At 30.0% G+C, this 55,322-nt stretch overlaps 7 protein-coding genes and 4 pseudogenes across 7 annotated transcripts; 4 read left to right on the forward strand and 7 right to left on the reverse strand.

Annotated features, from left to right (window-relative positions):
• Positions 1-1,229: 1,229 nt before the first annotated feature.
• On the forward strand, positions 1,230-2,843 carry LOC149061977 (KRAB domain-containing protein 2-like). The gene is made up of 4 exons (XM_089215170.1): positions 1,230-1,912; positions 2,037-2,225; positions 2,299-2,505; positions 2,572-2,843. The coding sequence occupies exons 1-4, from the start codon at positions 1,285-1,287 to the stop codon at positions 2,841-2,843; spliced, it is 1,296 nt and encodes a 431-aa protein (XP_089071296.1). The 5' UTR covers positions 1,230-1,284.
• A 5,433-nt stretch (positions 2,844-8,276) lies between these two features.
• LOC149061978 (E3 SUMO-protein ligase KIAA1586-like) lies at positions 8,277-9,104 on the reverse strand. Its single transcript, XM_089215171.1, has one exon. The coding sequence runs from the start codon at positions 9,102-9,104 to the stop codon at positions 8,277-8,279; it is 828 nt and encodes a 275-aa protein (XP_089071297.1).
• A 183-nt stretch (positions 9,105-9,287) lies between these two features.
• LOC149061979 (E3 SUMO-protein ligase KIAA1586 pseudogene) lies at positions 9,288-10,475 on the reverse strand (annotated as a pseudogene).
• A 4,424-nt stretch (positions 10,476-14,899) lies between these two features.
• LOC149061980 (E3 SUMO-protein ligase ZBED1-like) lies at positions 14,900-16,197 on the reverse strand (annotated as a pseudogene).
• An 8-nt stretch (positions 16,198-16,205) lies between these two features.
• Positions 16,206-17,000, reverse strand: LOC149061981 (E3 SUMO-protein ligase ZBED1-like). The gene is made up of 3 exons (XM_089215172.1): positions 16,948-17,000; positions 16,272-16,732; positions 16,206-16,213 (listed from the first exon to the last, which is right to left on the reverse strand). The coding sequence occupies exons 1-3, from the start codon at positions 16,998-17,000 to the stop codon at positions 16,206-16,208; spliced, it is 522 nt and encodes a 173-aa protein (XP_089071298.1).
• Positions 17,001-18,250: 1,250 nt separating this feature from the next.
• On the reverse strand, positions 18,251-18,741 carry LOC107170087 (uncharacterized). Its single transcript, XM_015520106.2, has 2 exons — positions 18,528-18,741; positions 18,251-18,396 (listed from the first exon to the last, which is right to left on the reverse strand). The coding sequence occupies exons 1-2, from the start codon at positions 18,739-18,741 to the stop codon at positions 18,251-18,253; spliced, it is 360 nt and encodes a 119-aa protein (XP_015375592.2).
• An 8,327-nt stretch (positions 18,742-27,068) lies between these two features.
• Positions 27,069-28,393, forward strand: LOC149061982 (uncharacterized; annotated as a pseudogene).
• A 1,394-nt stretch (positions 28,394-29,787) lies between these two features.
• On the forward strand, positions 29,788-37,101 carry LOC107170997 (uncharacterized; annotated as a pseudogene).
• On the reverse strand, positions 32,460-33,489 carry LOC149061983 (uncharacterized). The gene is made up of 2 exons (XM_089216537.1): positions 33,000-33,489; positions 32,460-32,761 (listed from the first exon to the last, which is right to left on the reverse strand). Exons 1-2 carry the CDS (start codon positions 33,228-33,230, stop codon positions 32,669-32,671), a joined length of 324 nt encoding a protein of 107 aa, XP_089072663.1. The 5' UTR covers positions 33,231-33,489; the 3' UTR covers positions 32,460-32,668.
• Positions 37,102-38,274: 1,173 nt separating the features above from the next.
• Positions 38,275-40,642, forward strand: LOC149061984 (uncharacterized). Its single transcript, XM_089216128.1, has 2 exons — positions 38,275-38,401; positions 39,816-40,642. Exons 1-2 carry the CDS (start codon positions 38,275-38,277, stop codon positions 40,538-40,540), a joined length of 852 nt encoding a protein of 283 aa, XP_089072254.1. The 3' UTR covers positions 40,541-40,642.
• Positions 40,643-49,615: 8,973 nt separating this feature from the next.
• On the reverse strand, positions 49,616-51,800 carry LOC107172835 (uncharacterized). Its single transcript, XM_089215173.1, has 8 exons — positions 51,566-51,800; positions 51,403-51,461; positions 51,148-51,334; positions 50,882-51,079; positions 50,718-50,728; positions 50,375-50,543; positions 50,140-50,291; positions 49,616-49,979 (listed from the first exon to the last, which is right to left on the reverse strand). Exons 1-8 carry the CDS (start codon positions 51,711-51,713, stop codon positions 49,617-49,619), a joined length of 1,287 nt encoding a protein of 428 aa, XP_089071299.1. The 5' UTR covers positions 51,714-51,800; the 3' UTR covers position 49,616.
• Between the last annotated feature and the right edge of the window lie 3,522 nt (positions 51,801-55,322).

Genomic DNA, 55,322 nt, shown 5'->3' on the forward strand with positions numbered 1-55,322 from the left:
TCTCCCCTAATATTTTATATTATATTTAGTTATGTAAAATATTTCAATTCAGTATTTACATGTTCATATAGTAATCATTAATCAAATACAATTGTTATAGTATTATAGATGCATTTTCCCTCTGTTCATTACGTTTTACAGGTACCTTATTATTTAAAAAAAAAATGTTTATTAGATATTTTTTTTTTTATCTCGTATTTATGATATTAACCCTTTCAGACCCGAATTAATTGTAGTAGAGAAAAAAAAAATTAGCGATTAATATATGTTATTAAAGATACCTAATTAAGATTCTTTTCAAGTTTGAAGAGATTCTGACCATCTGGACCAAAAATATAACTATGCACATTATAATGTCCATTGGGCCAATATGGAGATACTTGAGTGCACATTACAATGTGCATTGGACTTTCTAGCATAAAACACTATGCACATTAAAATGTGCAAAGGGATTTAGGTGATAAACTTAGTGTTTCAAAAAATATAAAATTTCGTTAATTTATGAAACGAAGACATGTTACCGGCAAAGACGTAAATTAAGGAATTAATGTTAATGACTAGTCAATAACGATATTTCCGATCAAATTAGGCAGTACACGATATTGACTAGTAAATATCGTTAATGTCTATTATAATCAGTCAATGATGCAATTAGAAATATCTCCTAGGTAATGACAATAACTCCGGGATTTTTCAGGCATAATTGACAAAAATATAAAATATTCTTGCGTTGTAAAATCGATTTATCTAGATATAATAAGTACGTACGATAAAGCTGATAAATCTCTAATATGTCGACGGCCGTACTTTAGGTACCTATTAAGTACTATCTTAAGATAGCGATAACATGTATCTAGTATCCATCTATAGAAATTACCTTCAAAGTCGACCGATTTGTAGGCGCGCAGTTCACGTTCACTTCACTTCCAGTACAACATAACAGTAAACTTTTTGTTCTGACATCGATTTCAGTGAGTTCATACATTTTTGTTTAATTTTACTCTTTTCATTTTTGCTATGGAGATCGAAGAAATGAAAATAAAATTCGAAAATGCAATTTTCTCGGTAATTGATGAGAAAAAACGGGACGATAACACAGCATACATCAATACCGTGCAGTATGACGAAAAAATATCGGCCGTTAAAAGTGCGAAATTAAAAAAAAAAAGACCACAAGACTACAGATTGATTCGTAAGTACGATGTTATGACTATTGCTGGGAAAGAAAAATTAATTAAACCCATATCAGATGGAACAGTTCTTTATTATTTGAAAGTTGATGAAATGTTCGACGTCCTATATAATACTCATATTGCAATTGGACATGGGGGAAGAGATAGAATGGTGGCTGAATTAAGACATAAATATTGTAACGTTACCAAAGAATCAATTATGGTTTTTTTAAGCTTCTGTTCATATTGTCAAAAAAAACAACCTAATCCGAAAAAGGGTTTGGTTTCGAAGCCTATTGTGCACACAGCTTTTAACTCTCGGGCACAAATTGATCTAATCGACATGCAATCACAATGTTATAATGATTATCGTTTTATTTTAAATTACCAAGACCATCTTACAAAATTTGTATTATTACGGCCTCTAAAGTCAAAACGTGCTGAAGAAATTGCTATAAATTTATTAGATATTTATACTACTTTTGGGGCACCGTCAATTTTGCATTCTGATAACGGACGAGAGTTTGTCAATTCAATTATCACTAATCTTAATGAAATGTGGAGTGATGTAAAAATTGTACATGGCAAACCACGACATAGCCAGAGCCAAGGGTCGGTAGAACGTGCTAATAGAGATATTGAAGCAATCTTAGCTGCATGGATGACAGACAACAATAGTAAAGATTGGCCAACCGCTCTCAAGTTTATCCAGTTTCAAAAAAATCGAGCGTTCAATTCAGGTTAGTAATCTTTTACTATTATTTAATTAATTATCAACACAATTAATTTATACAAAAAATATTATTTATATTAAAAATATGAAAATATTAAGTCAAAAATAAAAATAAATAAATTCAATTCTAGGAATAGGTCGTTCTCCTTATGAAGCCATGTTTGGCTGTCCTGCAAAAATCGGATTAGCTTCAACAAATATTCCTTACGATGAAATTTCTAAATTAGAATCAGAAGAAGACGTTGAAAATATATTTAAAAATCAAAATGAAAACACCGAAGAACTTGAAGTTGAGGGTGAAGGAAATCGTGATATTATAGGTAACTAATACAATTGCATATTTTTTCCTTTTTACTTTTTTGGATTTTTGTAATATCTTAGATTTGAACAAAGATCAAATTAATAATCATAGACAAGGGGCCATAACTAACCTTCAAAAGCAGGCACAAAAAATGATGAAGTATTCTAATACTAAGTTAACAGAACTTCAAGTAGGAATTACTGTAAGAGTACCTATACCTGACGTGGATAGAGCACGTGGCTCACCCCTTAATCTTTTGGCGGTCATTGTTGCATATGAAGCTGATATGTATAAATTATGTAAGTACAATAAAAATTAATTGTTAAAATAAATTAATAACAATATTAAAATAAATTACTATGTAGGTACGGAGTATGGCATGCTAAAAAATAGGTTCACTAGAGCACAACTCGTTCCGTGTCCTGAAAATATATTGAATTATGAAAAAACAATCGCGACTGCCGGAGTAAAAGAAATTACGGTTCGTGAGGCTGCTGGATATGGAATCGCGGGATCACAAGGCTATACAAGATGTATTTGCAAAACCAAATGCAAAACTAATAGATGCGCATGTAAAAAAAATAATGTTTTATGCAATTCAAAGTGTCACGGCACAACAGATTGTGAAAATAAATAATTATTAATTATGTATAATTTATCTTGTATTTATACATTTCTGACCTAATTAAAATATTTCGTTAAACATAATTATCAACATTGCCTATCAGTATTAGACATTAAAGTAAGTTCCTAGTCATAGTTCTAAATGTGTTAACAAAATATTTAAATTTTACAACCTTGCCTATGTTGTCAGTTAATTCCTAGGCATTGACAATATCGACTACTAATGTTAGGAATTTATAATATTGGCTAGGCATTTACGTTATTAACTAATTTACATCATTGACGGTAACATATTGTTTTCTTGTGCACACATAGTAATAAATTATTTAAAAAAAATCGTTTAAAATAAAAAAATAAAAATATATTATTGATAAAAAACATTTTATTGATAACAATATTAAAACAATTTTACCAAACATAAAAAATAAACGTAAACAAATCTTATTTGTGTAACACTAAACATTAATAATTAATAATTAAAAAAATTAAATCAACATTTTAACTAAAAAATACAAAAAACGCCTACTTGGCAGCATGAAACAAAATTAATATGTTGTCAATTTAATAGGCTTTAAATAAATATGTGTACACTACACAATTTTATTCATGAAATTTACGAAAACAATTACTTTTTTTAGTGAAACACAAATGGGTACCGCATTTTATACAATAAACATGTGTACGTCCCGTACAACCTTCAAACTTGCACCGTATTGCTTCTTTTCGATCATCGTACTCTGGATGGTGTCCGTATTGATCTTTCCTTACTTCTTCGAGCGGTCTTTTATCGACGTTTTTTGGTAATCTAGTTGGAGTTATATTTATTGAATTTGAACTACTGGGACGTCCTCTTCGTTTTGATGTAGGAGTTGAAGGACTACCAATCATAATTAAACTTTCGGCAAGGTGTTGTTTAAAATGTATCAAATCCATAATTTCTTTTGTAGGAATTTTAAGGTTTATAGCATCTCTTTTGTACTCAAGCCACGAATTAACTACTGCCATATCAAATATGTGGAAAAGCATACGTAAAGTCCACTTTTTGGATTTAATAAATGTACGATAATAACTTACCAGCTGGTCGTGTTTGTCTACACCACCCATACTTTTATTGTATAAATAAACAACTTCGGGACATTCAATAAAAACCAGTGATTTTTTTTTTACGATCAAATCTTTGTACCATAATTGGTGTTTTCGAAGAAATGAAATTTGATCCGAGCTGTACAGCTTTATTATCAAACCACTTTACCAAAGCAATATTATGATTTTAACATATCTCGAAACTAGTTCCTCGGCCCATTTTAGCTAGTTGTTTATCTTTTGGAAACGGGGGGTTATTGAATCTATTTATTCGGATTGTTCCAGCAGCAAATATTTTATACTTTGATAAACAGCAAAATAAGTTGTAAGAGGAGAAATAGTTGTCAAAAAATAAAAAGTGTTTGTTAGGCTTTAAATTTTCAACCAATTTTAAAACGATTGCTCCACCTAGACCAAAATTTTTTTGCATATTTTCATCGATTTGTGTAGACGATCCTTGATATAATAAAAGATTATAGACTAATCCACTTTGTCCACACAACAAAAAATTTTTTATTCCCCACGGTGATGGTTTACCCCTAATATATTGTTTTATTGATAAATTTCCTTTAAAAGGAACAATTTGTTCGTCCACACTTAGATTTTGTTCAACAGGTAACTGGGCACAGCGTTTAATAAATGAGTTATACAATGGACGAATTTTCACAAATTTATCGATGTTTTCTTTGGGTATGGCTTTATTATCTACGACATGGAAACAACTACGAAGTTCAAAAAGTCTATTCCTGGTCATGTTATCCGCGATTAAAGGACCTCTAAAATTTTTTTCCCAATACATCCTAACTCTTGGATATTTTAGAACACCAAAAAGCATATGTATTGCAATCATAGTTTTCATTTCATGAGTAGAAGTATTTTTTAATTTTTTCAAATTTTTCTGAGCAGCATATATATTTGTATATTTTGCCATGTTTGTGAAATCGTCATTAGAAAAATATTTAGTAAAATAATCAATTGGGTTTAAAATATTGGTCAAAACCGGCTGATTTGAATCAGGTTGTATTGTAATGATTGGAGGAGTAAACGGAACAATTTTTCCAAAATATATTTTTTTTTAATATTGGAATAAATCTAGACCATTTTTTTGTACTAGTATAAGAACCTAATGTAAAAGAAGTTGTATTTTGAATCGGCTGGAATGATAAATCTAATGGAACTACATTTTCATTTATTTGTTCGTTCACCTGAGAGGCTTCGGGTTCTATTTCTATTCGTTCATCAGCTTCATCCATTTCAACCATAAATTCAGCCAATCCTTGAAAGTCATTATCGAAGTCGTCTAAAAGATTCTCTAATTCTCTATCAGGAAAATTGACTGTCACATCTTCGTCACTTGACAGTGATGATAAATCAGAATCAAGACCAGTACCAAGTAACCTAACAATATCTTCTTCTCGAATCATTTTAAACTAACTAATAGTCTACTGTAAAAGTGTAAAATAAATACAACAACAACAGCAACACAATAAAATATACGATCTACAAATATTTTAATTCGTATTAACTGACAACAGCTAAATAAAAAATGATAAATATTCAATGTAACATAGAGTAATAAACAACAACAGCAACACAATAAAATATACGATCTACAAATATTTTAATTCGTATTAACCATTGGGTATTACTCTATGGTATTAACTGATAACAGCTAAATAAAAAATGATAAATATTCAATGTAACATAGAGTAATATTACTCTATGCAATGCAATAACGGACATCTAATAATATAATATAATATTGTATAAAATTAATTCGTCTAATCTCATTGTACATTGTAATGTATAACCCCTGGGGGTCTATTTTTGAACTTGATCGAATCGTATTAGTGATCTAATACGTCCATTTTCGATCATCTATTCGATTAAGTATACAAAATTGTATTTTTGAATTCAATCTAATGATTAGTAATCGAATAAGTAAACTAATTATTCGATTACTATATTAGGTTGCTCATTATTAATCTAATAACATTTTAGATTAGTTATTCGTTTTTTCCTTATCACAACTCGTAGTGTTAAATGTCATAAAACAATTTTTTTTACTATAAATTCTTCATTAATTTATTCTTTAGAGCATAATTAAAATAATTAAGTGAAAAATATGGATTTATTACTTAATTTAAATCATCTACAAATGATTAGAAATCTTGAAGAGTTGGAACTCGAAAGGAATGATAATCGACGATTTTATACCGCTGAAAATGCATTGGACGGTATTAACTATTTATTTAAATACATACATAAAACTATTTTAGTGTAAAACAAACTAACTCACGATATGTATTAAGATTTAAATGATCGTCAGTTCATCAAAAAGTTTAGACTACCTAAACAAAACGTCCGAGATCTTATACATGAACTATCTCCATTTATGATCCATCCTACTAGACGCTCTGCTATTACTATCGAACGAAAGGTATTTTGAAATATCAAAATAAAATTTATAATAATTTTGTACCTATAGACGTCATATAACACATTCAAACAATAACATTTGAACATAAACATAGATGTTACTGCATTACGTTTTTACGCAAGCGGTTCTTACCAGCAAGATATTGGCGAAAATAGAGCTTCTTCGATGAGTCAGTCAGCTGTTAATCAGTGCATAACAGAAGTTACCGAAGCTGTAAATCAACCGCTAGTTTTCAGTAAACATGTTTATTTTCCTAGAACTATAGAAGAGTTGAACATTGTCAGGCAAAAGTAAATTTTAAACCTCCGTCTAAAAACCATCTAATTAAATTATATTAAATTTATTTTAAAGATTTTTCGAGAAGTATAGAATTCCTGGTATAGTAGGAATTGTGGATGGTACGCATATCGCTATTGTACCTCCTAAGAGTGAGGGTATGTATCCGGAGCATAATTACGTCAATTAGAAAAATTAACACTCAGTTGGTAAGAATAATCCTATTACAATTATTAGATAGATAGCGAATGCGTCAAGTATTTTTTTTATAAATGTTTTATTAGATTTGCGATTCTAATATGAAAATAATAAATGCCAATGCGAGATATCCGGGTAGTACACACGATGCCTATATTTGGAATAGGAGTAATATTTCTAATACTATGCAGCAACTTCATAGAAATGGCTACCATTCATATTGGATGTTAGGTAGGTATATATGCTTGCTAGTTAATTTTTATAAATTTTGAATTTAAATTTAAAATTATGTACCTAAGTGTTCAATAAAATCATTATAGCAGATTCTGGTTATGCTCTAAGGCCTTGGATGATAACTCCTTTACACGATCCACAACAAAACACACCTGAAGCTGATTTTAATAAATGGTTTTTAAAAACAAGATCTCTTATTGAAAGATGTAACGGTGTATTAAAAATGCGATTTCGGTAAAATAAATTATAAAATGTTATTGTACGTAAGCAGTTAAATAAGTTTTAACATTTTTTTCAGTTGTTTGTTAAAACATCGAGTGTTACATTATGAACCTTTAAAAGCATCTAAAATAATTAATGCATGTGTAGTCTTACATAATATATGCATCGATAACAATGTTGCCAATGACGACATAATTTGTGAAGACGATATGATTTTTGACGAAGACGATCTAGGAGTTATTCATAATGTAAATAATGACCAAATGCGAGCTATAAATCCCTTGTTGGTTGCTGGTCGAAACATGCAGAAAACAATAATCCAACAATATTTCACAACATATTAACGTATTAATCATATTTTAAAATATTTTGTTTTATTTCTTCTTAATTTTAGGTAGGTAGGTATAATAGAATAGAAGCAAGAATAAAAAATAAAGTATTTATTTATTTAAATACATAACAATGCTAGTTAAGCTTTCTGCCACTTTGCTTTGCAAAGCCAAGCTTGCAGAATAATATTTTTGATTGTTTTCAATTTCAATTTCTTTGAGTTTCAATTTTCTCTCATAATAACTCTCCTTTAGTTTAACCAATTGTTCGCTAACATTGCCCAAGTGTGTGTTGTCGCTTCCGCCGTTTTGCTGAGTCTTTGAATTTTATTCGACTTCAATTCACTATTAAAAGAATTTATTTTAATATAAATTGTGTAAATTTTATTTACAAATAATTTCTACACAAATAAAATATATATTATTATAATATACTATTTTATTTTATTGTAATTAGGTACGCTAATATTCTAATTTAATTGTTATTTGTTATTAATGTTATTCAATGACTATATATAATATATAACCAGTGCTCGAAATGAAAAATTTTACGAACCGGAACGTTTAAAAAATTAATATGAGTATTATAATATTAATTTTTAATTTTAATTATTTTAAGTAATTTTAAGCTTAAAAAATTTACAATTCAAATTGAATACATAGTTTATAATAATTTCCATAATGCTGAATATTTGTCGTCAATTTTTTTGTCACGTTTGCGACTTGCATTGTCATCAGCAGCATGTCCACCTTTGGCTAACCATGACCGTACATATTTTTCAGGACGAAATTCAGTGAGTGGAGGGCCAACACAATTAATAAATAAAAGTGCAGAGACTGTACTAATATTTAATGAAGATCTGAGAGGTGTTATAATTTCATTCATTGAGCTAAAATTTCGCTCGCACTCACTTGTAGATATCGGAATAGTCGCTACGGTTTTAAAAAGTATTTGTAAGTCGTCTGGAACACCTTCTTTTCCTCCTTCCAATTTGAATATTTGAAAACCCCGAACAATATCATTTTCTTTATTTAATTGAAAGTGGCGACATAAGTGACGTATTTTATCATCTCCAAATGTAATATTTTCGATTTCATCATTATCGGAAGTAGGCCATTTTTTTGGATCTAGTACGCTAAGACTATCGATTAAATTTGTATAATTATATATGTTATCCTGTTGATCTTTTTCATGTTGACTTACATGTGATGAATTAGTTGTTATCATCCGATTTCTTAAATTATTTGCTAAGCCTCTGTATAGTTGACTCGTATTAATTTGTTTTACCTTTCCATTATGAATAGGAACATTTTTATAAATATTTAATTCAATCGCTTTTAAAGCGCCGGCTAATTTATGTCCGGGCTCACTTACCATCGAATCAAATACTCTAATTGTTGTTCTAATAGATTTATCGGCATCTACAAGAGTGATATTACGCCTTTGCAAATACTCCGATAAGTCTCCTAGTTCATCTAAAGCGTCTGCCATTGCATTAAGATTACTAACAAATTCGACGCTGGAGATCATTAATTTTAACCCGTTATACTTGCTTCTTTCTTTCGAATATCTTGTTACATCTGTTGAAGCAGATTTAAAATGTTCATAAAGAGCCGAATAATTATTTAAGACAGCATTTATAGTTCGTTTACTAGACGCAACCCAGCGAACTGACTAAATTCTTCCTATTTGTAAAATTTGTTTTTCTAAAGAACTTGTTACTAGTCTTAACTCATTTTGATTTTTTGGCGATTGATGATATAAAGAATACAATTTGTCCATAAATATTTTAAAATGATTTATTCCATCAACTTCATTTACAACATCATTAACGGCAAGCTCTAAACGGTGGTTCGACCAATGCCAAATAATTAAATTTGGAAACATTTTTTTAAGTCGAGTTGCTACTCCCGAATTTTTCCCAATCATTACGGAAGCTCCATCGCACGCAAAACAAACAAGACATTCTTTTAAAAATTGTTGATCAAATCCATATGTATTCAAACATTCAAGTAACGCAATAGTAATTTGTTCGGCAGAAGTGCTACATAGTTCAATTAAATCGAGATTAAGTGTATATGGTTCACCGGGAAATGTTTCAAAAAATGTTCGCAAAACGACCACTAATGTAGTTTTTCTACTAAGAGTCGTTGACTCGTCTACCAAAATTGATATTTTTTTTTTGTCTAAAATTATATCTTTACAAATAATCGTTTTCATTTCAGTAGCCAGATGGATCGCAATTTTCGCACAGGTCTTATCTGAGTGTAATATGTTCCCCATACTAATCCCGTTTAATACTTGTAAATCAATATCTACCGGTAAATCAACAAATGGTCTTTGACTTTTAATTATTTTGTAAACGGTTCTAAAGATTTTTTCAGTCGTTAAATATTTTGCCCGTTGTAACTCACTAATACCTTTTTCTATCTGTTTTTTTTCAGATTGCTGTAAAATGTTTGTTACTTTAATATGGGCCTCCGAATTTTTATGTTCATGTATTTTCTTTCGTAAACTAGACATTTGGGAATCTTTTGTTTGTCCATTCGATTCTATTGAACACTTTTGCCAAGGTTTTGAAATACGTAAATTTTTTTCACCAAATAATCCTAATTGAGTTATTTTTTTGCATACACTACAACCTAACTTTTTATTTTGTACAATTAACCAATTATATGATAATTTAAACCCGTCGTACTGACTTTTATTCCAGCATGTTGGGATATGTACATCACAGTCGGAACTTTTAACATTTTCGACGACCGTTTCAGGATGTTCTAATGCTACTTTTTTATTTGGATTTTCTGTTTCCAATGAATCGTTCGGACGTTTGTTGACCCAATTTAATAAAAACGAACTCATAATTTATAATAATTATAATACTTAAAAGTAAAATGCACCTCACACATATACTGATGCAGTAACTGACCGCACTCGAAGCAAAACACCGACTAAATATATTGTGACATTGTCACTTGTCAAGTATTATCAAACTACAATCAAAATATAATTAGGTAGGTATACACAATGTACACATGTATAACGATTACAGATAGTCGGTAGATAGAGTTTGTTACAATTTGTGACAGAATACGTTATCGATAGTAAATTGGGTATTTTTACGTTTTATTGCCTTTTATTGCGATCACGACTTTAATTGTATAGCGTAGCCTGTGGGAACTTTTCGGTCATTAAATCGTTTACGTTTTTATTTCGAATAATTGCGATAATACGATAAAACGATTATACACGCGTGATGTCAGGTGAAGCCTCATGGAGTTACAAATTAAACTTCTCTCTATATTAATTATTAAGTATATTACCTATATTAATTTTATATTTTGTCGAAAGGAAATTTTATAATTTTAATCCTTGAAATTGTGATACTGTGAATTATTACGAAACGGAACTCTTAAATTTTAATTTTAACCAACGGGAACGGACGCAAAGTTTATTTTACGAACCGGAACGCCGTTCCGGTGCGTTCCGGTCCATTTCGAGCACTGTATATAACTATATAAATAACTTTGTTTAGCTAAATTATTAAAATATTATACTTTTAATTAACCTGCTTTTTTTCTTTTCGGCGCTAATATCAAATATCGGTGAACTTTTTTAAGTGACGATCGGAATTTCATTAAATAATCTAAAAATAAAATGAAATAAAGAAATTGAGACCGAGAAAAATATATACCTAAACGAAAATGGTTAATGAATAATGAGTATCAGTGGAGTATTTAAATTTATGTTAAAGGAGCTTATCATTTTTAAATAAATAAAATAATGATATAATTTCATTCAAACAAAGTTTATTTTGAAATTGTTTCGATTTATATGCTCCACTATTATTCATTTACACGATAAATTAGTCTAGTTGATGCCTAATATAATATAGTTACACTCTATAATTCTATATAAAAAAAATACGAACTCATTATTTTCTAAAGGCAAATTTATTGTTTCGTCGCTCAAGTCATTTAGAAAAGATATTGATGCCTCTGCCTCCATGATACCTTCATGACCGTGAATTGCTGTAGGACCAATCATATTTACAATAGTGTTTTCTATTTCATTCAGATAATCGCTGTCCGGTTTGTCACCACCTCCCGTATTATTATACGACGCCTTAGATAGGACTTGCCTTTAGTCACCACTTTAGATCATTGTAGCACTAGTAATTAAATAGTTTATAATTAAAAAAATGTTGTATGATAATTATTTAAAAAAATATATTGTTTACTTTTCTCTAAAGCTGCCAAGTTTTAGTTGCGCCAACACACGAGTTTAAAATGATGGTAACTTCTTCCCAAAGCCTTTGTGAATCTTTTAAAGTAAAATTAGCTGAAAACTTTTTTATGTTTAGCTGAGGATGTTTGACGACCCATTCAACCAAAATTTTTTTTTGTTCCTCGCTTATATTTTTGCCCTTTGGTCGTTTTTCAGCCACTTTAGTACTCATTAAAATGAAATTATTAACAACTTATATTATATTAATTACCTATTGAAAATTTTATTTTAATTATTCCTGTATAGCAAACAAAACTATAATCAAGGGCACATTTAATGATAATTCAATAAAAGTAAAAATGTTTACCATAGATGTATAACGGATTTTTCAACCATCCGTGTATTTTTAAAATAACAGCTGTGATAAAACAGGGACGCCAACGCATATTCATAACTTTTATAACAATATTCATTCGTACACTAACCGTTCGTTTACCTTTATTAGATTATCATTCAAAAATAAGGTTTTTCATTGATCGAATATCAGTGAACGAATAATTCGTTTACGAGTAATTCGTTCGTTATTTTCGATCAAGTTCAAAAATAGACCCCCAGCACCTAATATCGTGAACGGTTATAGATACCTCGATTAAAGATAGTATGGTTGCGTGACGACGTATGATAATGTATAAGCAAGAAGCAGCCACAAATATGCTAACAGTCAATCTGACTGCATGGTAGCGCTCACTATCGCTCAATAAATTCACAAGAACTAATTTATATGTTTTTGATTTCGATCATAGATAGCATGGCGGTAGACAACAATGTTATTGTGTATAAATATATTATTCTATATTTCTTTGGCTATAGTAAAGTAATAAGGATCGGGATTCGGGAATTTGTTTTTTATACCACCTGTGATTTACTACAGCATTTTACACATTATTGACATAATATCTCGTTCTAATATACAAAATTGTGATATATTATTTATATTAATGACTACTACCAGTACTACCCCAAAAATGCCTTGTTGTATTCGCTCACCACATTCTGTGGCAAACACCACTTTTGGAGTACCAAAGAATGAGTTGGAAAAAAATAAATGGGAGGAGGCTTTAGGCATGAAATTAAAAAAAGCCATCGTGTATGTGCTTCTCATTTTAATGAATGCGACATAATAAGCTGTTGGAATTCTGGTTTGAATAATTATTCGGTAAGTAGGTATTCAAAAGTTACTAAGAGTCTAAGAACATTAATAACAATGTAAAGTAAATCTGAAAATATACCTATTTATACCTGAAAAACAAATGAACAAATGTTTATCAAAATAAAATGTTTACAGGTATGTTATAAAAGGAAGCAGTTAAAAAAAGGTGCAATACCATCATTATTAACTTGTACTGACCTATCATTGTTTTCAACTTCAAATAACAACATGCAGGAGGTAGGTATTTTTTGTTTTTGAATGCATTGTGTACTTTTTGACTGGGTAAATATCTGGGTACTATCTTGAAGGTTTATCTTACTAAATTAATTATATAATACGTTCACTGTTCACAGTTACATAGTAAAACGTTTGAAAAACAGTTTTAAGTGCGACTTATGTATAAAATGTTTAGAAGCAAAATATGGAGTACTACCAGACCCAGAAGCAGATTTAATAAATATGAAAACTAGAGGATTTTTAACACACCCTAATCGCCCGATATTTTTATATATTAAGGAGTTAGAATGTTGTTTTAAGAAGTTAAAAAAAAACAATCGAGTTAAAAAAAACAATCGAGTGACTTTTCGGTATTATCGACACAATTAACTTGATAATTTTCACTTATTAAATTTTCATTGGGTAAGTAGGCCTAAAATGAACCAAAACAGGTACGATTTAATCGGATGCCCAATTATCTTGACGTCTTCCAGGCGAATATACCACATAAAATATTGGAATGGGGATGTTTTACATACAAAATCCATATAACTTATTAACTTTGGTAATTTTTTTAGTATAAGTTTTTCATTTATTAGCTTTAATTAATACATTATACAATCTAATCATAGGCGAATGGTGTGGTGGTGGGTTGTCTAAGGGAGGACTATAGCCCCCCTAGAATTTTGTTTAGCCCTCCATTTCGTGGATTTTTTTAGTTACATTTTTAAATATATGTTGTGTACCAGAAATATAATAGGCTATAGCCCCCCCCCCCCCTATAAATTCATCACCATAGGGTATGAATATATATGTATAATAAATACACTACGCCTATGAATCTAATGAATCTATGTATTAAAAACTATGAGAATTGTATTATGAGAAGAAAATCATAATAAATTATAGGATGTTTTTGGTAGGTAACTCTTATTTGGAAAATAGTAAATACTAAATACCTACTGAGGATTTTAGTATTTTATACGCTATGTATGATTTGTACTAGATGGACAGTTGATACTTGATATATAACTAAAACACTATAAAAGTACATACAATTTATCCAAACCAGTTGGATATATTTTACTATTTAGTTTAAAAAAAACAATCAAAATAAGTATTTTTATTTTTATTTTTTTTATTTTACTTCATTAATACTGTATTATCAAAGTTTCAAGGGATTCTTATGTTACAACTTACAATTATTAAAATAGATATGTGCAGTACTAGGTTTAATGACATTGATACAAGTTAAAAAACTTGTATGCAGGATGGGCTGCAAGCAGTCTGTCATTGTTCACCCCATATTTCATACTCACCACAGCTATAAATATATTAGCTTAAAATTGCAAATTTATATGTCAACTTAAACCTTGTTCGACATATTTTTAAATAAAAATTATAACCAGGGATATACCCTTATATGACCTTCCAGAGGTATATATTCAATCCTCAAACCAATTGAATATTATCTACAAAATAAAAAAAAATAATATTTTCAAACTACAACAAAATGTATTTTGGTTTTTAATTTCGAAATATAAATTATACTGTATATTTTTACTATATTAAAATAAATAACTACCTTTTTGTATTACCTTGTTATTTACTTGTGCCTAAAATTAAAAAAAACTTACAAATTTTTGTTTAAAAAAATTAAATTATCGACATTTTGAGGCAATAACCTATTACGCCAAGCGCTTAATATTTGCCCAGCTTTTGAAAAAATTCTCTCGGCCGGCACTGAAGTAGCTGGAATAATACAGTATTTCAATGCAATGTCACTAAGTGGTGATAATACAGTTTTGTGGTCGTTCCAAAATACAGCAACATTGCTTTTTAAGTCTTGATGAGGCATACTTAAGTACTGTCTCATCAAGGATACAGCACTACTTGTTGTTGTTGTCTGTGACTGGACATTGGTGACTCTGGAGTTAAGAAAATTCCACACATTGTCGTCATCAGTATTCAGATTTTCTTGATATGTAGGTTGTTCTGAAATCAAGTAAAATTTGATTATATATTATTAATTATATGAGTCTTTAGAATTGAATTCTCAACATTTTTAATTACAATTTTTCTACAAAAAGGTTAAATCAAATCACATTTAAGATTAATAATATTTTTGTAGATAATAATAATTATTTTAAATTATGAAAAACACATTTAGTGTGTATTTATAAGTGATTTATTTTTTTAGCTATTATTAAGTTGTACCTATTATCATACTAATATAAGTTAGTTAACCAATTTTATTTAACTATATTTTATAGATTTAGCAACAATTATTTATTATTTACCTGTGTTTGAAGAATTACTAATTAAAGCAGCTGTTTCATTGACCAAATATCGTTCAGTTTCATTAGCATTTTGTTCAGACCCAAATGCAACCTTCTTGCACCTTGGGTCCAACAATGTAGCCCGAGAAAAATGCGGTGTTATGATTTGTTTTTCAATACTATCTAAACGCCTATTAGTATTTTCTATTAGTTTATTTTTTATAAACATTCCCAGTCGCGTTTTTTGAGTTTAAGAAACTAATGAACTTTGCAAACCTATAAATAATTAAAAACATTTTATAGTATTTAATAGAAAGCACAAAAATTAAACTGTATACAGAATCATCAAGTTAATTACCTCGTATCAATGGTATAATATTGTTGAAAGTGTTGGATATTGTTCTGCAGAGAGCTCAGTGGTCAATTTATCAAAAGGTCTTAATAACGGTATTATATCTTCAATGATGCTCCATTCATCAGGGCTAAGGTTACTAGGAGCTTCTCTTATGGAAATCATTACAATTGTTAGTGGTTCTTTCAGTTTTATAAGCCTCTCTAACATCAAAAATGTACTGTTCCACCGAGTACGTATGTCTTGTTTTAGTTTCAACACTGATTCACACCCAAGCTGTTTTTGTTTTTCAACCAACATTCTGTTCCCTACTTCGCTACGCCGAAAATAGCCAACTATATTCCTACACTTTTTGAATAATTCCTTCAGGTCACTTTCATCTATATCATCGCTGGGACCAATCTCTTGATTGTCAGATAACTTGAGCGAATTTTGAACAGCAAAATTAAGTTTGTGTGCAATACATGGCAAATGCGATAGATCCATGAGCCTGACTGCATCTTTTATATTAGATCCACCATCAGTGACCACTGCAACAACTTTTTCAAATATGTCCCATCTGTTTAATTCCTCAGTCATTATTTCACTTAGATTTACACTAGTATGGCTGGATTCCAATTTTTTGGTGCACAACACTAAGGTTTTCAATTGAGTTTGAAAAAGAACATGAACGGTCATAGTAATATAGGAATCAGTGTTCATGGACGTCCAAATATCAGTTGTGATCGCTACATGTTTAGCTTGGTTTAACAAAGTTTTAACTTTATTTTTGACAGTTGAAAATATTCTAGGAATTATTGTCCTTCCTAGTGTTCGCCTACTAGGGATTTCATATCTAAAAAAAAAAGTTAATTTAGGTTTATTTGTGACGATAAAAAAATAAAAATATCAAGACCATTAAGCCAAAATGCATTTAGTCAAGGTGGTTATATTATAAATAGTATATAATCAATAATAATACTAATAATTAATAATATATTGATGTTAGTGTTGATTTATTTAAAAAAAAATTGAAATATTAAAAGTTTTAATTTATTATTTAATTATTACCTGGAGTCCAAGAGTTGTATCATGTTACGAAATCCTGAGTTTTCAGCTACCATTTTAACAATAGCTTCATGGAATGCACTAACTTGGCTTTCCGAAGGAGTACCAAATCTTAAAAGAAATAAAAAAAAATAGGTACTGCTGATAAATCTTGAAAATGCTAAATTAAATACTTTATATCAATATTACTTCAAATTTAAAAATTGTATGAAAAATAGACTACAAAAATTAAATATGCTAATTTGCAATAATACTATATTATAAGTATTAATAAAGTTACTTCATTTTATTTGAAATACTAAGTACTCGTGCTACTGATAAGCCATACTGAAATAAACATACATATTGAATTTTTGGTTAGGTTTTTATAATATGGTACTTATATAGCAGACAAATACAGTTTTCCCTTAACAAATAATTGCATTCCAAACCAGTTGGATAATAATTAAACCTGTAAACTAAAAAATGAAATATGAGATTTGTATTAATAATAATTATTAATTAATATTAATAATTGTTTGTATTTTTAAGAATACAGTATATAAATCAATGTAATATAGATAAAATAATAATCTAAATATTATTATTTTTAAAATGCTTAATTTAAATACTTAATATCAATATTACTTAAAATTTAAAAATTGTATGAAAAATGGACTACAAAAATTAAATATGATAATTTGCAATAATACTAATTACTAATTACTAATATACATAAAATTTAAACCATTGAAAAGGTTTTGGTAATGTAGGTACTAAGATAAGTATTAATAAAGTTACTTCCTTTTATTTTGAAATACTTAGTTATTTTGAAATACTTAGTATTTATGCTGCTGATAACCATACCCTTGGATTTTTGGTTTTTATAATATTATGGTACCTACTTATATGGCAGACAAAAGACGGTTTTTTCTTAACAAATAATAATTGCACTCCAAACCAGTTGGATAATAATTAAACCTGTAAACTAAAAAATAAAATATGAGAACTGTAAATAATTACCAAATAGTAAATACACAATATCCAATTATTGTAATTTGTATTACTGAACTACTGGCTACTGGATAAGCACAGCTAAAATATAGCGTAATATAGAATATGTACATGCATATAAATTATAAATATAAATAAATGTAAGCATACGGTTAAATTAAATTTAGAAAACATACTTAAACCTAGTTAGTTTTAATTTTAACAGTATAAAATTAACAAATATACAAATTAACACTGTTAGAAACATGACAGTTCTGTCTTCAACTTATTTCTGAAAATTTATTATTAGAAATTAATATGATAGTTTATAATCTTACCTATTAGACAACAATAATTGTTTGTGTCTCATGCCAGTTTCAAGTGTTTCAACATTATTATTGGTTACGCTTACTGCAATTACTGGATTACCATGAGGAAGAACACTTGCAGATTGCGGTTGTTCTTGTTCCCCTGATGTACCTATTTAAAAAATCAAAATCACAATATTATTTTAGTTAACTTATTAAATTTTGGAGAAAATTATTAATAACTAATTCCACTAGAATCTTTTACTTTTAGGACATTTTAAAATCTAAATAGGTATGACTTACCTGGTAGATTTGTATCATATTCGTTTTGCTGTCGCAAATTACTACCATTTAACACCGTAAAATGTTTCCTCTTCAAATGGTCTAACAGATTAGTTGTACCATTAGATCGTTTATAGGGTCTTTTACAATGCTTACAAATAGCGACGTCAGGGGTATTTGGGTTCTTTAAAAAATGATTCCAAACGATGGAACAATTTGCCTTTGGGATAGACATTTTAATTTTAAAGACAAAACACAAAAATAAAAAATAACCAACCTCGAAATGTCGAATCTCGAATGACAACAATGATAAATTGATAATTGATAATATCATGGCTAAATACACCTAAAAAGTAAAAATTTCGATAGTTCGATTAGTTTTCAATAGTTCGATAGTTTCGATAGTCCGATAGTTTTTCGATAGTTCGATAGTTTTATAAAACAACCGAGTAATTAGATAGTTTAAACTATCGAGTACGTCGATAGTTTTCACTCGGTTGTGCCCATCACTAGTATTTGGGTTCTTTAAAAAATGATTCCAAACGATGGAACAACTTGCCTTTGGGATAGACATTTTAATTTTAAAGACAAAACACAAAAATAAAAAATAACCAACCTCGAAATGTCGAATCTCGAATGACAACAATGATAAATTGATAATTGATAATATCATGGCTAAATACACCTAAAAAGTAAAAATTTCGATAGTTCGATTAGTTTTCAATAGTTCGATAGTTTCGATAGTCCGATAGTTTTTCGATAGTTCGATAGTTTTATAAAACAACCGAGTAATTAGATAGTTTAAACTATCGAGTACGTCGATAGTTTTCACTCGGTTGTGCCCATCACTAGTATTTGGGTTATTTAAAAAATGATTCCAAACGATGGAACAACTTGCCTTTGGGATAGACATTTTAATTTTAAAGACAAAACACAAAAATAAAAAATAACCAACCTCGAAATGTCGAATCTCGAATGACAACAATGATAAATTGATAATTGATAATATCATGGCTAAATACACCTAAAAAGTAAAAATTTCGATAGTTCGATTAGTTTTCAATAGTTCGATAGTTTCGATAGTCCGATAGTTTTTCGATAGTTTCGATAGTTCCGATAGTTCGATAGTTCGATAGTTTTATAAAACAACCGAGTAATTAGATAGTTTAAACTATCGAGTACGTCGATAGTTTTCACTCGGTTGTGCCCATCACTACGAGTGTCGTGACGAGTAGTTCAGTTGTGAATATATAATTCTTAGTATAAGTCTTAACCTGTAGTTGTATTTTTTTCATCAAAAATATTTATTTAGTATGAATCGTCATCGTAACATAAAACGATTTTTCAAGGATTACGTAAATCAAATCTCTTCCGATTGGAAGATGAGTTACATAAAAGAGGAAGCGGATTTGGCTCAGAAAATTACCACTAGAGGGCGTTAAAAATCCCACCAAAAATTAAACTAGAATATTTGCTTTATATTACACTAAATTTTCAGAAAATCCACTAAATTTTTAAAACTAAAATGCAGCCTATATTAAATGGTAGAAACCTAAACAAATATATAACATCACAATCACAGTTAAATAACTTCAGCCTTAATAGCTACAAAAAGATAACAAGATAAAATAATACTATTAAACATTTTTAAATAATATATAAAATTATAATCCCAGTTAAATAAGTAATAACTTCAGCCTTTATAGTGTAGCGTCCCAGCATACAGGAGGACGAACGACTGGTGTTGAGGTAGATGGATTGGGTGAAATAAGTATAACAACTTGATTTGTGATTAGTTATTATATATTTATTTGATTGTTATATAATAAAACACTTTACTGCACAAAATGATTTAATTCAAAATATTCCAAGTCCAAATGATTAATTTATAACGGTGTCTGGCGTGAAGGTGCTTGCACTGACTCTGGTGGCTCACGTCTGATTTCGGTTTATTCGGGGATCTACTATAAAGTCCTACTCTCTGCGTTTTCTCTCCTATCGATAAGATGAGTATGTGTCCATGGTCGATCGTACAAATGTGTACGGGCGTATCACCAGGATATCGTAGCATCCCACCCTCGATCGGTCACATCCTGTTATTCGTGACACACGTAATCTCCATAAACCGATGCCCCCATTATTGTTAATATTACTATTATTATTAAATTAAGTACTGCCATTATTACTGGCGTACTCAACCGATGCCCCTATTAGGTTATCTCGTGGCTTGGCAACTATATGCCCCAGGTACATCCAGATGTACATGCATATATAGTGGTCTAGCGGGACTTCAGTACATAGCAATAGTTATAAAAAGATTACAAGATAAAATAATAATATTAAACAACTCTTTTAATATTTAAAAGCATACTGTACGCGACCAACAAATGTTGGGGTACCCGAAGGACCACTCGGTAACGTCCGAGAGCGAAGAGTATAAGACTCTGTTAAGGGGCGTAGGTAGGCAACTAAAGAGCCGTCGCCTTATACTCTCTAGGATAGGCAATATGAAATGCACTACGAACAACGACGACATGGACAGGAACTAATGTACAATGGAAAGAGGATGTGACAGTTTAGTTATGGGCGGGGGTCTCTGTGGTCGATCCGGTCTGGTGCAATGACCACAGAGCTCACAAAAGTCAGGGACAATACTTAAACTAAACTTAAATTAATGAGGTCTTGAGGTGATTGGCTTGCAATGACGTTGGTCTGGACGGCCTGGGCGGCCTCACACACACCACGGCGAGTGCTGGCGGTCTTACGCGGGTATGGACAGCACGATGCTTAGATGAAGATGGCTTCGAGGAACTCGAGGAAGCTGAGGACCTTGTCAACCTGGGTGGCCTCCCACGCAACACGGCTAGTGCTGGCGGTCTTACGCAACGGTGAACAGTCCGAAGTCGTAATCGACGGGTATGCAATATATATGAGTACGTACTAACCTTAAGTAGGAGTCGAAGTAGTGATAGTCACACACGACAAATCGAGTGATGAATAAAATAGTAAAAACAACACCAATGAATTTTACGCCTTACTGGCGAGACAAATATGATGAAATTTCGTATCGCATTGACAACGAATAAACCAAATCTTACAACAATATGAAAATAATAATAATAATTGATGATTGCGCTCAATGCGACTTACAAAAGAAAACACTACATAATTCAGCACGACAAAACAACGCTACAGTAGCGGATTAGAGAATATCAACATAACCATATACGGCATAAGAAAAAAAAACGTAGACACCGAGACGCCAATATTAATAATAATAATAATTAGGGCGTTGGCCGCATAATAATAACAATAATAATAATAATAATTGATAGGAACATATGGTATTTAAGATAATAATCGTACGGCAATAACCGACCATTAATTAAAACACAGAGAACATATAAACAAAGAGAATAAATAATACACAGGTATAATAATTTGACAATTAAAAACACAACAAGAAGGAGTGGTGTTCGGGGAAGACGGAAAAAAGTGGACAGACCGATAAGAACTTCCACGTTGCCGCGCACCGCTCGCATTAGCATATCGCGATAAAATTTTCAGCGCCAACACATACTATTCAACACTTTTAAATAATATATATATTGTATACATTTATAATTTATATTTCTTTGTCATCTGATATTATATTAAATAAGATAGGTGTTGGATCATCTGGATCAGTTTCAAAATCAGTGCTTTCCCCTTTTTGATATACGGTTATGGTACCTAAATTTGTAAATAATTTTATTTATATTAGAATTGAAGAACGAAAAAAAATAATAACAATAATATATTACCTATTTGTTTCAGAATATGCTTAGGTAGGTTGTACGTATCGCAACATTCTCCTTTTCGCTTCAATCTTGCTTTAACTGTCAGTATAGCATTAGCCATGCATGTTGACATACAATTCCTATGAGAATTTTTAATAATGTTCATTTGGCTAAACCAGCGTTCTATTCCAGCATTTGACCAAGGTAAAACCAATATACATTTAATAAAGCTAACAAGTTCTTTGAATTGATTTAGACCACTATCATCTGTATATAAATTAATTTCAGCAATCGTGGTAATTGCGGTACATTTAATTAAAAACAAATTATTCCATTATGAATCTAATTTTCCTAGATTTTCCTCGGGATAATGCTTACTTTTTACTAATAGAATTATGGAAGGTTTAACTGTCTTTGAACATGTATCTGGTGCAATAAATGACTATTTTAATATGGTAATATTGCTTGGCAAACGTTGTTGAAGTTGAAATACCAGTTCCACAATAAAATTGATACAAACACTTCTAACAACTTTTTCTGTTTCTGGACTTGGTTTAATTTTTTTACTTGTTCCTCAAAATCATAACCTAAGTAAGGATTAGGATGTAAAAAAAATTGAATATTTACCGTCAAAAAATCTTCTCTATATGCTGGAGTAACAACTTTTTTGGCCAAACTTGCAATCAAATAAATAAGGCTGTTTAACAATTTTATGCGGTCAGCAGAATTTGATTGGAACATTTGATTAATATGCTGTGCCTCAACTAGTATAGGCTTCAAAAATGTAAAATATAAAAATTATTTTTGTCTTTAAACATATTATAAAGGGTTTTTGCTTTATAACAATGTACGTTTGATTCAACTAACCAAAAATGACCTTTTAGGTCATTCCATTGATTGAATATTCTGCTCACTGATAATTCAATACTCAGCTATCTTGTCGATTATTATTATCGTATGGTATAATATGCAAGCAGTACAAACAAGATACATATATATATATAAATATAAGTACCTAATTCACAAACAATAAAACAATATTAAACATTAAAATTAATGCTATGGGTAACTTTTCCATGTGGTCATTTAGTTAGGTAGTCTAAAGTTGGTTGTCAAGTGTCCTGATCCATTTGACCGCGTTGCTGGATGCATTGTGGAGTTCTTCCAATATCCCGTTAAATGCGCTTAGAAAGTGTATATACTTATTTTACACATTTATTTTCATTTTCAGTCAATTATTTTGTTTTTGTATAGTTTTCAGTATTTTAGTTAAATTTTTATAAAATAGCTTCTAAGTTTCTTGATAAATTATTCAAAATATTTGTCTATAACACAATAATTAAATTAAAATGATGTGTTACCTAAATATTACATTTAGAATCAAAAGAATATCACAACAAGATTCAACAATATAATAGTTGGTCGAAGGTTGCAAATGCTACTTTAAATTATTTTTACAGTCTCAACGAAACTAGGAAGAGGGACAAAAGTTAAGTATCCTCGTTCTAAAATCTATTAACTCTCTTTAAAATTTATATTACAACATTGAACTTACAAGAATAATTGAAATAATATAACAGTAAATAATTGTATTTGTAGGTATACATATTGAAAAAAAATTATAATAATGTTATATAAGTAATTCTATTGATAATAATAATAACAATATATGATATTATGACAAAAGGTATATAGTGTAGGTATCATATAATAATATAACCCGTCGTTGGTCGCGTGGTGAGAGATTCTCTCATTACGATATTATTTTGGTCACCACTGTCTGTTATATCGGTTTATTGCCTATTAGTTGTGCTATACCTTATCAGATACAGATAATCTAAAAATAGATGGGCATTAAACGACTTTGTAATTGATTACATACTTTCAGTATCCGTTTAACGTGACTCGTATACACACAGTGAGAGAAATTCTCTATACGCGACCAAACAAGTACTTTTTTTGTGTGCATTATTTTATTATGGATAATAACATATCTGCTTGGCTTGAGGAAGCTGACGATGATATGTTAGATGATTTTGACCTCGATGAAGATGACAGTGATGGAGACGTATTAGATAATCCAGAAAATAGTTATCAATCTATTGGAAATGAAAGTGATTCCGAAATGTCTTGTTCTGACGATTCTATTGGAAATGATTTTCGTGGATATAATAAAGGTAAAGATAATATTATCAAGTGGTATACTGACCCTCCTCCTCGTAATGTTAGAACTCCACAAAGAAATATTGTAACACACCTTCCTGGTGTAAAATCGGCAGCAAAAAATGCTAAAACTATAATTGACTCTTGGGAACTTTTTTTTCCCAACGATTGTTTACAAGAAATTACTACTTAACAAAACTACTAAACTACTAATACAAAAAAATTAATAATATCAAAAGGCACATGGCAGTTACATTTTAAATATAATATACATTTTGCACGTGGCAAAGTGCACCAAACAGGGGAAGTAATTAATAATATAAATTTGGCACATGGCAGAATTATAAGGAAAGTAATAGAGAAAAATACGAGAAATAATGCTACGGCTCCGACAAGCGGTTACCGAGCACGGAATGGTAATCATACGTCGGTATAACACATTATACATTTATACGTATTAAAGGAAAAGACCCATGGCTCCGCATGACGGTTACTGGGGCACCTCTTAGGAAAAAAACGGAGCATAAGTAAATAATAAGTTATACCTAGTGATACATGATCAAAATGAAAAAAGGGAAAAGTAATACTTGATTATACCGGAGCAACTTTTAGGAGAACCGGAGTGTAAAAAAAACAGTGGTGATACATAATCAAAATGAAAAACAAGGGGAAGTTGGGGGAAAATAATACTTGACGACTGCTGGTGGCTTGAGATGTTAGTAACCGGTGGCTGCGATGAGCTGCCTCGCGGGGCGTCGATACACCTTATACTCGTGATCGACACGGCCCATCTGCACCAGTTACGTGGAAAATGGTTGTGGATATTAGCCACCGGGCCTTCTACGGCCCCAGATCGTAGACTTAGCCCATCATGGCATCGGTGAACATCAAAAAAAAAATAGAAGACACAGGAACGTCAGGAACACCAAATGTTGACTGCGTGGTATTTGACGTTGACGGACGGATCGGCGGACTTGACCAGTTGGACGTGCACTTAAGTCGGTGGTCATGAAAAGAGTGTCGAGACGTCGGCAGACGGCTCGGCTTACGGTCACCGTTGTCGAAATGTTGATAGAGTGGGACGTGTGCAGTGTCACTTTTTGCGGGGATTTACAATATTATTGGCTTCAGACGTCTTGTCAGCATGTACCGGCGGACGTGACCGTATCGCTGACAGCGCAGGTAACCACAGCCACTAAGACAGGTCGCCGGACACTACGTTGAGAGGGGTTGGGGGACAGTGATTATATAACATGACTATTGTTCGTCTTAAGCAGATAACACACTAGGCGATTCGAACGCGCGTTTCGAACGTCGCGATTAATCGCCCAAAATTAAACATATACTTTTACATAGGCTTATTCACACACGTAAATGAGACGCGCGTTCGGTCTGAGATCTGTGTATCTTCAGGGCAATATCTCTGCGTCGTATGAAATTATGCAAAACACAACAAGCTTTGGTAATGACAACTCCAAAGTCTGGTTCTACTAATTATGCCGTATGAAAAACCCTCCATTTGTTAGACAAAATACCGAACGTACACTCTATATTCTGTCTCGCCCTTGACAAACGATAATTAAATATACGCCGTTCATTGTTTAGGCTTCTTCCGGGGAAAAGGCGTAAAAGGTTTCTATGAAGAGCAAACGCTTCGTCGCCTACTATTACATAGGGTTGAGGAATACCACCATCATCTTCTGGTAAACACTGAGGTTGGGGAAAATTTACTTTATCATTGTATAATTTTTTTCCAAAAGATGATTTCTTAAAAATGTTGCAATCACTCTCCTTGCCATATGACCCCACATCTATAATCGTGAAGCAATAGTTTGCATCACAGATTGCCATGAGTATTATGGAGAAGAAATTCTTATAGTTGTAATATAAAGTACCACTTTTAGGGGGGCATTCTATTTGAATGTGTTTCCCGTCTACGGCCCCCACACAGTTTGGAAATTGAGTTTGACTATAAAACCCCTCTGCTATGTCTAACCAATCTTGCATTGTTGGCACTATCATTTCTTTAGGCTGGAGAATTGTCCACAATAATTCACATGTCTCACGTACAATTTTTCCAATGGTGGAAACGCCCATTAGGAAATCAAAATGGAGAGCAGAAAAATTAGTTCCAGTTGCCAAATACCTGAATAATAAAATACACATTGCTTTAAAAGTATATTTTAACTAACACTAGTACATTTAATTATTATATTGTTATGAAGATGTTTGATTCTTATGCTCTACACTTATCAAAAAATTTTATTATTTCTTATCATCCGTCACCTGTTTCATGTATAATGATATAATTATAATAATTATTTACTACGAGTATAATTACATTTGCATACTTTTATTATAGTAGCTATAGGTTAGATATAAATAAATATAAATTTGTATATATTAAATTATTTCAAATCTATGTAAAAAAATGATTACATAAATATATAATTTTATTGTTCAATTGTTATTTATTATTTTTATAGTAGCAGAATTACACAAGAAATGGAAATCTTTGAGGGATAGTTACCGTCGTAAATGCATCACCAAATCTGGGCAAGCAGCAACAACATCTAAGCCGTACATATATGCTAATATACTAGAATTTTTAAGACCAACCATGCAAAATCGAACGTAAGTAATATCAGAAAAAATAAATACATTTTTAACTCCAAATCATTTTTAAATTTTAAATTTCATAATTGTTGTCAAAATTCAAACTTTAATTGCTTTTTAAAAAAAATTGTGCGTATGTATATTTAATATTTTTCAGCTACTGTTGTAACAATAAATTAAGAGTCTTATATTAAATTTTAAGCTTTTTGACCCAAAGAATAATTTTTTATTTAACAAGATATTAAAATTAAATTTATGGTTTTTTTATGATAATTGATAATAAGTTATGACTATGAGTAATTGAAACAAGATACAAGGGCGCGAGGCGTCATTGGGCACATTTCATTCTAATTGCCTATCTTATACGTGTAAAATTTTCTTGTTTCACACAACGATTTACCAACCTAAACATTTAATTTTTGAAATTTAATTTACGTCTAAATGTGTGGTTTTATGTGCTTAAGACAATACAAGTATCAGAATTTTAATATAACGTTTATTTTTTTTAATATTAAAAGAAATATTTTTGAGTTTTTCTTTTATATTTAAATCACCATGACGTGACGTTTAAAAATTATAGCACTGTATATTTATATATATTAGTATTAAACACAATACAATTAACTAAATTATAAATTATATAAAATTATATTTGTATAGGACTGAAAGTAATGTACAGTCAAGCGATGACGAGGTATCTGTGGGTGAAGGTGGGGAGACTGAAGATGTGGATTTAGTTGTTGGGAAAAATATTACTGCAGAAGAGATCATGGACGACTCCGATGCAGAGGAGCCAAAACAGCCAGATAAAAAAATTAAAAAAAATCCAAAGAAGACTGCGACATCAAATTTTGGATCCTCTTTATTAAAAATTTTAGAAAACCGCCAAAAGTACCAGAAGATCCGGAAAAATCTTTTTTGATGTCATTACTACCTCAAATTAAATCGTTGGACGAAGACCAAAAAACTCGGCTATATGTTGAATTTCTAAATGCCATACAACGAGTAAAAAACTGTTCTGTAACCCCTACTTATCCTAATAATACACCAAATTATCAACCTTACTCCCCATTCCTCCCTCAGCTTCATTACACCACAAATCATAATCCTTAAAGTGTATCTTCATCTATTTCCCATCAAACACCACTATCATACATGCCACATTTTAATGTTACTCCTCAACAATATGCTTCCCAAAATGTGCCCACAACTATGATAAACAACTCTACTATTAATTCTCCACAAAATGTTAATGATGAATCAAACTATTTTCCACAGTCATCCCCTACTGAAATTCATTCTGCTCAAAAAAAAAAACTATTACCATAATTATTAAAAATAAAGTGTTCCTGTACCTAGTACCTATTTAAGACATAATTTAATAAATTAAAAAATACTAATATCTACATTCTTAATATTTATTTAAAAATTATGTACCTCAGTGTCACGGTCAATCGCTCTTCCGGTGATATTGGCACACGCAAACCAGTATGCTGTTTTAACAGTTTCGGTCCTACCAGAGATATCTTAAATAACAATTTAATTATTATTATATTTTGTTGAGGGAGGACGCTACACAGATATTTGTTGTCTCCGTCATTTTACTATATGTTACGCATTTGTATGACGGGGACAACCAATATCTGTGTGGCGTCTTCTTAAATGTAAATATACAATTAACTAAGGAATATTTAGTTTTTAGTAAACACTGTACAATGTACATCATATATCACATTTAATATCATACTTTAGTAGAGATACTGTATACATTTTGAACAAATATTATACTATTATTATTATCGCCTATTATATATAGACGAAACACAAGGTATTCAAAAGTGGTAAGTAATGTTAATAATGAGTATTTGTAACATAATATCATAAAACATTAAATTAATTTTTAAAAAAAATTTTATTTTTGCTTTTACTTAATAATGATTTATTTATACTTACCAACTCATCAAACGAGGTTATCGACATACGATAATACTTCATGAACTCTTCTGGATAGCTACGCAGAGTCATAAATGTAACCTAAAACTGGCCATTTTCTGGTCTTTTCAGATTAAGTGGATGGACCCAATGTCGTCTTTTAATTTTATTTGATTTCTGTTTTTTACTTTCATGTTCCTCATATAATGCAAACATAACGCATGCAGCTTCTATATCGTCTAACACTTCCATATTAAAAAAAATTCAACGAAAAGTTAAATACGAAATTAACTGCAGTCATACACGGTGAACGGTAACAACAGTACTAACCTAGCCTACAACTAAGTACAAGTAATTGAATGGTTCAAATAACATTTGGCGCGCTTTTTATTTTTGAAAAACGGTCACAAATCATCCAGTGTGAAAGCGCAGCGCGATTTTAAAACGCTGACGAACGCGTCGACACGCTTCTAATGTGTAGGGAACGCGCGTTCGCGTCTTAAAATCGCGACGTTCGACACTAGGCGATTCGAACGCGCGCGTCCACGCGTTTCGAACGACGCGATTTGATCGCTTAAAATAAAACAGCCGTTTTAGTATGGTTATATTCACACTGATAAAATACGCGCGCGTTCTGCCGCGTTCGATCGCGTTGAAACGCGCCGGTTTAATTTTGGGCGTCTGATCGCACGAACGCTCTAAAATTAAACCATGTATTTCCAATGTTATTATTCACATTGGGCGTTTTACCCGCCGAAACGTCGCGTCTATTTTATATTTTACGATTTCATTCATCATTTGTGTTTTACATTTCATTGATGATTCACGTATTCATAATTCATATACAATGTTCGATAACGAAGCTTTCATTATTGAAGTTTCTAACGAGGAAAGCATATGGAATATAGGTAAGTTTCGAGTTATTTATCATGTGTAAATTCATAGTTTAATAATTATTATCAGGACTAATAACTTATAGCTCTAAAAAAAGTTATTATAAGCTTAATAATATGCTCTAAAAAATGTTCATGTAAGCGATTAAATATGCAAATACTAAAATATGCGAAATCCCAGTCCAACACTACAATCATAATGGTTTCCTTACAGTTATTAATAATATCAACATATTAATATTCTATATTAATATTATTCTTTATTATATTATATATAATAATATTTACTGTATCATAGACGATAGACATTTATAACTTGTGTTAGTGGTCGCTACGTCGCACGTGGAAATAAGTTATGTTTATTATATAATATTAAAATTTAAAAGAATAAAAATTAATTAAGATGAATTAATTACTTATATAAATAATTAACATTTAACACGACTAAAATTACCACTAAAATAAATAGGTATTATGCAAAAATAATGGAAAAATAGAGAAAAAAGCCAAAAAGCACTTATGCTTCGAAATATTATGCAAAAATATGCAACATAAAATTTCGTATTTAGCTTCTTAGTTATCTGAAACAAATTTATAGCTCATATAGATATCTCTAGGACAGTAGGAACTCTCAAAAAAAATATGCAAATGTTAGAAGTTATGAGCACTGATTATTATAATATATATAATATATTTCAATTTAAGATATTAGAAATTGTAGAAACTTGAAATTTACACCAAATATTTATTTCATCAATTCCTATAGTTGTTAAAATTTTCAAAATATTTCAACAATTTTAAAGTTATTTATAGACGTTTGAAATTTTCCGTTTTTTTTAGTTTTTGATTCTCTAAATGTTAATAAAATTTTATTCGTTTGGTCTAAAAACTTGAAAATTTAATACAAGGTTCCTCATAAGTTAATATAATAGCAGTTTGAAAATAATAAAAATTCATATGCACAAATTGTTTTTTATAACCATTTAAAGTTCAAATTTTGACAAAATTTGTTTAACTGAAAATTTACAAATTCTTTAGTTGTTAAAAATGTATAAAATTTTTAACTTTTATAGCTAAGGATTGAAAATTTGATACAAGGTTCCACGTAACATAATAAATCTAATTTGATTAATTTGGAATTTGTTTTACCTACATTTTTTTTTAAAATAATATAATTAATATATCATAAAATATCCTAGACTGAAAACTCGTCTCCGATCAGAATCATTTTTTGTATACAATGATATTATATCATTGTATACAAATTTAATACCATCCATTACAGTAACCCACTTCTAACGTACTGTACAGCAGAGCGATATCCACTTTTCCTCTTTTCTCCAATGAAGATAATGTTATAATTTTAATTAACTAAGTTACGTTCATTATTTTCGTTATTTGCTTAAAACTGGTTAATAGATACTTATATGTGTACATGATACGTACCTCCACCTATTTCAATTGTATTTGGAATGATTACCCAATATATATTATATTAATATATACCGATTTATTTAGAATCAAAATTATACCACGACAAAGTTGCTAAACATGTCAGCTGGACTAAAATAGCCAAAAAGTTTTTTGAAAATTTCGAAACAATTGATGAAAATGAAAAAAAGAAAAAAAGTAAGCAATTAATATAACTTTATTTATTCATTAGACTTTGTTTAATATTAATAAACTGTATTTGTAAACACTTATAACTCATAAGTCATAATTAATATTACACTTTATTTATTCATTAGACTTTGTTTAATATTAATAAACTGTAATTGTAAACACTTATAACTCATAAGTCATAATTAATATTACAAATTAAAATATGCGGATATTTAATATAATATTATAATATGTATAAGTAGGTACCACGCACTTTCACAATATATTAATTTCATATCACCCTTTTTTGCCAACTTAGTTCATGAGCCGGGTTGTTGAAATAATTAACAAAATATTCTCTCACGTCTTTTGCATTCGATGTGGAATTGCCTACTCCATTTCTTCGTGTTATATTTTCCATGTTACAAATCTGAGCATCCTCAGAGTTGTACCCATCTCTTCGTCTGACAAAATTGTGCAAAACACAAGCCGCTTTTGTGATTGCAACCGCGAAATTCGGTTCAACTAATAAAGTGGTATGAAATACTCTCCATTTATTAGAAAGTATACCGAATGAACATTCGATATTTTGTCTTGCTCTCGATAGGCGGTAATTGAATATACGCCTTTTATCGTTCAGACTTTTTCCGGGGAAAGGCCGTAAAAGATTAGTATGTAAAGCGAATGCTTCATCTCCAACCACAATAAACGGTTGAGGTATGCCTTGTTCATCTCCTGGCAAACAACGAGGTTGTGGAAAGTTAACTTTATTATTATATAATTTTTTACCGAATATGGATTTTTTGAAAATGTTGCAATCGCTTTCTTTTCCATATGACCCAACATCTATAACTTTACGTTGAATTTCTGAATGCCATACAAAGAATTAAACGTACATCTTATATTCCTACAGCAGCGCATGTACAAACGATATCACATAATCATTCTTATTCAAACTATTCCCGGGATCTCCATAACCCGTCTCCACATTTTGAATATACTACTTCAACCACTACATCGCCAGACAGTCAAATTCACCAACCAAACATGTTGTATAATTATGCTTCTTCATCAACTACTCCACCTGACGGATCTTATGGACCACGTTCATTTTAATAGTATGTAAAATGAAAAGTTAAATAAATAAGTACCTATAATAAATAAAGTTTTGTATTTATTACCTCAGTGTAACAGTAAGTCTTTCTTCTGAAGAGATTGGTACTCGTAAACCAGTTTCTTGTTTGGTCAAAGGTAGTCTAATCAATGATATCTGAACAAATTATTTTTTATCAATAATATAATATGTATAATATATACAGGTAAATAGGCATACTACATTATATTGGTTTTTAAGTAAGTACCTAATACCTATAGTATATTGGTTTTTAATAATCATATAAATATATAATTATAATTTAATATCCATATTATATTAATATAAATATATTATATAAATTATATGACTATTAAAAACCAATACGGCTAATAAATTATATAAATGTTCTTACCAGCTCATCAAATGATGCAATTGACATTCGGTAATACTTAACAAACTCTTCTGGATAACTGCGTAATGCCATGAATGTGACCTGAAATTGACCTTCTTGTGGCCGTTTAAGGTTCAGCGGATGTACCCAATGGCGTCTCTGTTTTTTTGGTTTTGGTTTTTTATTTAATTCATTATTTTCGTATAATGCATAAAGAACACACGCTGCTTCGATATCGTCTAAAATCTCCATATTGAAATGCTTTTACAACAGGCGTCTGCGTTAGACGACGATACGAGCAATACTAATTTAATTTGAAAACAATTTTGGCGCGCTCATTAGTTTGAATTTAGCTGCGTTCGCGCGTTCGAATCGCCTAATGTGTACGTCTGATGCGATCGCGATTTTAAATCGCGGCGTTTTTCAAAACGTGAACGTGAGCGTTCGAATCGCCTAGTGTGTACGTCTGATGCGATCGCGATTTTAAATCGCGGCGTTTTTCAAAACGCGAACGCGGGCGTTCGAATCGCCTAGTGTGTAATGCACTTTATCTGCTTTAATCGCAACGCGCTATTGTAATAATAGGAATACCATTAAAGTAATGGTCACAGACCGATAGGTATGTTAATATAATTATTGTTGGGAAAGGTGTGTTCAATGACTAATTATATTAATGGAGGCCTAAAATTCGGTTGATACCGAGTTGCGGTCAAGATTAAAATAGGTAAAAAAAAAATCCAATTTGCGGTCTGGATTAAAATAGGTAAAAAAAAAATCCAAGTTGCGGTCAGGATTAAAATAGGTAAAAAAAAAATCCGAGTTGCGGTCGGAATCTAAGCAGGTATAAAATAAACAAAATCTAGTTGCGGTTGGGAAATATGATTAATATTAATAATTAGTTAAATATTAAATATTATTAATTATTATGTTTTAAATATTGATATAGTTACATGTTATTGTGCTATGGTTAGATTCAAAATACGTGTTTAACAAATGTCAGTGAGTCAATAGAATACAAATTTATAGTTACACTTGCACATAAAAATACAAAATAGGTACATATTTATCGAATAAAAATAATAAAAGCAAACATATGAGTAAAAACTAAAAAAATATTGTATATCCTAAAAAATATCATGTCTAATAAAAAAAAATAATAATAATAAATTTATAATACATATTACAACGGATCAAATTTGTATGACACGCTTTTCACAAATGTTAGTGAGTCAATTTCTTTATTCAAATAATGTTTAATTTTATTTTTAATAAATGTCTTACTTATGTTATCGCTTAAGATTTGAATAGGATCTGCTTCGTGATTTGTATGATCATTTGTCGTTCTAGAAAACACGTGTTCTTCGCCGATAGTGTATAGTTTTGCATTACAATTTTTATTCGTACAACTCCATGACATTTCTCCCGTTTTTAGAGAACGGTACTGTCTAAATTTAAAATTATTTAATAGAAGTAACATTTTTTCCTTTTCACTGCACATTTTTGAAATTTCCGACATTTTATATGTCCAATATGACGTCTTCCAATGAACTAAACGATATAATGTCCGACTGCAATTTGGATTTTGGAAAAGAGCTTATCGGATAATCGATAATCGATAACCGAATACGGACCGCAACTCGGACAGTACCTATTACCTTCAATATTATTACGACCGCAATTCATCTATTGCGACCGCAACTCGGACAGTACCTAAAATTCTGTGACGTTACAAACCTAATACCTTATTTTGCCTTTAGAGCATGTTCTGGATTGTTAAAATATTTTACAAAATATTCCCTAATATCTTTAGAATTTAATGATGCATTTCCAAAACCTATTTTATCTGATACATCAGGCATTTCGCAACTAATTGTGTCCTCAAAATTAAAACCATCCCTACGGCGTACAAAATTATGTAATACGCATGCTGCCTTAGTTATGGACACAGCAACATCTGGTGTTACTAGTAAAGTAGTATGGAAAACTCTACATTTGTTGGAAAAAATTCCAAAAGAGCATTCTATCTGTTGCCTTGTTCTAGAAAGACGATACATCTTTATTTTTTCTTGTACACGATGAAATATCATCAGGATTCTGAAAGTTTGACAACAGTTGAATACAATGGTTGTCTCAGCGCTTCAACCATGACACTCCTGTTGTAGAAACACGTCCTTTACGATCACCTTTCTTTAATTTTTTATCTTGAATTCTTATTTTTGGTAGTCCTTTTTCTGTTAGCTCAAACAGTGCCATAAGCATATATTCCATCTTGTAACAATTCTTCCATTAGTTCAAGTGATGTAAAAAAATTTTCAAAATAAACATTATGATATTTTTCTTTTATATTCATAGTCAAATCTTGGACAACTCATTTTCCTAAAGTTGTTTCTACTGAATCTGTTTTCCCGTGTAAATTTAAAACTTACATATATAACCAGATTCATCAGCAACGAATCCACACTTTGTAACCACGTTTGTCGGTTTCATTGGCATGAATTGTTTAATTGAATTTCTGCCTTTGAAACATCAATTTATTGATTTTTGTTAGGAATGTAGTGTTGAAGAAAAGTTTTTGATAATGTGTCAATTGGTGGTCTCACTTTATATAGTTTATCATAATTTATATCATTTCTATTTGGTCGAAAATTATTATCAGATAAATGCATATGAGCTAAAAACCAATAAAATCTATTCACCTAACCTCAACTCAGGGATGAAATGTATTCATCCCTGAGTTGAGGGTTTTATGACCAATAATCTTTATAGGAAGGAAGTTTTTAAAATACCCATTACCAAATTGATGGCCAAAAATGTCTTCATTGACTGAGAAGTAGCAGGTTCAAATGGTTTTTGTTTTTGGTGTGCATAAAAATTGGTTTGAAAAACCAGATAATTAATAAAGCTTTCAAGAAAAATACAATAAAAATAACTGAGTGGATCTCCAAGCCCTGGTGGTAAATTAGGCCCACCTTTTCCTTGGAACGATAATGGATCTGTCATCCAAAGGTACATTATCTGGATCATACATATTGCACCTCATAGAAGTGTTCTCACAGATTGCCTAAGACATTTAACAAGTATTATTTATTTATAGCAAAATTTACAATTCTAACATTTTATTTTTATATAATTACAGTACATTATACTATATCAAATATCAATATAATTGAATATATATTATATTATCACATTGTAGTAATCGAATTACAAAAAAAGTATGAAAACTTGAGAGACACATATTAAAAAAAATGCATAACAAAGACTGGCCAGGCAGCTAATAAAAAAAAAAAATACGTATTCTCCGAAATTTTAGAGTTCCTGCGACCAACGATGGAAAATAGAAGGTAAATATACTTCGATTATACGAGTATATACATAGTTAACACTATATAATATTTATAATTATACTATTAATACATATAAAGATTTACTAATTTATAATTAATTATATGCATATTAGAACAGAGGGAAATTTTAACCGCGAAAGTGATGAAGAGGAGACGGAGGATGAACTAGGAAAAGAAAATTCCCAAACGGTGGAAGAAGATTATCTGAAGTAAATTGTGTGAATGATGAACCCACCAATTCAAATTCTGTTTTGGAAAAGTCCACCCCGTCTACAACAGTACATGTAAATTAAAACCAACGTCGAACGTACGAAACAATCTAAACAAATTAACTTTGAGGACGAATTATTAAAGTTTCTTAGGCGTGAAAACGAAGACACTGACCCTGATAAATTATTTTTGATGTCCATTTTGCCGCAAATTAAATCAATTAGTGAAGATAAAAAGCCAATGCTCTATATTGAATTAATTAATACTATACAAAGAGTAAAAAATCCTACTATAGATAATACGGCAATGTATCGAATATATAATCAGATCAATTTTCCACTCGGAGGTTATTCGCAGACATCATCGCGGACTGTCAATTTACCTTACATCATCTCAACCAGTTCTACATCCTAGTCTTCCTAATTACATTCATGACCAACTGCAACCATCTTATTCAGACACTGCTAATAATTACATTAAATAACTAAATGTACCTATTAGAAGTTTTCTAATTTTGAGCATATTATACAGATACATTTTATTTTAAGAATATTTTGTTTAATTAATTTCAGACTTTTTAATTTCTCATTATTTATAATCTAAAAAACCTGCGTATTTTTTTTTTTAAATCTCACAATTATTTATCCAAAGTTTAATTTAACTTGAAAATATTGTTTCATGTATACCTATAGGCTAAGACTGCCAAATGTGAAAACATATTATTTTTTAGGTTCAATTTTTAGAACTATTTGATACTGATTTATTAATATTGTATTTATTATTTCATAATTTTTATTATAAATATTTAAACAGCTGGGACTGTGACCTATAATTATTTTTTATTTCATTATACAAATATACAGTTAAATTAATTTTGCTTGTATGTAACATTGTAAAATAGCACATATTAATTACCTATGCAAGGTAAAACTGTTACCTTAATGTCTCTGACAACCTTTCTTCAGGTGGTATTGAATCTCGTAGAATTGTAGTTTCTTTTTGCAATCTATGCTTTATTCATGATAAGTACTAATAAAAATAATAATTTTACTTACCAGTTCATCAAATGATAAAATCGACATATGGTAGTACTTTAAGAACTCGTTCGCGTGGAATCTTAAAGTCATAAAGGTAACTGAGAATTGGCCTTCCCGAGGCCTTTTCAGGTTCAGAGGATGAACCCAAAAACGCCTATTTGTTCGTTTATCCTGTTTTTTTTTTTTTTATGTAGTATATAGGCAAGGCAAACAGTTTGAGTATGACTCAAAAAAACCATTTTAATTAAACTAAAAAATTGTAGTTTATAAACTTTGACATGTGCGCACGAGAATACTAAAGCATAGCAGAACGAGGAACCACGAGTTAATGAAATTTTGCGCGATTTTTAACCGCGAAAAAATTTTCAATGTGTAACGCTGTGTCCTACGTAAATACGATAATGCGATAATCGCAATACGATGCGACCGATACGATTTCTAAAAATAAACAAATCTTCGGAAACGAACGGGAGTGTCCGACGTGACCAATGCGACACGACCGATACGATCGGTTTTATCGGATGCGTTTAGTCGTGTGCGTTGAAAAACAAAATAGTTTGTTTTTGATCGCATATTCGTATGCGATTTTCACGCTGGGTGTTTACTTATTAGTTATTACATATATTATAATGTAATATTATTGTATTATTACATTATTTTTTTATTGCCTTATTTTACTTACCTATATTATTTTATTTAATTATGGAATTATTAATATCGGAAATACAAAAGAGAAATGTGTTGTGGAATAAGTGGAACAAAAAGTATAGGGATAGATTAATTTCCGACAGAGAATGGGACGAAGTTGCAAAAAATACAAAAATGGATAGTAAGTAGTTTATAATATAATAATAATAGGTTTAATAATTAGTATCCATTTTACACTGTATTTTTAATTTTATACCAAATAATTAAAATGAGATTAAACTAAACAATAGTACTGAATACCAGTTTCAAAATTTTACGTTAGAAACATAAAGAAATGAAACTGATTTTAGTTACCTACCTATTTAAGTATACATTATTATAATATACGTAGGTATATAGTAAAAACTTACTTAAAATTACTACAATATTAATTAGGTACATAATATATTTTACTTACATATTTGTTTCAGTAATATTATTAGTTTTAAAAAACTCTACAAATATATTTCTAATATCAATAGCAGTTCGGGAAGCACGATTGTTAGATCTGTTGGCACGGAGTCTCATTATTTTATTACTTTCTTGTACATTTGCAATGTTAAAATTTTCCGATATGATGGTACATTGACGCGAAGATTCGTTCTCTCTATCAATTATTACATTGTGTAATATACATATAGCTTTCACAATATGATCTGCATTCTCAACTTTAGTTTCAATTGATTTTTGAAGTATTCTAAATTTAGAAGACGCAATGCCAAAAGCGCACTCAATAGTCATTCTTGTCCTAGAAAGACGATAGTTATAATGTTTTTTATCATTAGCTGATGCTAATTGTTGTCTAGGGAAGGGTCTCATTATATAATTGCGTAACGGGAAAGCTTCGTCACCAACAAATACATACGGTGCTTTAAGATTTGAATTAGGCAAGTTACTCAGTTTTGGCAGTTTTAATGTACCATTTTCCAGACGTTGATAAAACTGTGTATTACACAGGACGCTGCCGTCGCTATCTTTACCATACGAACCAACATCTATCATAACAAATCTATAGTTGGCATCAGCTACTGCCATTAAAACAATAGAGTAGTATTGTTTATAGTTGAAAAACATGCTCCCGGAGTTTTTCGGACATTTCATACGGATATGTTTTCCGTCTAAACTTCCAACACAATTTGGAAAATTCCATTTCTTATAAAATTCGTTTGCAATATTTTTAAAATCATCTACTGTAGGAGTAGACATATGCTTGTTTTTTAATGAATTCCATAAAGCTATACACACCTCGATCACTATATTAGACACTGCAGTCTTAGATATTCTAAATGCCATTGCTAGTTGTCTAAATGCTAGTCCAGTCGCCAAGTACCTACAAATAATAAACAATTTTAATAAAAAAAATAGACAATTTGATATTTGAAATTTGTTTTTGATTTTCTTCACACAAAATCGAAAATATTTTATTTCGTTAAAAATACACGAACATGTAGTAAATTAGGTTCCCAATTAATTGTTCTTTGAGCAATTTTTTGTTATACATATATAACATTTGAAGTTAGAGCTATTGTTATATTTTAGTTAATTTATTTTTATAGAGGAAGAGGCAAAAAAAAAGTGGAGAAATTTACGAGACACTTTCTTAAGAGAGAAAAAAAAAGTTAAGAAATGCCGCTCAGGAGATCCACAAGAAGGAGCTGAAATATATACTGGGAAATGGTCTTATTATAATTTGTTGCTTTTTTTAAAAGATACCACAACTCCAAGGGTTTCTGATGGAAATATTACGGATGAGGAAGATACAGAAAACGCAGAAAATTATGAAGATAATCATATTATTGATCAGATAAATAATGATGACTCTTATATTACAGATACGGGAGTATCAAATCCTTATACGATAGATATTGTAAATAATTATGTATCAACACCAGAAATTGAAACAGAGATTAGTCAAAGTACTCAATTTATACACACACATGAAACAAGTACACCATCAACACCAGTAACAAACCAGTCTAGTGATTCAGAGCATTTACTATCTCGAAAAAGAAAGAAACCAAAAGTAGACGATGATAAGTATTTGGAAAATTTATTAAAAATTGAAAGTCAAAAAGTCGCATTGTTGCAACAGTCTACCAATGTAACTGCTCCAGAAATTGATGAAGATATGCTTTTTTTCCAATCTCTTTTACCATATTTCAAAAAAATGGATTCCATCCAAAAGCTTCGAGTGAGAAATCAATTCCAAAATATTTTAATAAATGAGTTGTCGCAAAATCAAGAATCATCATTAAATGTCGCATTATCTTACTTGCCCTAAGTTTATTAAACAACTTACTGTATACAAGTAGGTGCAAAATACACTTTAAAGATTTAAAAATGTACTTACATTTAAAATATTGTTTTAAATTAGTTATTTAAAAGAAAGGTTTTTTATTTTGTTGTTGAAAAATATTTAATCATTTTTTTTACTACTTATTTTGCAGTAAGTTAAGGGTGTCTGCTTTAAAAAAAAATGTATTTAACAATATTGTAATACAAGTAGAAACATAATACATTTTAAAGATTTAAAAACTTATTTACATTAAAAAATAATGTTTTTAATTAGTTATTTAAAAGAAAGGTTTTTTATTTTGTTGAAAGATGTTTGTTTATTAGGTACATAAATATATATTTGTGTTTATGTGTGTTTGTATAAATTACTACCAATATAATAAATTAATTTCATTGATTAAAAATGCTTACCTAATTGTTACAACCAATCTTTCTTCAACTGGTATGGGATCTTGAAAATTTGTTGACTTTAGATCAAATTCTGGTCGTATTATTTCAACTATATAGTCAAATGTTGCAACTGACATCCTTGTATACGATCGAAATAAGGCGTCATCACAACGTACTTGGTTATATAAATGGTAAAACTCACCAAAAATCATTCGGTCTTTTAAAATGATAGCTCTGGTAAGATACGATTTTTTAATTTTTTTGTACCTACATATTTATAAATTCACTTATAATTATTAATAATTTACCATTATTTAATTAAATTTATAACTTACCTTTTATATAATAAATACTTAAGTACCGAATTTTCAGTCAGAAGCATTTTGTTTTGTAGTGTGGTTAAAGGCATGATTAATGTTTTTAAACGAATATTAGCATGTACAATGTTCCTTCTACCTACAAAACCGTCGCACGACTATTGTCCGTTAATGCGATCTCACGTTTGCCACGTGTCCGATCGCCGCAATATCGAATGACGAAATCGTATCCGATCGGTCGCATCGTATTGCGATTATCGGATTTGCCGTATTTACGTAGGACACGGCGTAAGCTTCGAGTTGTAGGCGGATATAAATCGCGTCCGCGCGCGAATTATTCGCCTAGTGTGTAACCAGCTTTAAAGCCTGGTTACACAATACGAGTTGCTGACCTGACAGTAGACAGCTAATGTACTAGTTTACTTGCATGACAGTAGCTCGGCTCGCCTCATCCGGTCACACAAGTGCGAGTTGATGTCGAGACTGAACAGCTACTGCACGTGTTTTTAATTTCAATGTAGTGCATGTTTCAACAGTGTCGCAGTAATATCTCGTGCAATGTTGTCAAAAAATACACAACTGATAACAGTTAACAACTTGACTGCCACGAAACCCAAATATGGGTCTCATTAGATTTCTTTAAAATGCCATGATATTTCATATGAAATTGCCAAAATTGCCAAGGTACTTAATTTCATTAAAAATTTCTAAAACTTCGTACTGATGTTAAGCAGGTTTAAATTAAAAGTTTCTTTGGATGATATTGTTATTTTTGGGTGAGACCCAATTTTTGACTTGTGGCACTGGAGATTGATTTTAAATACTTTTTTGTAAATATCTGTAAAATGAGATCCAATATTGGATCTCATTTTTTTAAATGTTATATTGTAATAATGATAATATTAACTTGGTAAGTTACATTAATATTTAACTATTTTTAAAATAAAAACAAAATAAAATAATCTTTATAATTGGCTCTCTAATAAAAACAAATAAAAATATTTTTTATAACTGAATAATAACATTTTTTTTTAATTATAATAAGAAAAGTAACGTATGTTTAATTTTTATAGTGAAAAAACAAAACAAAATAATCTGTACAATAAAAATAAAATAAAATAATTTCTATAACTGGATAATAGAATTTTTTTAAATTATAATAATAACAGTAACTCATGTCTCATTTTTTATAGTAAAAACAAAATAAAATACATTTTTATAACTACCTTTATAACAAAAACAAAACAAAATAATTTTTATAAATGGCTAATAACATATTTTTAGCATAATAATAATAATACAGTCTTTTATTTTAAATTAAGTATAATATGGTCCTGGACGGATACCGCAACTGTGAAAGAGGAGAAGTGTGCACAAAAAAAAAACACTGTTTTTGAGTCGCGTAAGTGCGAAGGTTGATTATTTATTTGCAAGTCAGAAAAGAAAAATAACAAAACGACTACAAAAAGTAAGCGACTGAGTACAAGTGGATAGAGAGAAAATTAAAAAACAACACTTGTGTGTGGTGACGGTACGGGTGAGGACAGTGGTAGTTCGAGTGGGTGTCACTCAAACGCGGCCGTGGAACTGACTTGCTACAAGCCAGTTTGCGGTACCGGCGGTCGACATTTCCAGGCGCGCTTATCGCGTGTCGGTGTCGGCCGTCGTCGATTGGCGGTTGACAGAGAGAATAGACGGCGCGGGTTTCCGCGCAAAGGCCGTTTGAATTCAAACGACTATTACGCGGGACCGCGTCAGGTGTTTATCAAAAAAACATCTTTGGCATAAAACTTTGTCATACAGTGCATTTTGTGGACACTTTAGTACAATATACTTGTACATATTTTCTCCCCTTTTCTTCTTTAATTTTTTTGTAGCATACACAACATCTACTACGTTTACACTTTTGTAGTTTATGTTTTTCAGCAGATGGAGATTTTGGGATTACAGTTGTGAGAATCCGGAGCTTTTTAGTGCTCCGTAAAACACCCACGACAAAAGGGGAACACTCTTGCCGTGACCTATGAGCCGCACCGCGTGATGACCCGAGGGCCAAGTCGATGGAGCTCATAGGCTTTCTACACGCAACGGCAAATGAATGCCGAGGATTTATTTATTTAAGGGGAGAAAAAGAAAATATTAAAGAATAATAAGAATAATGATTTTGGTTATTAAGACAATATAATAGGTTGGCATAACATGTGGTTAATACTTGACATTATTATAATATAACAAAATGTTCATCATAATACAGAATATAATAATTTAAGGTGGCACATAGCAATTACAGAATATAATTATTTGTTTGTCGCATGCTTTCCCGGCCCACGGGAGGCAACACACCATATCACTCATGGCGTGTCCTCGCAGGGTTACCGGGAAAACGTGCCGGGCTTGTTAAAGCCGAAAGTAGGGGGAATTAGATTTTGTTAGGGACCCGCGTCTTGCGACGCTTCCCTGGCGCACAGGTTATACGAACATGAATTTCGCATAACCTATGGCCTACGTGCTGGTAAAGGGGGGGACAGGGGGAATAAAAACATATTACGACTTTTGACGTGGCTGCATGGTTAAGGTGACCATACGTCCCGTTTTGAACGGGACAGTCCCGTTTTTTAAATCTGTGTCCCGTTGTCCCCTGGGAAATCTTGGGGACACTAAAATGTCCCGTTTTCAAAAAGTAGACAAAAAAAATAATGAAAATAAATGTTCGTTGACGAAATATCGTTTTTATTATATCTTATTTCTTATGTGTGCGTGTGTGGTGTGTGTTTGACGTTATTGACCGTGAATGGCATCTAGATAAGATAACGAGACAACGGTAAAATATAAAAATAATTACTGTCGCGACGTATTAACACGAATTAATCTAATGTATTATATAATCGCTGTGATATCAGCACTAAAACAAAATTCCCAAAATATTTTCTATGAGTATTGACCTTATTGTTACTGTTACACTGTTACAGTATTAGTAGTATTAGTATTATAGTAACCGTCAACTGTTTTAGATGCTCTTGCTTATAATTATATTGTGTGGTACCTATTTTAAATTTAATAAAGTTAACTTTAAAATGTCTTGTACAGAATTTTACTCGTTCCTGAAGTCATCGCCAGATTTACTACAACAAATTTGTTCAAACGAAAAATATACAAGTATTTAATTTTGTAATTATTACACGAAAACATTTTGTTAATAATAATAAAATTACCTAGGAAGTGTAATAAGTTAATTTAATTTTTTTGTGCTTTAAAAACATTGTAAGTACCACAGAAATTTGCTAATAATATTATTAAATTAAAAATATTTATTTGTAACAAATAATTATGATTTTTTTTTTTTTTGTCCCGTTTTGATTAAAAAAATATATGGTCACTTTATGCATGGTTGTTGTGGCTGGAGCAGTTGTGGCCGCCGCCCGGGCCCTCGTGGGTGGTTTTAGCCCATCATCGTGGTATGTTGCAGGTGTGGAAAATGATGATAGAAATCGGCATATGTTTCACCGAGTTGATTGGTGTGCCAAAAATTGTTTACCGCGTGGTCTGTGTGCCGTCGTCGTTGGAACGGGTGTAGAGACGTCAGTCGGGACGGGTGTAGAGACGTCGGTCGAAAAAGAATACCGGCCAGGTACAGCGTAGTTGAAGAAGAAAAAAAAGAAAATGATTTTGTTTTGTCGGAGACCCGGCGACGGCGGTGACCTGGTGCCGGCGGCGGAGCTTTTCGATGTTGGTGGGGTAGGTCAGTGTCGTCATATTGTGGGAATACATCATATTTGGGGAGATTTCAGCATCGTTCCGCCGGTGCGGTGCCGCCGGACGCGACGAAAGCGCCGACAGCAACGACGGCCGTGTGTGGCGACGTGTGGACACCGTACACTGCGGGTTTGTGGGGGGCCAGGGGATAATTATTACATAATACTGCGGTCATTTCTGCATTAGCGCGCGATAGTCATAATAATATATAAATAAGGTATGCTCATTAGTGAAACTATGAGTACAGGTATGTTTGTTGTAATAATCATATCAGTGCAAAAAAAATGCTGTGACGTTACACAGTCTTTGATTAAGCTTTAAACTAATGCAGATCGGAAATATGTAATGCTCATGGTACTTTTAGTAGTCATGTTAAACAAATATGCAGCATTAACTACACCAACATTTAATAATAAGTCAATAAGAACTTTTCTATACCACTTCATACTTCTCCGTAGTGGATTAGAAAAAGAATCTTTCCTAAAGATAAAGACAGGTAAGAAATGTGGAAAATAAATTCAGGTATACCTATATATAATTAAAAACTGAATTAATTAACTTATAGATTTATTTATTTATATTTATTGAATATTTTTGAAATATTTGTTGCAAAATTTTAGTTTCTGTTAGACCCATTTATAAAATTTAATAAAAATTCAAAATGTACGTTTAAAAACTTTATTATTTTTTAGGAAATGTAAAGTTATTATCACGTGATGATCAACTTTATTGTAGATATCTTTGTCAGGAACACTTTTCTTTGGAGTCGTTTATGAATGTTAATAAACAAAAACTGACAATTTCTGCTATACCTTATAATTATAATGACTTAAAACAATATTCATTTTCTTATGGTAAATTTATATATATATTTTTTTAGTCAATAAATTATAAACGTTTTTAGTAGAAAAACGTGAAATTTAAATGTTATATTTATGTACTACATAAATATACATATTAACAATATGGTTTAAACTTTAAATTAATTACCTGCGAAGTTAAAAAGGGTGGTATAGTGGCTATGCAGTACATTAGGTGCCTTGTGGATCATTATATTATACACAGTAGTGTTAAATTTAAATCCAATGATAGGATCATTGTATACGAAAAACAATTCTGATCTGAGATGATTTGTCAGCCTTTTTGCACGGAAAAAAAAAATTGGTTGGTATAACTAAATTTACAATTACTACAACCAAAAATGACAGTTATATATGGCATAACTGGACAATTAGTTGTAGTTACTAAATGTATTTAGTTAAACCGTTTAGTTGATTAAACTATACTGTCTAATTACATCAACTATTATGTTAGCTGTTTCAAATAAATATATTAGTTGGTTTACCTGTACAAAATGTTTGGTATATTTTTTTGAAGTTTTCACAACTATATAGTTTAGTTGGATTAACTATCTATTTTAGTCGGTTTAACTGTACAAAATGTTTAGTATATTTTTCTTTAAAGTTTTCACAACTATAAAGTTTAGTTGGATCAACTATCCATTTTAGTCGGTAGCCGGTTAAACTTATTTATCCCCTCCCCCCAACATTTTTTTTTTTAATATTGTGCCCATTTATTACTTACCCCTCATCACTTGAAATTATAAAGTATCATGGGCGTACTCAAAGGGGGGGGGGTCATAAGGTTAACCCTCCCCCTCCTTTATAATTATTGAGAATGCAAGAAAACAAGGTTAGGTAGACATTATGTTTATTAAAATAATTTTAATTAATTATTAATAGGTTTATATAATATTAAAAGTTTAAAATACATAATATTAAATATTATATTTATATATAAAAAGTAAAGGATAACATAAAATATTACATAAATAATAGTAACCATAGCAAAAAACATCAAATCATAGCAAGAATATAATGTTAAATATAAACAAAACAAAACAAAAAATATACTAACATTAAACCTAATATTTTATGGGTATATGACACAAACCATTGGGGGACTTACAACACACTGTAGGATTTATACTAGCCAGATTTTCAAGTGAATTACAAAATAACTGATTACTTAATGTCACATTAAAAGCTTGATAATGATCATCAAAATAATTAGTAGTAAAAAGTTTACAAATAACAAATGGTTTACTATCATTTAATATTACTAATGATTGTATTAATCCAAATTTTGGAAGATTATTGTCACCATCGTTCATACTTAACACAATAGTCATATTATTACAATTATATGTTTGATTTTTCAACTTAATCCATGAAACCAAAATTAAATTATCATTTAAAAAATTTAATTTTGTAGTTGCAAAATACATATTATTTGTGTCATAGCTTTCTCTTTTTGAAATTGATAAATTTAAAATACGCCCTATTTCTAAACCACTGCAATTAATATCTTTAGATATAAGAAATCTGTAAGATAAATGCAATTGATGTTTCAGTGCTAACGTATAAAGTACATTTTTCCTAGACGAAGTTGAATTTGCAGCATCTTTAAATTGTTTATGTTTAGCCTCAAATCTCATAGACCACATCATAGATAACGGGCCACATTTTTGTATAATCATTGGATAGTGTATCATATGGTGATGTTTTGGCTTTAAATGGGTGTTAAATACTTGCATATAAAGTTCATGATGTTCAGATATTAAAACTTTTAATAAATTAATATCATTAAACTTAATAGTTTTACTGAAAACAATGTCTACAATTTGTCTAAGAATAGTATACACTTGCCACATTTTCAAATCTTCTGGTACTAAATCACCAACTATCAGACTTAAATACCTTACAAAACAATACATTTCACTAGCAGACATTTTTAAAGTACCGGTGGGTCTTAAGGAATCAACAGAAATAAGAGGCGGCCTATTTCGTATGTCTATTGTACCATAGTTAAATGACTCAATTCTATCATTTAAAGTGTTTAAAGTAAAATACTTAAAGCTAAAAATCATTTTATTTAACATAAGTCCAATATCATATTTGCATACCCCTTCAAGTAAATCGTGCATAATATCTACTGCATAATTTTCGGTTACGTGAAAAGAACTAATTTCATTAAATACACATGCTTGTTTTATTCCAGTTAAACTCACATTATTAATTTCTATATCAGAATTATATGTGTCAATGTTTCGAAGTTTATCATCTAATTGATCAATTTGACTATGACATTCAGCTTTAGACAATTTACTAAACCGACAAGGATAATGGGCAACAAAACTCTCTGTAAAACCTAAAACAGAATGTAAACCTAAATTATCTCCCAATATTAGACCAAGGGAAAAGAAAACACGATATAAAATACCTTTTATGTTTATTAAAATACCGATATTTTCTAAAAAGTTTAATTGATTAATGATGTGTTTGAATATTGCATGGTTTCCAAATTCTGTCCTATCAAATGTTTTAAATAACCCTGCTAAAAATATGTTGTTTATTGAGGAAGATAATTCAGGAGGCAAACAAGGCAATGAAATATATAAAGCCCCAAGTTTTTGACTTCCAGAATGACTACCAAGAGGATTTGTAATTTCAAAGTCATCAAAAAATAAAAAAATAGGCAAAACAATTTTATTTGGATTTTTTTTTAGTTTAGAGAGCCAAATTGGAGATTGTGTAAAACTACTAATACAATTATCTGATTTGTTTTCTAAGTCTTTCATATAATTTACTATAGTAATAAATAAATTTGAATTTTCTAAAATAAGTTTTAATACATGTTTAAGAGGTATATCAGACATTTCAATTGATTTTGGTTCAAAGATCACACGGCCAAGTACAAGCCTGTCATTTAATCTTTGTCCTACACCTGCCATGTCAGGTTTAACCAAAACGCCTACTTCTTCAAAAGCTTTGAAACGTAGATATTCTGTTTTTATATCAACGAATGGACTTAAAAGTACATCAAACATAGCAGATATTTCTTTTATTTGATCTGAACTACTATTTGTCTTTAAACTATTTATAACTTTATTTTTTAAGACATGTAAAAATGAATTATTAAAATATTCAACATCATCAAACAAAACTTGAATTTCTTTCCTGGGAATTACTTTGTTACTATACCACTTAGCTGCTAGTAAAAGTGTATTTGTTTTTAAAATGTGTTTAAACTCTTCTATTCCTATTAAAGGTACAGAAGTTGTAATGTTAGAGCTATTAGGTATGTGATCATATTGAGTTTCAGTATGAACAGCAGTAGGTAAATTTACAATTGTGTCTAAGCCAGGGTCTATATCAAAAGTTTGACTTTGACTATTATTTTCATGTTGGTTCATGTGATTTTTATATGAGCGTAAATTACTAAAACTACGAAAACAAAATTGTTCATTACACTTAAATTCAGATATTGACTCTATTCTGTGAAAAATATTTAAATGAACAAAAAGATGGTTATTACATTTGAAAGATTTTTTACATAAAAAACAAGAAACCATTATAGTGAATTATAGTAGGAGTTAATTTATTAGCCTTTAGAAAAAAACAAAACATACAGTTAGGTCTGTAATGTTGTATATTTTGATAAGCAAATAACATATAAATAAAAAAAATTTATAACTGAAATATTAAGAAAACACTTTTTCTTTAAATTAATTTACTAAACATTTGTTACACAATGAATTATTTAAAAATGATTTAAGTCATTAATTAAAGTTGTAACTGAAGGGAATTTTTTATCATTATTGTCAAAAATTTCAAAAAAATACTGTTGGATAAAACTCCATATATGTTGTACTTCGATCGGATATTGTAAGTTTAAAGAATAATACGATTTAAAGCAGATGTCTAAAGCTTTTAGAGGAGTCTCTAATTTGTAATAAGTGTTATTTATGACCGTGTATGATTCAATAGGTGTAGGATTGGAATGGTCTTCTTGATATGCATCTACACTATGTCCAACAATAATAACATACGGCTGTAAGGTAGTTCCAAATTGAATTGATTTGTCTACCTTTTGTGTGTGGCTTGTCTTTAATTCATTTGCATCCTATAATAAGTAAAAAAAAATATAGTAATTTTAGTTATTTTTGGTTTAAGCAGTAGGTACATGAAAATGTCACATGTGTATACTTGTATTAAAATACTATGAAGGATTCAATAATATTTTTATTTTGAAAAAAATTTAAATAATTATTTATGAAACTTACAGCAATAAATTTTATGAAAGCTGAAGCTTGCTCCACTTTAGATGGACGCCAAGTCGAAGGTGTACTACAATGTTTTCTTTTTTTATCCAATTTTAATGTAATTGGTTGAAATAAAAATGGTATCAGTCTCAAGGCTGCAATGGTATCATTACCTAGGTAGATATTAAAAATATTATAACTTATTATATTTATGAGGTATAATATAAATATTATAACATTATGTTAAATAGTTTACCAGAATTTGAAGGAGCTCTAAGTTCTTGTAGTACCAAAGTCTCTTGCACGCCAAATTTGATTTTGTGTATTTCAATATATTTTATTAATTTGACTATAAAACCATCAAACTTAGTAAATAACAATAATTTCTTATCTGCTGGATATAGTTCTTCAAAATCAATTTCAATCTATATAGAAAATAAAATATATAAATTCAAGAAAACACTAAAAATTTATTAATTAGTAACACTATTATGTTATAAAAGTGTTTGAGCCTGTTTATTCGGAGCAATTAATTATTTTATTTAGATTTACAAATTATCATGCAAATTATTAAAGGTGAAATATTACAACTTATTTACCAAAAGGTAGCCTGCAGGTTTTTTAAAGCGGGATAACTATGTGTTTCTAAAAATCCTTTCTTATTTCTAAATTTAGAGGTTTCTTTCCAATATTTGTACAAAATGTGTTCAGGATGATTGTAAATCACATTAAAAGAATTAATATAAAAACTAGTGGTAAGTACCGGCATCATCGATTGCATTATTTTCATCATCATTAACACATGCTATAGTGGCAGGAGCTCCAATTTTCTTTATTTCTTTTTTTAGATTACAATATTTATCGTACAATTTCCCTCTAGTTGGAATTTGGATTTGTCCAGTTCTGCAATATGGTGTGTAATATGTGTCCTTAGATTCAGTAGGGAAAATCATTTCTATGCCTAAACATGGGATGTATAGTTTTAGAATTAAAATAATTTTTAAATAAAAACTATTTTTTATTATTTACCTTCAGCTAACAGTAAAAATTTTGATTTATTAATTTGGTGATTTGGTTCAGTTTGTAATTCATGTTTGATTAATATAGATGTTAATGTATTTCTGGTAACACTATTTAAAATGCCATTTGTTGTGTAAAATTTTAAAATCATCAAACCATCTCGGCATTTATTCAGAATTTCCTTTACAATGTTTCCCTAGAAAAAGTTTTAGACTCAGTTCTTTTACTTTTATCAGAATACAAAGGTTTACAAAATATTTATACCTTTTCGGGATCAACAACTGGTATCATTTTTGTCAATTGAGTTGAGGCAGGAATACTTTCTAAAATTATTTTGTGGATATTAATGGTAACTTCAATTTAGTGGTCAATATTTATTGAATTTGAAATTTATAAAAAAAATTATTTAACACTAGTTGGCACTTACCATCAATCAATGTATTACATCCATACATTATTAAAGATGGTGTTATTAAACCTGAAGCGTTATCATCCATTTCAAATGGTAAACTCTGAATATCAATACAACCTAAATTATCTGTAGTTATGTCTTCTGAATCTAATATTATGAACATATAATTAAATTGTTTAAAGGTACCTAAGGAGATTATTTTTTGCTAATTATTAAAAAATTTAAATACATGATGTTCCAGGATTGATAGAAATATTTTGACCGTGTACATCTTTGTTAATTTTCTGTAGGGATGCAAAATAAATGTAACATAAAACACAATTAAGACGAGTAGTTTATTACTAATTACTTGTAAGCATTTCAAGTTTTGATGAGCCAAGTAATGTAAAAACATTTTGTGGGGTTCCTCTAAGTCTAAAATGTATAAATGCAGTACCTACACCTAATTTAATTTGTATGCACCATAATACTCCGAATAATATTCTGTTCTACATTATGGAATTCAAAACCTATGTTGTGATTATATAAGATAACTATAAAAAAATTTCAAAATATTTTTAAAACATTAATAGCTTATGAAATAAGGAGTGTTGTTCGTTAAAAGAATCAAGGGGGGTATAGACAGTCTTGAAAATTCCTGGGCACGCCACTATGTGTACCCACAAAATACAAATAGATACCTATTCAATTATTTGTACTAAGTCTAAGTATTGTTTTACTCACTTGATTCTCTATAAAATTAACAAATTTACTATAAAAAGAAGATCGTCTACCCATCTTTGGTATAAGCTCTCTAATCATAGACTCTGTTAATGTCAGAAATTGCTCACGCCCAATTTCTTCTTCTGAAATAATATATAGATAGGTATTTAAAACTATTAAATATAAATTGTAATGCATTATTAAATATTTGGTCCAGTATTGTACAGATGTATAGTAGGTAGGTACCTAATATTATATCAAAAGGATACTCTGGATACTTAAAGAAACACATGTAATTTAATTTTTAGTTTTTCATAGGTTATAGTACCTAAGGCCTTAGACCACAAATCAGAGTACAAATACAAACACTAAGTGTATTTTTAATGTTTTTAATAAGGTTATTAAATTATTAATCAATGATACCTAAGTATCTACATAACAAGATAATAATATATTGAATTAATATATTAAATATTTACCTACAGGCTACAACCACAGATTTTATAATACGCTACAATAGTCATATTATAATAGTCATAATCACAAATAATATATTCCATATTATACGAATACTATGAGCACCCTAACTATGTTATTTTATAAATAATAAGGAGATAAATATAAAAAGTATTAACTTACCTTTAAATTGTTCGATCATATATTCAAAACCCCATTCGGACAAAATATTTTTCGTGAAGACGTCCATTAAAATAATTTCACAAGCAACTGAAGCAACAATAGGTTAACTGACTGTCTGACTAAAAAATCAAGACAACAGTACAACAGTACAACACTATAAACGTATAGTATATTAAAAATGCTAGTATATTTTATGCAGCGACGCAATATAACGAATAACTATGAAGGCAAATGACAAATTGACAAAATATTTTAAAATGGTAAATGGTTGTCATTGACTTTTGACTAAACTGACTGTCGCGCTTGCGGAGTGTGGACTGCAGGCTGCAGGACGTGCAGGGAACCGGGAACGAGATTACAGCGTCGGTTGATATATAAGTAAACAACGAAAAAAGAAGAAAAACCCAAACAAATTAAAAATACTAATATTCTTGATTTAAATATAGCAAATTTAAGAATATACCAATTTATAGCTAAACGTTGAGTGGAGACAACTAAACGATACAGTGAAGATTTTAAGCAACCATGTAATTGTAGTTGCTTCAACTAAATTGATCAGTTGAACAAATTGATTGTTTAACTTTATTATTCTGGTTCTATTGACTAAACCATTTAGGTATCTTATAGTAAATCTAACTAAAATTTAGTTACTTCAACTATATTTTTCCCAACTAAAAATATTTAGTTTATATTTTTTTCCGTGTGTTGGGTAGAAAAGCTTGAAAATTTAATATAAGGCTCCTAACATATTTTTACAATAGCAAGTGAAAAATAAAATAAAAATATAGTCACAATTTTTATTTACAAGCATTAAAATTTTGAATTTTGACAACATACGTAAAAATACTAAAAATCATGAAAATTCGTAAATTATTTTATGCTAGAAATTCATAAAATACGTGAACTTTAAAGTATTGCCGAAGAAAAAGAATTAAGGCTAATGAGATTACCTTAATTGTTTGAAGCAAGGTGGAACGAGTTCACTTATGATCTTTTGAATTCAATTTTGATATCTTGGAATGTATTCGTTTTATATTTTTTGAAATCAACAGAAAAGTCATCCATAGGATTTAAAAATTGTTTGACCAATTATGATAATATATAATATATAATTGCATTTACAGCAAATTTGTTTTTTTTCAAATAACCAAAACAATTTACAGTCAGATAGTCTTATAATAATTAATATGAATAAATTTACTAAAAATTTTCTAGAACAAATAGATTTATTAAAAACTCAAAATCTATTAGGCGGTTTGTTATATAATTTAGCACTACAAATAGAAAATAGAGAAGAACAACTATACTTAAAATGTATTAAACTTCATACAACTGAACGGCGCACTTAACATAATAAATATGTGACTGAAAAACAAGACAGACAGGCAATTATTAATGAAATTAGAGAAAATCTAATAGAATTTTTATCTCAACGATTTATTCAAGATATTAACACTATTAATATTTTAAAACCATTTGTTAAACTATCGGAACAATCAAACATTGAATAAGTTCATAAAATATTATGCTATGGTTTAGACTTACGGGTCTTCAATCAAGAATACCAAGAGCTTTTAATGTCTGAGAATATTATGAAGTATAGAAACATGAAACTATCTGATTTACTTAAACTGTTATGTACTTCTAATGAATATTGCATTAGTAAGAATAATGGCAGCAAACCCATCATCTGCAGATGTGGAAAGGTTAATAAGTGCTAGTAACAAACTTAAAACGCCTGAAAGAGCAAGAATGCTAGTCTCAACAGAACACTATTGTTTTTATATTCACTAAAATATGCCAGTATTAGTTGATTGGGATGTAAGAAAAGCAGTTTGTGAAAATGAAGGAAAGAAGGAACACTAATAGACCAAGAGGAAAGTCGCAGAACTATTTTAAGGGCATATTGCAGATCCAGTAACTTCTGAGAGTGATACTGAAGTAGATATCAAGCCTAATACATTTAGTGGATTGATAAAAAAAAAGTTTTAAAATTAAAAAGAAGTTACCTAGTCAATTGATTGTTTTTGTTTTTATTAACAATTATTATTACAAATTACTTATTATAAGTACATATTACTTAGTAAGTATTATTACATAATACATATATTTACAAACAATATTTCAAAATTATTATTTATTTAGTATATTATGGCCTGAGTCCAGATTAATATGTTTTTACATATCGTTTCCGAGTATGTGCAGTCTTATGAAAGTAAAAAATGTAGATATTAGATACAGTATACAGTAGACAGTAGTATAGCCGGCACAGTTCAACAGGTAAGTGATAACACTGATAACAGTAAGTAAGTTTGGTCCGAGTGAGCAATTTAAAGAGTGGGAATATGTTTGTGCAGTGAGAAAAATCTTTAAAAAAAACCCTGACGACTGATGTAGAAGGGCGTTAGGTACGTTATAATTGAAACTTTAG

Source organism: Diuraphis noxia, unplaced genomic scaffold (assembly GCF_037042655.1).
Source record: "Diuraphis noxia isolate RWA-SAM2 unplaced genomic scaffold, SU_Dnox_SAM2 contig0001, whole genome shotgun sequence".
NCBI lineage: Eukaryota > Metazoa > Arthropoda > Insecta > Hemiptera > Aphididae > Diuraphis > Diuraphis noxia.

What these genes read in the sequence shown, in the direction of transcription:
- LOC107172835 (XM_089215173.1), bottom strand. Translation starts at nt 51,713, where the DNA reads ATGTTCATAATATTAGATTCAGAAGACATAACTACAGATAATTTAGGT. An exon ending in CAGTTGTTGATCCCGAAAAG is followed by an intron (nt 51,335 to 51,402) that starts GTATAAATATTT and finishes AACTTTTTCTAG; the next exon opens with GGAAACATTGTAAAGGAAAT. An exon ending in CTTTCATAAAATTTATTGCT is followed by an intron (nt 49,980 to 50,139) that starts GTAAGTTTCATA and finishes TACTTATTATAG; the next exon opens with GATGCAAATGAATTAAAGAC.
- LOC149061981 (XM_089215172.1), bottom strand. Translation starts at nt 17,000, where the DNA reads ATGGTAGCTGAAAACTCAGGATTTCGTAACATGATACAACTCTTGGAC. An exon ending in ATACAACTCTTGGACTCCAG is followed by an intron (nt 16,733 to 16,947) that starts GTAATAATTAAA and finishes TTTTTTTTTTAG; the next exon opens with ATATGAAATCCCTAGTAGGC.
- LOC149061977 (XM_089215170.1), top strand. Translation starts at nt 1,285, where the DNA reads ATGTTCGACGTCCTATATAATACTCATATTGCAATTGGACATGGGGGA. An exon ending in AAATCGAGCGTTCAATTCAG is followed by an intron (nt 1,913 to 2,036) that starts GTTAGTAATCTT and finishes ATTCAATTCTAG; the next exon opens with GAATAGGTCGTTCTCCTTAT. An exon ending in AGGAAATCGTGATATTATAG is followed by an intron (nt 2,226 to 2,298) that starts GTAACTAATACA and finishes ATTTGAACAAAG; the next exon opens with ATCAAATTAATAATCATAGA.
- LOC149061983 (XM_089216537.1), bottom strand. Translation starts at nt 33,230, where the DNA reads ATGGAGATTTTAGACGATATCGAAGCAGCGTGTGTTCTTTATGCATTA. An exon ending in TTGCATCATTTGATGAGCTG is followed by an intron (nt 32,762 to 32,999) that starts GTAAGAACATTT and finishes TAATTTGTTCAG; the next exon opens with ATATCATTGATTAGACTACC.
- LOC107170087 (XM_015520106.2), bottom strand. Translation starts at nt 18,741, where the DNA reads ATGTCTATCCCAAAGGCAAATTGTTCCATCGTTTGGAATCATTTTTTA. An exon ending in ATATGATACAAATCTACCAG is followed by an intron (nt 18,397 to 18,527) that starts GTAAGTCATACC and finishes TTTTTTAAATAG; the next exon opens with GTACATCAGGGGAACAAGAA.
- LOC149061984 (XM_089216128.1), top strand. Translation starts at nt 38,275, where the DNA reads ATGGAATTATTAATATCGGAAATACAAAAGAGAAATGTGTTGTGGAAT. An exon ending in AAAAAATACAAAAATGGATA is followed by an intron (nt 38,402 to 39,815) that starts GTAAGTAGTTTA and finishes TTATTTTTATAG; the next exon opens with AGGAAGAGGCAAAAAAAAAG.
- LOC149061978 (XM_089215171.1), bottom strand. Translation starts at nt 9,104, where the DNA reads ATGGCAGACGCTTTAGATGAACTAGGAGACTTATCGGAGTATTTGCAA.